The sequence below is a fragment of the Schistocerca cancellata genome, chromosome 2 (genome assembly GCF_023864275.1).
Source record: "Schistocerca cancellata isolate TAMUIC-IGC-003103 chromosome 2, iqSchCanc2.1, whole genome shotgun sequence".
Classification (NCBI taxonomy): domain Eukaryota; kingdom Metazoa; phylum Arthropoda; class Insecta; order Orthoptera; family Acrididae; genus Schistocerca; species Schistocerca cancellata.
The window spans coordinates 772,729,230-772,801,318 of NC_064627.1; positions in this window are offsets into that span (position 1 = coordinate 772,729,230).

The following is a 72,089-nucleotide window of genomic DNA, read 5'->3' on the forward strand; positions in this document are numbered from 1 at the left end:
TCCTCTTATCTCATTTTCGTGAGCTTTACGAGAGAAATACTATGGACACAGTAGAATTACACATTTTCTTTTAGATTTACCCAATAGGATTTCATGAGGGCAACGTCGCTTTTCTTTCAAAGAGCCACATTTCAGTAGCCTGGGCGTCTCTGTTGCAATTCCTTGTGGACTATACGCGGAGCGTTTCTGAATTTCCTCACATCTACTAGTGATACAACCTGACGTCAAGTCCAGACGCTGAGCAGTACTCCAGAACTGTGTTATCCAGCCCTTTGGATGTAAATGGAACTAGTTGCGATGATTGGATAGGATGTCTTTGTTACTGAAGAGCTATGATTAATCTTGTAGTAAATACGTATCTCGATAAGTTGCAGTTTTCTTACAAGTCTTTTTGTTTGTGCTTGGACGTATGCTACATAATTATGGATCTTGGGATGTGATGTGGTAAGCTGATAAGTAAAAGTTGTGTCCGCAGCTGGTGCTCTAGTGGCTAGCATTGCTGCCTCTGGATCACGGGGTCACGGGTTTGATTCCCGGCAGGGTTGGGGATTTTCTCTGCCCGGGGACTGGTGTTTGTGTTGTCCTCACCATTTCATCATCATTCGTGAAAGTAGCTAGACTGGACTGTGTAAAGATTGGGACTTTGCACGGGTGCTGATGACCGCGCAGTTGAGCGCGCCACAAGCCAAACATCATCATCATCATCATCATCATCATGTGAAAGTTGTCTAAGAATGGAAGAAATAAGGGGTAATGTTCTTTTGTAGGAAATGTAAGCAACATTTCCACTAGGAACATTTCATACGAAATTCAGCTTGTAATGCACGACCTACTTTGTCATAAGGACCTATCTGATAATCAATTAGCTGTAGCTTGTTTTAAGGAGGAAAACAGATCTGCTACCAACCTTTCGGTGGTCTACAGAGAAAAGATGACGTAGCAACACCGTATTTTTCATGCATTCTGCGAAATGAATGAGGTAACTTAAAAAAATCTGTTTTGATTTTGGAAGTATGTAGTACTTCATATCAAACCACAGAACTCGGTCTATCGGATAACTGAAAGTCCTGAAGCTCTTCCGAAATCGCGGTACAATCCCTGGAATCAATCTACGCTGCCTTATTCAATAGAACCAATGAAGTGGTCGGTTAGTTTTGCAAATAGTACGACATGCCTTATCGAAATGTAACAACTGTAGCAACGTACCACAGATTAGGTACTACATATCCCAAGGGTCCGAGCTCTGAATCCGGTCGGTCATAGAATTTTTCCCCGTAAGTTGTATATAAGAAAAATACGAGATTGCATCGCTATTTAGAGTCAATATTAACTTATAGGCCCCATGTAACTGTCTGGGTAAGTCAGTTTAGAGGTCGGAGGAAGGCAAGAGCATATAAAACACAGCAGGGTCGTACTGTGCCACTAAAGCCAAACTACGGGTTGAGGAACGCTTTAGTTCGAAGGTCAACGCCACAGCAGCCACAGACGAACTGGCGGCACGGAAACCGTTCTTTGATGTCAAGTAAAAGCCAAAGCCAAAAAACAAGACTATCGCGAAACAGGGGACGTACTATCGCGAAATAGAGTAGAGTGTGTCATCGATATGGTACTGGTGTTGCGATGGTAATCATTAAAACAAAGGCGTTTTTTGTTGCGGCGAGCTTTTTAAGAAATTTCAATCACCAACTTTCTCCTCCGAATGCGCAGATATTCTGTTGGCCCCCACCTGCATTGGGAGAAATGATCACCGTAATAAAACAAGAGAAATCAGAACTCGCACGGAAAGATTTAAGTGTCCGTTTTTCCTGCGTGCTGTTCGAGAGTACAACGGTAGAGAAAATGTGTGAAAGTGACTCGATGAACCGTCTCCCAGGCACTTAAGTGTGTATTGCAAAATAATCATGTAGATGCAGATGTGGACGTAGACGTAGACGAAACTGCGGTACAGATAAGCCAGAAAACAAACTCTGGAAATGTGGTGTTTATATCATGGTGTTCTCCAGTACCTACATACACTGTCGTGCCTCAAAAGGAGAAGGAATCAGTCGCGTTCTTTTTAAAGGAACCTTCGTGCCATTTCCATTAGAGTTTCAGGGAAACACAAAAAGCCTAAATCCGGATGGTGGGCAGAGATTTGAAACGCTTTCCGCCCGAATCCGAGTCCAGTCTTGTACCAAGTCGCCACTCGTCCAGTAAACGATCTCTAACTAAGCGGTCGTGAACAGGTCGAAGTACAATCCTTATTGCTATACTTCTTTCAAAGTAATGACAGAATAAAAGTTTAAAATGTGAGTTATCAGTCTCGTTGTGAAAATGGTTGCAAAAGCGCAAATGTGAAAATATCTCACGAAACTGAATTAGACAGCAGATTTGATTTTCCCGACGTTAAAAATATATGGCAAATGCAGTAATAGATTACGGCGCTCGTTATAGCGTCGGGAAACAAAAGCGTGCCGACCAGGGTGAACCGGTCTGAGGCGCAGCCACTTAGGACGGCGGACTGCCGCCGCTCAATTAACTCCGTCTCTAAGGCAGTTGCTTTAATTTGGTCGCCTTGGGCTTTTTTTCACTTCTTCCAACACTAGCCTCCGCGGCGCCTTTCATAATTCCCCTCCATCTTTCGAAAGATCGGTGCTGCGTGCAAGGCCGCAGTCAACTACCGAGTTCTGACAGATCCCGCCTCTACGGGGCAAGGCCTCCGCCCTGGATGGGAGCTTATATACGACAGTCAGTCGTTCCCAGTCCATGTTGCTCACCAGTTCTGCTGTTGAAGTGGGACAGCCTTGTATCCATGTGAGCACAGCTATGAGACTATGTCGAGAAACTTACCTTCGGTTTCGTTTCAGTGTTTACAATGGCTTCTCACGCGTCAGTGATTAACTGTCGCAGTAGTTAATGTAGTAAAGTAGATTGTACTTTCTCAGGTGCAACACTGTAGTCTTTCGTTGTCTCGAGGTGTGATTGCTCCCTCTTAAATCGGTCAGAGGTACGAATTCCACCTCGTGCATGGGTGTATATATTGAAAGTGCCGTTATTGTAGGTGACCTCTAAATGAATCAGAATCTTGTTCATACAGCACGATTTTAGAAAGCATCGCTTTTCTCACACGATATCCTGCGAACTATGGATGAAGCGTAGTCCATATTCCTAGATTTCGGTAAGCATTTAACACGGTACCACACTGCCCACTGTTAACGAAGGTACAAGCATACGGCATAGGTTCTTAAGTAATAGAACCCAGTAGGTTGTCTCCGAGGGCCAGCGTTCATCAGGAGTGCCCCAGGAAATTTTGATGAGACTGCTGTTATTGTCTATACAGGGTGGTCCATTGATAGTGACCGGGCCAAATATCTCACGAAATAAGCATCAAACGAAAAAACTACAAAGAACGAAACTCGTCTAGCTTGAAGGGGGAAACCAGATGGCGCTATGATTTGCCCGCTAGATGGCACTGCCATAGGTCAAACGGATATCAACTGCGTTTTTTTTTTAATAGGAACCCCCATTTTTTTATTAAATATTCGTGTAGTATATAAAGAATATGAATCTTTTAGTTGGAGCACTTCTTTCGCTTTGTGATAGATGGCGCTGTAATAGTCACAAACGTATAAGTACGTGGTATCACATAACATTCCGCCAGTGCTGACGGTATATGCTTCGTGGTACACTACCCGTGTTAAAATGGACCGTTTACCAATTGCGAAAAAGGACGATATCGTGTTGATGTATGGCTATTGTGATCAAAATGCCCAATGGGCAAGTGCTATGTATGCTGCTCGGTATCCTGGACGACATCATCCAAGCGCCCGGACCATTCGCCGGATAGTTACGTTATTTAAGGAAACAGGAAGCGTTCAGCCACATGTGAAACGTCAACCACGACCTCCAACAAATGATGATGCCCAAGTAGGTGTTTTAGCTGCTGTCGCCGCTAATCCGTACATCAGTAACAGAAAAATTGCGCAAAGAATCTGGAATCTCAAAACCGTCGGTGTTGAGAATGCTACATTAACATCAATTGCACCCGTACCATATTTCTGTGCACAAGGAATTGCATGGCGATGACTTTGACCGTTGTGTGGAGTTCTGCCACTGGGCACAAGAGAAATTACGGGACAATGACAGATTTTTTGCACGCGTTCTATTTAGCGACGAAGCGTCATTCGCCAACAGCGGTAACGTAAACCGGCATATTATGCAGTATTGGGCAACGGAAAATCCACGATGGCTGCGACAAGTGGAACATATGCGACCTTGGCGGGTTAATGTATGGTGCGGCATTATGGGAGGAAGGATAATTGGCCCCCATTTTATCGATGGCAATCTAAATGTGGCAATGTATGCTGATTTCCTACGTAATGTTCTACCGATGTTACTACAAGATGTTTCACCGCATGACAGAATGGCGATGACAGGTAGATTGGTCGTCGAAGCACCATACAATGGCCCGCACGTTCACCGGATCTGAAGTCCTCGGATTTCTTTCTTTGGGGAAAGTTGAAGGATATTTGCTATCGTGATCCACCGACAACGCCTGACAACATGCGTCAGCGCATTGTCAATGCATGTGCGAACATTACGGAAGGCGAACTACTCTCTGTTGAGAGGAATGTCGTTACACGTATTGCCAAATGCATTGAGGTTGACGGACATCATTTTGAGCATTTATTGCATTAATGTGGTGTTTACAGGTAATCATGCTGCAACAGCATTCGTTCTCAGAAATGATAAGTTCTCAAAGGTACATTTTCACATTGGAACAACCGAAATAAAATGTTCAAACGTACCTAGGTTCTGTATTTTAATTTAAAAAACCAACCTGTTACCAACTGTGCGTCTAAAACTGTGAGCCATATGTTTGTGACTATTAGAGCGCAATCTATCACAAAGCGAAAAAAGTGCTCCAACTAAAACATTCATATTTCTTTACGTACTACACGAATATGTAATAAAAAATGGGGGTTCCTATTTTAAAAAACGCAGTTGATATCTGTTTGACCTATGGTAGCGCCATCTAGCGGGCCAACCATAGCGCCGTCTGATTTCCCCCTTCAAGCTAGACGAGTTTCGTTCTTTGTAGTTTTTTCGTTTGACGCTTATTTCGTGAGATATTTGGCCCGGTCACTATCAATGGCCCACCCTGTATACATAAATTATCTGGCGTATAGGGTGAGCAGTGATCTGCGGCTGTTTCCTGATCATGCTGTGGCGTACATGAAGGAATTTGAATGACTGTAAGAGGATACCAGACAACTTAGATAAAATTTCTAGTTGGTGTCATGAATGGCAACGAACTCTAAATATAGAAAAATCTAAGTTAATGCAGAAGAGTAGGAAAAACAAACCCACAGTATTCGAGTACAGCATTAGTTGTCTACTGCTTGACACAGACATGTCGATTAAATATCTAGGCGTAACGTTGCAAAGCAGTATGAAATGGAATGAGCAGTAGAGAAGGCGAACAGTCGATTGCGGTTTATGGGGAGAATTTTAGGGGAGTGTGTGGTTCACCTGTGAAGGTGACCGCATACAGCACACTGGAGCGACCAATTGCTGAGTACTGTTGGAGTGTTTGGGATCCGCATCAGGTCGGAATAAAGGAAGACATCGAAGCAACTCAGAAGCGGGCTACTACACTTTTTCCGGTAGGTTAGAACAACAAGCAAATATTACGGAGATGCTTCGGGAACTCAAACAGGAATCATTGGAAGGAAGGCGAGGTTCTTTTCGAGGAGCATTGTTGAGAAAATGTACAGAACCAGCATTTGAGGCTGACTGCAGAACGATTGTACTGCCGCCAAAGTACATTTCGCATGAGGACGGTGAATATAAGATTAGAGGGATTAGTGCATATACGCACCATGACCTCGCTCTGTTTGCGAGTGGAAAAGGAAAGGAAAATTGAAATTGTGGTAAGTTCCTGTGGGACCAAACTGTTGAAGTCATCGGTCCCTAGCCTTACACACTGCTTAATCTAACTTAAACTAACTTACGCTAAGGACAAAAAACACACACACGCCCGAGGGAGAAATCGAACTTGCGACGGGGGGAGCTGCGCCGACCGTGGCAAGGTGCCTCAGATCGCGCGACTATCCCGCGCGGCTAACAAGAAAGGAAATGACAAGTTATGGTACAGGGCACCCTCTGCCGCGTGACATACGGTAGCCTGCGGAGTATGTGCACTGACAGAAAAAAAGATTGCAACACCAAGATGGAGTTGGGCGACATAACGAAGATAATGTGTATTCCAATTTTGCCAGTCGCATAAGAGTGACACTAGTAGCGTCTGTAACGGTTGTGAGCGTTAGTTATCTTTGAGAGTGAAACTAGTGAGTTGTTGTTAGTCAAGAATGGCTTTAAGACGATGAAGACACCATTATCAATAGCTCATTAAATTTGAACGAGGTCTTGTAATAGGGCTACGAGAAGCTGGATGTGCTTTCGTGGTATGCCAGAATGACTTCGCAGGAATTAGCCACTGTACATGATAGCTGGCAGCTGTGGACAAGAGAATGTGCGGTCGCAAGAAGAACGGGATCCTGACGGTCACGTGGCACTACCGAGAGGGAAGACCATGCTGTTCGGCGCTTGGCTCTGGCGCATCGTACTGCACCTGCAGCAGCAATTTGGGCAGCAGTTGGAACCACAAGGACACAACGAACTATTGAAAGGTCTCTGTTGGATTCCTTTCATGTTTAATTTCTTAAATCTATTGTCATTTACGGCATAAATTCCTCTTCTAAATTTACTGTGGCGTTTCTGACTATCTGGGAGGGGACTGAGTAGTGGAACGTGTTACTTTTACACATAAACAAGAACGATCTGTCACACTACCAACTTTAAAACACAGTTTATATGTAATTCATGTCACACAGTCTCATACGGAACCTATATCCGCTTTCTTTTATACACTGTGTATGATAAGATACTGTCATCCCCCTTCCCTTCTGTGTGAGAGGATGAATGAGCAAATGTATTTGTAGTTGCATGCTTGAGGGTAGCAGACAAGCCTGTCTGCTAGAGAACAGTAGGACCAACGTCGGAACAGGTAGCTACGCTTTCTAAAAGCAAAGAGGTTTCTATCCTTAGTATGGTCCTGTCCGTCCGTTGTCATGTTGGTATAGGAAGCTGCCCCTCTGGTCACTTCCGTTTGCATTTGGGAAGCACGCTCGGTAGGAGCGCAGGTCAGTCGGTCCGTGGCGAGCGTCTGAAGTGGTAAGATCTCCGGCTAAGCGCGTGTCTGCTAAGTCCGTAGGACAATGGATTTCTTAAGTTCAGCCTAACTGAAAATTTAATCACCTTTATTTCAGGTTTAACTCTAAAATATCTAATGTTATCTTAAATTGCAGCGCAGTGTAATTCTCGTGTGAAGTTCAGATTATTTTCCGGTAGTTGCTTTGTCACTACTTTGTGAGTAAAGTGGAACCACGTGTTGATCAGTAACTCTAACTAAGATCAATCTTAAATGCGAATGCTTGTGTGATTATAACGTCTCGTCTTGACAATATTTTTCAATGTAGCGACTTTTCTTTACGTTCAACCCACGTGGGGTGTACTTTGTGAGACCAGTACCACGTGCTTATATAACTGTTTGACCCGTCAGGTTAACAGTAAGACGTTAGTAACCAGTTCGAGGTTTTTCTTTTGTAAATTGCTTTTCGATCTAATTTATTTTAATTATCAAAATTATTGTGGAGTTACACTCTTTGTGTAAACCAAGTTGACCACGTGAAGCAAGTGGTGTAATCATCAAAGTAGCCCTCAGCTATTCTTTTCGCCAAGATTTCACAGAGTTAATATGAATTTAGTATACCAGTGTGTGGTAATTACATGACACACAGGATTGTGCTACGAACGTATCTTCTTTGGGTGAAAATTTGAATCTGTTGGTAGTGGTTAACTTTCTCTTGCATACGTTTCAACGTTCTTTGTGTGTTGTTTTATGAGTGCAGTGTTGTATGCAGTCTCCCGATCTTGCCTCCATATTTGATGTGTTCCGTAAGATTGCAAACTCACATTTTCACAGTCCTAAATAAGGCACCAGCTCAGTTATAACTCACGTTTAATATGCTGAAATTTCAATGATCAATGTTAAAATAAATTTCCAAATGTAAACTGATTTATTTCTTTTTATTTAAATTCACTTTTTATATATATATCACCGGTTGTCGTATGACTATTAAAAGATTATAATTAATGTTAGTCTGGTTGGTAATTTGGTAAGCTAGACTGGATACCTGGTGAAACAGTTGCGCAGTAATGCCAGGTTAACTTCCCCAGACAGCTCACAGCTTTTAACCCGCTTTTATTGTCCATCAGTACCGCTTTCATCATAGCACATTAAAGTAACAAACTTACACTATTACATATCGGTAACTTCATGGACAGCTCCGAGCCAGACGCCCTGTATCAATGCATTCCACTGACCCCAACCATCGCCGTTTGCGACTTCTGTGGTGTCAAGCGAGAGCTCATTGGAGGGTAGCGTGGAGGCCTGTTGTGTTTTCCGATGAAAGCCGTTTCCGTCACGGTGTCAGTGATAGCTATATGTTTTCAGGAGGAGACCGGGTGAACGCCTGCAACCAACTGCGGCCTAGACGTACTGGACTAACAAGTGCAGTCATGGTCTGGGGTGCGATTGCGTATGCCGGCAGCAGCACTCTCGTGGTTATCACACGCTCCATGGCTATACATTTGTTCGTCGGTCTGGTGACTGGTCAACTGTTGTGCTGCGATTCGTGAATAGCATTTTAGAGGGTGTTGACAGTAGGATAACGATCGCCCACGAATCACTGTTGTAACACTACATGCTCTTCAGACTGTCGACATGTTGCCTAGGCCAGCTCAGTCACCAGATCTGGTTTCAATTGAATACATATGAGACATTATCGGACAACTTCAGCATTGTCTACAAACGGCATTAACTGTCCCTGCACTGGCCAGCCATGTGCAACAAGCATAGAACTCCATCTCGCAAACTGACATCCGGCACCCGTACAACACAACGCATGCACGTTTGCATGCTAGCATTCAACATTCTGGCGATTAAACCTGTGATTAACGTTCCAGCATTTCACGATTACAATGGCTTACCTCGCGCTTACATTAACATGTGATTTTGCTATGTTAATCACTTAAGTGTGTTACTTAGACAAATTTAGCCCCGAAATTTCATTACTCTACATAATTTATTTTTTGGTGTTGCAATTTTTTCCTCGTCATTGTATATAGATACAGATGTAGATGTACAGTATATTGGATTCAAACTTCATTGCTACAGATCAGAATCGTATTAGCACTATACATTGTATTTCAGCTGCGGTTGAAGCGGCCAATGCTCGATGAGGCTGGAAGCAAAACTGAAAATAGATAATAAATATCCAACGGCGTGTAAAACTTAAGGACAACGTAAAGTGTCACTACCAACTAACATAGGTCAATGAAACTTGGATCATACTTAGAAAGACATCCTGCGGTGTAGTACAGAAGTAAACTGAAAGAAATACGCAGTGACAAGAACAGAAATGACATTTTTATTCAAAGATTATAATTACACTTGAGTCACTGCGCGTTTTGATAGTGCCCTGGACATTACAAAAGGCGGGATGTGTATCCTGTAGCGCGTGTGATCATCACGATCAGCAGTGTTTAATCTGCAACGTGCTTCGGTGCTGGCAACAAGGTTGGCAAGCAGTTATTGTGGTATGGCGTTCCATTCCTTCATCAGCGTGGTTGATAAGTTGTGCACCTCAACGCATCTCACACGTACTCACTCGATGGAATTTTTTTTTTTGGCGCGTGGGGGGGGGGGGGGGGAACTGGCAGGCAGGCTCATTCACGGAATATCCTCTCGTTCATATCGATAGTTCACCCGCGCAGTTCGATGCGGTCGTGTATTGTCAATTGTCAGAGTCGAATGCACCCCTGAAATACTCTGACGGGGAAAGAGACAGCATCACAATAAAGTTGATCGGTGAGTGTACCACGTCAAAAAATTTGGAGCTCAGTACGCCCACGCAACATGATGCATCCCCACACCATAAGACTTAGATCACCAAAACGATATTGTTCGAAAATCTTCCTGGGTGCATTACAGTGCCCTCCTCTCGCCATATGAGAATCACTACTCAATCTCAATCTGCTCGCATCTGAGAAGAACAAGCGACCCTGTGCTCTCGGCATCATCGCAGACGTTGCCGCCGATGTGCAGAGAAAAAATGGTTCAAATGGCTCTGAGCACTATGCGACTTAACATCTTAGGTCGTAAGTCCCCTAGAACTTAGAACTACTTAAACCTAACTAACCTAAGGACATCACACACACCTATGCCCGAGGTAGGATTCGAACCTGCGACCGTAGCAGTCCCGCGGTTCCGGACTGCAGCGCCAGAACCGCAAGGCCACCGCGGCCGGCGATGTGCAGAGAGCCCACCCTGTCGTTGTGCCACTGTGGGGCGTGACACTGCGTGCCTTGCATGACATGGGTCCATTCTTGCCTACTGCACAATATGGCGACCATATGCTACTGTAATTGATTGTGGTCGACCACGTCCTCTCCTTCGGGCAGCAGTGCCCGTAGGTCGGAACGCTCCCCGTGCACATGAAACAACGCTGTGAGCCTTACCAAACTCCTGAGCAACAGTCGTCACACTTCGTCCTTCTTCCATTTTCCCGACGGCTTTTCCCCGTGTGAAGTCATCCAGATGTGGTCTCGAGGCCGTGTTGTAATGAACAACATCACCACAGTGCACCGTAAATGGTCACTGACTGACACATAGTCTTTTTCCGTTCCTTCAAGTGCCTCGTATTCCAGGGTCAGCCCCGTTTGACTCTATTCAGTAATGATGCTGGCCTCACTCCATGCAACAGTCGTCACACTTCGTCCTTCTTCCATTTTCCCGACGGCTTTTCCCCGTGTGAAGTCATCCAAATGTGGTCTCGAGGCCGTGCTGTAATGAACAACATCACCACAGTGCACCGTAAATGGTCACTGACGGACACATAGTCTTTTTCCGTTCCTTCAAGTGCCTCTTCATTTATTATAAATTACTTTGACGGTGAGGACGAGGGTGATGGAAGGAATGGAGACGAATACAGGCTCATCCTTGAAAGGCCATCCGAGGGTAGTTTACAAACAGATACCTTATGAAGAATGTGAGTTGTTTCTCTCGGTCGAACTTATTTACTTAATTTACTCGTTCACCACTCTACTTGAGCTGTACTAATATTATAAAGAAACCCTGATAAAGCTGCGAGAAGAATGCCCACACTGTGTTTCCAAAAAAAAAAAAAACAAAATGGTTCAAATGGCTCTGAGCACTATGGGACTTAACATCTATGGTCATCAGTCCCCTAGAACTTAGAACTACTTAAACCTAACTAACCTAAGGACAGCACACAACACCCAGCCATCACGAGGCAGAGAAAATCCCTGACCCCGCCGGGAATCGAACCCGGGAACCCGGGCGTGGGAAGCGAGAACGCTACCGCACGACCACGAGATGCGGGCACACTGTGTTTTCTCCGGAAGATTTTAATGGTGTATAGACTTCAGCTTAGAACCAAGTTCGCTCTGTACAAGCATGAGAGAGTGACAAACAATTGTGTTTAAAAAGTAACTCCAATTCACTGAAAAGGTTAGAGAGACTCCACAAGTGAACTAAACATTCGAGTACAGAGACAATTCGTGCAAACTTCACCAAGCTATTTCTGACAGAAGGAACAAAACTGTCCATATGAAGTTATACATGGAATCAGAGGACGAATTTACATATTTTCGTTGCACCTCATCTCAGTGCGCAGTTAGTGTTTCCACCCTACGACAGGCACAGAGCGAGGTGGCGGAATGTAAAGACACTTACGTCGCATTCGGGATGAAGGGTGTTCAAATCCTTAACCTGACGTTTCGTCTGGAGCTGCGCCGCGCATCTTCAAATGTCTGGTGTTCCTCCATTAGAAATAAGATGTTGTTGGGCAACAACTTCTCAGCCCAGTAGGCTCCTTAAATGTTACTGTCGGCGGCATTAGAAGCCTGACACATACGCGAGAATTAATAAACACGTATTTTACGTCTCTTGCGACCGCATTGTAAGTTGTTCGTTAATTTATAGAAGTACTTAAATTCAAATTTCAGTACTATCAGGATGAATGACGAGCTTATGTCATTACAGAGAGAGAGAGAGATGATAACGATATTCTGAGTAAACTGAAAATAGTTAATAACGTCAAAGTGTTTGGTCTGTTGGTTGATGAGTTGGCATTTAATGCCATCTGATAAAATTGGCTGTTTGTCACTGTAATTTCTCGGCCGAAAAGAGTAGGCTACTATGCAAACAAACAGGCAGTACGTTAGACCCATGGCTGTGCTGGAACAACCTTTATCTAAGGAAGTATATGATCTATTCTGTACGATTAACAACGCAGCGGAATATGAGTTTTTTTTCTCGGCACTACGATAAACTAAAGCAGATTTCACCTCAGTGTTACGAATACTTTTAAGGCCCGAAATGTCTGGCTGGAACGAGAATCGTATCCTTTACTGCTCTGCTTAAGATAGCCACTGAAGCGGAACCGGTAGTAAACTATAATCACTGTCAAGTTCTCCGGTATAGTATTAGCGCTTGCGACACATCAGTGTGAACATTAGAAACCGGCGCATTCACGCTCCATTTACACTGAGGAGTTTGGCGTAGAGCGTTCTCGTTTATGTATACCGGACTGTATTTAAATACTTCATCCACAAAAACTTTCCTAAGTATTTGTATCGACAACATTAAAAGTAAAAGCCCTTGTTACCAGGAACCAATAATTAGTCTTCTTCTTACTCCAGGAAAACATTTTGTCCGTTTTTCTTAGTTTCTCGTTTACAGTTAAACGACGCACTTAAGCAGGTATTTGGCGTAGTATTAGTGGGATAACAAAGAGAAATCAGTTACTGGACATCTGAATTTCGAATAAAACTTTAGGAAAAATATGTTTTTCAGGTCTTCTACTAGGGAACTGAATGAAATATATATGGGGGAGAAAATATCAAATCATTATCTGACAGAAAATAGCTTGAAGTATACGTATGTCTAAAAATGTCCCAAGTGTGTTATTTCTGCTTTAATTCTGGCTGGCACTCTGCCTCACGTAAATTCCATCCATTGTCAATCCAAATATCTTCTCTTAATCATCCAGTTGCTTTAAGTCTAACATGTTGCAGTTAGGTTCGAGTGGTTCACCTGCTAAAAAAAAGTAAGTTATCTAAATGTAACGGTAAAAGAATGCAGTTTATTCTTAAATGTTGGTTTCGTAACTGGAAACAGCAAATAAAATATATGGAAGAGTAACGAATTATGAAATACATACGAGATGTCGCTGGCAACTAGAAAAGAAGCTTCAAATTTATTAGACATAAAAAACGAAATGAGAACGGTAAAGTCAATTAAACTGTAAGTGACTTAAAAAACACCAGGACTTTATGAAACACTTTTAAAGCAAAACTAAATTGGTACTAGACCCAAAATATTTGCTTCAAGAAGGAAAATGCATAACTGGCACTCAAGGACCAAGGAAGATGCTACGAACTTTGCAAATATTTTTAAAACTTCGAAATTGTCCAGAGCCACAGTAAGATTTCTACCAGAAATTCTCCAAGAAATAAATCCAAATTCACTAGCGCTATGAAGAGGAAATTGCTTAACAACTTAAAAGGTTGAAAAATAACAAAGCATACGGTGTAGATGGAATTGTTAAAGAACTCCTGATATCATTTGATGTAAAAATTTTAAAAGAAATTCTGCTGATCATACAAAACATATCGTAAACTGAAAAAATTCCAGATGGAAAAGTGATTGCTACATACACTATTTAAAAATGGAGATGAAAGGACGTTACAGAGGTACTGTTCCTCTTCCTGTCCTATACAAAGTTATATCTCAATGTCTCCTGAAGAGGTTACAGCAACAGCTTGAATGCAAAACTGGCGAACATCGAACAGGTTTCAGAGCAAATAGTCGTGTCCACAGCAAATTTTAATTCTGAAACTAATTCTCAAGCATCAAAAAATGTATAACAAGAAAGTAACTTGTCGGTTTTAAAAATTCTTACGATTCAGTGCACCGTAAGTCTCGCTTCCAGACACTGAAACAACAAGGTCTCGATCTCAAAACCACTGTAATTATTTAAGAAACACAAAATTCACAAAATCTAAGATAAAATTCATTTCGGAACACGTTTAAATTAAAGCAGAAGTGTTAAAGTGATGAACTCTCTTCATTATTGTTCAAATATGCCTCAGAGAAAGTAATCCGAGAGTGACGAAAGCAAAAAAAAACTTAAAATTGACGAACCAACCGAATTAGGAAGAACCAAAATTGTAGTAGATCGCTTATCTGGTGTTTCTATGTCAGGACTTTCAAACAGCAAAAAAACAAATCGAAATGCTTAAACAGCAGAAAGAGCGGGACTCCAAATACCATTTGAAAGAGAAATACATGTCTGTTAATGACATGAAAACTGTTAATAACTGAAAACTAAATACGGGAGAATGGAGAGAGTTTCTCGGTTCAAATATTATGCGAAACCATTCAAGAAACTGGCTTGGAAAAGACTAGTTATGAAATTTGTTGTCACGAAACGGAAAGAGCGTTCAGGCTTACGAAAGACATACACAATAAAAAAATGCGAAACACTTATTTTATACAAAAAGAGTACTTTGACTAAATTCAAAACATTGAACGGAAATTAATCAGAAAAAGTTCAAATTACACAGGAGAGGGAATGTACAAACCAGGAACAAACAAAGAAATTGAAAGGTGTGTCAATATTGTAAGATTAAAATTCTACGACCATATTGAAAGAACTGAACTATTTAGATTAACTAGACATGTTGTGGAATTCCACGAAACTTGCAGTAAACAAAAAACTTAAACAATAAAATGGGTTGCTGAAGTACAAGAAGATCTGTAATTAGCAAGAATAACACAACTTCACACATCAGACGAAAAAAAAAAGTTTGGGGATTTACTTCGCGACTGGACAGTTGATCTGGCAGAAGAACCGAAAAGACCTGAACAACTTCCTCTGACGAGCGGGAAAGTCCCCATCCAAATAACACGGGCACGATGGAAAGCTAAAACAAAACTCTGAAACTGTCCAACAAGTGGTTCAGTAGGGCCCAAACGTAAATAATTATAATATATTTTATTAATAAATGGTACTCAATATAAACATGAGTCACTTTTGTTATTCCAGCGTGATCAGTTATAGTCAGAAGCGAAACATTCCGCCTAAGGTCCGTTAGTGTACAAAGTCAGGTTTACTACTGAGGGATGGCGTAGCGGCAGGCGTCGGGGTCTACAATTTCAGTTGTCTGTAGCGTTGTTGTACGATGTTTCTGGACATGGCTACCGATCTTCAGTTTGTTGCTCACGATACTCTCTACAATCCCTCGAAGTTTTGAGGTATCACTTTGTAACACCCTGTAGAAATAAATAAGTTATGTTTTATAGTACTACTCCAACTCCTTTTGACCATCGTATTTTCCTCTTTAATGGGAAATTCGAAATTTGTGGCAAGTTTCTATTGGACCAAACTGCTGAGGTCATCGGTCCCTAGGCTTAGACACTACTTAATCTAACTTACGCAAACTAAGGCAAAGGCTACTCCATGCGGCTCTTTTTAATAAATTATAAAAATAATCTACAATCATGCTAAAGTGTTTCGATTCATTATTGAATGCCAGTACATCAGTAGACAGGACAATTATTGAAGGTATTTCATAACCGTTTGTGCGACTACAAGAAAGTGCGTATTTTTGGCACCACTATGATCTCATAAGCGAAAAAGATATGACAAGTTTTACCGTTGAACATTGCATTCACTTTACAGAGTGAGAAAACCACTTGTTAGTCGTCCTACTAATGCTTACTCCACTAGGCCGCCTTATATAGGACGACAATCTTTTGTCTGCCAACCTGCTGCAAGTGAGGAACGACGGTAGTGTTTAAGCTTCCACTTAGACTGCTAGCCATTGCTGACACAGGCGTGCAAGATGTACTTATACCACACTGTCCGAAGCAAGAAGACATTTGAAATGCAAGCTAGCGGAAATGATTATTTCTGTCATTTACGCCACTCGTTCACGAAAGTGGGGTCTGATTCTCTTGGGACTGTTTTACTTGTACATATAAAGACATGCCATTCAAGAGAAAGTCGGGGTTGCACAATTCTGAAAGAAGTAAGAACATAATCCGATTTTTGAAGTTTATGTAATCTTAGTGTTATAACACTGCTGGGAATAAGAAGAGAAATACAAGGAAATTTGTCGTCGTTGTTGTTAGCTATCAGCACTCCACTAATTTCAGTTTAATGTCGATATCTGTGAGTTTCGAGCCCAGAAGAGTCTAAGTCTGGAAAACATTTTCGTGAATAGTTGCCTTTAGTTGACTTGTTATTACGACTCAGATAACATTTACCTTGCCTGTCTGAAGCATGTCATACTATCTCTGTATTGATTTACAGTATATTACATTCCGTCTAGTTTATTGCACTCTAAATAATTGTGTGTACGCAGCATTATCGATATAAAATTAATGCAGGAGTAGGTCTAATAATAAACAAGAACCTCTATTCCCTTCAGAAAGGACCTGGAAGAATGTTTGCTTAATGTGTCCATGAGGAATATCTCACAACGAAATGTTACAATATGTGGTTTTTATTTGAATCAAACAAGATAGTTCATTAATATGCAAACTCTGATTCCTAAAACTTATGACGTATCCATAAAAGTACCGATAGAAAGTCTTTTGGCGTATATTCTATTATCCTTGAAACTTATTCCTACTTTACTTCCTTTAGTTTTAAGCGCGTCCTATGTAAATTTCTAGTTCCATCGAAAAATATCAGCTAGGAATAAGTCGAATGTGATGATTTTAAGGTATGAGTTACCATGTAAAGCTGTAAAATGGGTGTAAGTCTGAATTTTTAAATGTTTGGCATTAAAATGGGTGCTCGACACAATCCGCAAGTTGTTCTCCAACTCCTCTGTCGAGCAGAGACACCAGACCTTACAACCGTCCCCTATCCCTTCTTCCTATTCCTCCGTCATTCAGCATGTGTGAGGCGTGATGCATGATGGGACGGAGTCTAGTAAGATCTACATTACCGGAAACACCCCTTTGCAAAGTGCGATGACTATTGGAAAAATTGTGGAACTTTCTCGCCCATGATGACATCCGACACATCTTATGCACGGTTTTGAAACTGTAGAATAGCTACAGGAGGCTGTAAAAGGTGCTGAAATTGTTGTCTAATGGAAAGATTATCTGTGCATAGGTATAGGGTGTTATTGTTATGATAATTTACAGCGTAAAACTTATGTAATACAACGAAAAAATGTTTCCAACATTAATTTATTGTTTTCCTGCCTCGTTTCACACTATTGAAGCATCAGTTTAATAAGTCATGGTCGTAAAATAGTAATGCTGATATATGTATAGGCATGTCGCCTTGAAAATAAAGCAGACCGTGAAATTTTATTGTTTCAAATAATATTATTCTGTAATTTTATTTAGTACGGTATCTGTTTTTAGTGAGGAACATTTTCGAGCGAATTCATTAATTACTAAAATAATACTACTTACTAACTAAATTAATGGACACACTAACTATGCCTTCATTACTGCATTTTACTTACAAAATAAATACTGCTAGGTTTAGGACCTCAGGCACTAGATCAGTGTTTTTGGAACCCGGAAGACCTTGACCAAACTAAGCAGCTGTCAAACTTCTGCATGTCCTTATCAGTTCTCACCAATTTGCAATACGTTCTGACATTGTGTTACCATCAAAACTGTACGTCCTCCGTTCCTGAAGTAGCTTACCTGACTAAGTAAACACCTTTGTAACTCCTGTTCCGCCCCACCGACCATCACCTCATCACATGCTGCTCAGTAGACGTTTACGCCGCGATCTTATCTGGTTTTTACTTATATAACTAATTATATATGGTAATTAAGTCACTCACCTTTCTTTTCCAGCACTCTGTTGGATATCGTCTTGGCTGCGAGGGTTATTCGGATAGTATGATCGAATTTCTTATAAAACGAAAAGCAACATAGATTTTCCAAAAAGTTGTTTTTATTTAATTCCTTAGATGTTTCTCTGTTTTTCTACATAGCTTCCGTGTTTGTTTTAATATTTGTCGTAACTTCCCAAAAGCTTTTCTATCCCTAAGTCATAGACGTCCGCCGCCTGTGAGGATATAACCAGTCTTTAACTGCTTCTTTCACCTCGTCATCTGCTGCGAAGCGCTTGCCGCCAAGAAGCTCCTTTAGGTAGCGGAACAAGTGGAAAACACTCTGCGCCAAGTCTAAACTGTACAGGCTGGACAATTTGTTCCCATCCAAAAGATCTGATCCGATTTTGTCTGTGAATGGCAGAATGGGGTCTGGCATTGCCATGCAGCAACAAAACTACAGACGTCAGAAGGTCTCATCGCTTGTTCTGTATTGCACATCGAAGTTTAGTCGTGGTAGCACAGTAAGCGGCTACGTTTATTGTTGCCCTTGCTACATTAACTCGATTAACAAGATTCCATGTCTGGCCCAAAACACGGTTGCCATAACCTTGCGTGTCGAGATCGTCTGCTTTCTCTTGCCTTTGACTGGTGGCGTCGCGTGACCCCATTCTATTGACTGACGATTAGACTGTGGGTTCATGTGGGAAACCCACGTCTCGTCTCCTATGACAATGTTCTCTGACAGTTAACCAACTTCCTTGTGATACGGGCCCGAAAATCAAGAGCACAAGCCATTTTGTGTTTCTCAATAACCACTTGGGAACTTAACGTACTCACAATTTGTGAAACTGCAAGTTTTCGGAGACAATTTTGTGCAAAGTTGTTCTACCCACATTCGGAAATTCCAGTGTTAAAGTTGAAATTGTGAATCGTCGGTCTTCGCGAATCTTTTCGTCCACGGCTTTGACAAAATCTTGTGACGTCACTGATGGTTGACCCTATCGCGGTTCGTCATGGACATCTTCCCGTCCGCCCTTGAAATCTGTCACCCACTTAAGCACTTTGCTGTCAGTCATCGCAGTGGGGCCATACAACTAACTTCATGTGTCACTGAATTTCCGCTGCTGCGAAGTTCCTTGCTGTCAGAAATCGAATCACTGACGGTATTTCATGGTTGGCGAGCTGATCAAATGTCTTAACCGTTTTGAGCGGACACTGTAAACGACTAACTGCGACAATGTCAACGTAAATGGCATCATTTAACGCGCACGGCATGAAGGGGGGCGGTGCGTATGCGCGTTTCAGCGTTCCCGTGACATTCAATTAGTCATGGAGATTCGGACCTTCCGAATAACCCTCGTATTTTGCTTAAACTGTACCACAGTGATTAGACCTGTACAACGCCGTATCCAATATACAGTGCTTTTCTGTCCAAATAAAGATCCTGGTGGATCACGTAGGAAATTGTTTTCTTAAAGGATCCTTTCTGTGTCATAGTCTTGGAGAGTCAAGTGAAGGTCTCATTGACATCCTAGCAGACAAGGCCGGGTATCAGAATTTATATTAACGCCAATTATCCAAAGAAAGGCAAGGCGGAAGAATTGGTAGAAGCAGAGCTGGGGGAAGATCAGTTTGAGTTCGACAGAAATGCAGGATAGCTCGAAGTAGTCTAATAATACGCTAATGCGTCTACGATGCATCTTAGAAGATAGGGTGCAGAAAGGCAAAGCTACAGCCATAGCATTTGCAAATTTTAGTGGAAGTTTTGATAATGCTGGGTGTAAGTCTCCCTTTGGAATTATGAAGTTATCAGGAACAAAGCAGAGAAAGCGATAGATTGTCTACAACATGTAGGAGAACGCGACTGTAGTTCGAATAATCGAATAACTTGATAAGGAGGTAGTAATTGAGAAGGGGGTGAGACGGAGTTATATTCTGTCCTTCATATGATCCAATCTGTACGTTGAGCAAGCAATAAATGAAACCTAGGAGAAGACTGGAAAGGTAAGTAAAGCTCAAAGAAAAGGAATGTAAACTTTAAGTTTTGCCGATGACACTGTGGATTTAGATGTGATTCTCTCCGAGATGGAAAATTATTTGGAAAGTCAGTTCAACGAATACATGGGTAGTGTCTTGAAAAGAGATTAGAAGATGAGAGTCTAATTAAGAGTCTAATTAAGAGTCTAATTAAGTAAGCTGATGATGAGGAAATTAGATCAGCAAGCGAGAATCTGAAATTAGTTGCTATTTGGGCTGCAGAATAACAGATGGTGGCAGAAGAAAAGAGGGTATATAACATAGACTTACAACAGTAAGAAAATCTTTCTTGAAAACGAGAAATGTTTTAACATCAAATCGATTTAAGTGTTAGGAAGTCTTCTCAGGAAGTATTTGTTTGGAATGTAGGCTTACATGCAAGTGAAAAGTGGGCGATAAACATTACAAAATTACAGGATGAAAGAGAACAGACAAATTTGAAACTTTGCCGTGATATACGAGGGCTGTTCAGAAAGTAAGCTCCGATTGATCGCGAAATGCAAACGACTATGATAATCCGATAAAGCTTTGCACAGATGTGTTGGGCAGTGTCTCTAGTATGACCCTAGATAGCATCACGTCACTCCTCTCATTTCTGAGCTCACAGTGATCGCGTAAAGTTGTCTAGAGTCTCCCGCCAAGTACGAGGAGCTGGTGAGAAATTTCGCCTGAAGCTATACAGCCAACATTACATAACTGTCGTGCAGTTTCTTCTACAAGGAAATATTCTCAGCCGCATTCTGAAGGGGCAATGAAGATGCTCCTGCATCGTTTTCAATTGGAAATGTTTGACTACCCACAATACAGTCCGTAATTGACTCCCCCTGCGTTTCATTTCTGCTCACATGAACCGCTGGCTATGAATACAACATTTTGGCACAGAAAACGAGCTGTAGGCCAGCGTAGAGAATTGGCGGAAAGCACTGGCGGCTGTCTTTTATGATGAGGGTATTGGAAAGTTGGTACAACGCTACGACAAATGTCTTAGTCAGAACGGCAACTACGTAGAGAAGTAGCTGGATGGTGTAGCTAACTGTTAAAAATAAAACATATCTAATTTTCACTGTGGTTCCCATTTCGCGATCAATCGGAGCTTACTTTCTGAACAGCCCTCGTAGAAGAACACTGAAGATTAGATAGGAGGACCGAGTAACGAGTGAAGAGGTACTGGATCGAGTAAGTTAAAGAAGAGTTCTATGGAGCAATGCCATAATAATAATACGGATGTAACTCATCATGAGGCATCAAAATAGTTTGCTAACGGAGGAAAGTATAGTGAGATAGGCGATTAGACTACTTCGGGTGGACAGTAAAAACAAACACCGTCTTCAAGAGGCCTTGAAGGCCCAACGGTACTCACCGGCCGCCGTGTCATCCTCAGCCCTTAGGCGTCACCGGATGCAGATACAGAAGGGTATGCGGTCAGCACACCACTCTCCTGGCCGTTGTCAGTTTTCGTGACCGGTGCTGCTACTTCTCAGTCAAGTAGCTCCTCAGTTGGCCTCACAAGGGCTGAGTGCACCCCTCTTGCCAGCAGCACTCGGCAGAGCCGGACGTAGACCCATCCACATGCTAGCTAAGCCCGACAGCGCTTAACTTCGGTGATGTGAAGGGAACCGGTGCCACTACTGCGCTAGGGCCGTTGGCGCGGTAGACAGTAGGCAGGTTTAAGTGGAAGTAGGCGCAGCAGTTTTGCAGACATAAAAAGACTTTGACAATACTAAACATTTATCTACATTGAACTAAAACCTGAAACAAGCTTCGCAAATCTTCAGTCAGGCCTCGATATGATTTCGAGGTGATGCAAGAATTGGCAATTTGCTTTAAATGTTCAGAAATGTAAAATTGTGCACTTCAGAAAACAAAAAAGGGGTATCCTATGACTGTAATATTAGTGAGTCACAGTTGACATTGGTAAACTTATACAAATACCTTGGTATAACACTTAGTAGGAACATGAAGTGGAACGATAACATAGGTTCAGTCATGGGCAAAGCAGGAAGCAGCCTTCGGTTCATTGGCAGACTAGGGACGTGCAGCGTTCAAAGGCTCCTACTTACAAATCACACGTGTCACCCATTCTAGAATGTTGCTCAAGTGTGTAGAACCCATGCGAAATAGGATGAACAGGGGATATTGAAAATATGCAGGCTGTTCGAAAATTTACGTTGCAAACTTCTAGGACCTGCATAGGGGAGTGAGTATATAATATTTTGAATAGGAACCCATGTCCCGAAACGTACCGTTTCCGTTCTATGACGATTTCAGTCAAGATGTTTTACTCTTCCATTTCTGCTTAAGGAACTGAATTAAGTGTTACGCAGTACAGTTATTACGTAACAATTCGAAAGTAAACGCAACGAAACATCCATTTATCACTTAAGCACATTTGTGAGTATTAACATTTAAAAATTGCGTGTTTACATTATTTCAAAACAAGAAAGAATCTAGCATACTTCAGGTACAGAAGAGTACTGAAGCACTAAAACAGTGGCTCGCTGTGGCGATCCCCACCGTTCTTGTAGCATTGTACCTACGAAGCGTGCTCTGGTACACACTCTCCATCCATCTGGTGTCTCTTAAATTTATAGTGCAGCGGCCAGAACTCGTGCCTGCCGGTTCCTGTTCAAAATATTATGTACTTACTCCTCTCTGGAAGTCCTAGAAGTTTGAAACCGGAATTTCCGGACACTCTACACTGTAGAGAGAAGGGCAGCGGGAATGGTTACAGGTTCGTTTGACCTGCGGGAAAGTGTCACAGAGATGATGAAAGAACTGAACTGGCAGACTCTTGAAGAAAGACGTAAGCTACTCCTGGAAAGCCTACTTACAATATTTCAAGAACCGGCTTTAAATGATGACTCTAGGGATATATCCCTTTCACCATAGCCCGCTCCATCGTGCGGGTTTGATTTTAGATTTGCCGCGCTTTAAATGAATCACTTTTCCGCGTCACTTCAGACTGCAACGACAGTGCGGACTCCCTGCTAGTTACAAGATCTGTACTGCTAGTTTGCGACCACCAGAGGGCAACAGATGACTTCAAACTTCGACAAGAAGACAGAGCCACGCGTCCGCTAGGTAAATACAATATATTTTTCTTCATTTCATTTATTTAAGGCAATTCTGCATTATTTTTGACTGAGAACATTTCTCTTAACGTATGTAAGGTTTCTAAACAAGTCCAGGAAGTGCCAGTTGGATTATATAAATGTTTATATTTGGAGTAGCACGATCGTGCGTCTCATGTGTTAATGACGCCAAACTTTCACGCTAACGTCACCCTCAATGAAGACAGTACAGTAAATATTCGCGCTAAGAGCTATGAACAAATGGTACTGCTTTGGTTTTTATGTATAAATAAAATATCCTTTTGTCGTTTAGGGTTAACAAAAAAATGGCTCTGAGCACTATGGGACTTAACATCTGTGGCCGTCAGTCCCCTAGAACTTAGAACCACTTAAACCTAACTAACCTAAGGACATCACACACATCCATGCCCGAGGCAGGATTGGAATTTGCGACCGTAGCGGTCACGCGGTTCCAGACTGAAGCGCCTAGAACCGCACGGCCACTCCGGCCGGCTTAGGGTTAACAGATGAAGAAATAATACAACTTAGTTTGGAGGATTCATATTTAAGTGACCTCTTCAGTGACGACAATGAAGACGATTTTGAACCAAGTCATGTTTGATTAAGTGTGACTAATATTTGTGCACATCTAAGGAAAAACTGCTTTCGTTTATTCCATATTAAAAATTATGTGTGTGTGTGTGTGTGTGTGTGCGTGTGTGTGTGTATTTGCGTGAGAGTAGGTTATTTTGCAACATACATATGTTTATATCGCTTCTGTCACACTGTGAAACTTCTTAATAAAATATTTGCTTAAACTGCTGAGTGAAATTGAATGCAAGTGTCACTTTGGTAATCTTTATCCTTACAACACTGACCTACTGAATTTGTCCTGGCAAACAGATCTCAAACTTTTCGTATTCATTAATTACTCTCAATATACAACAGAAAAGCGATCTGACTGCTACCAAATTACCTGAAAAGAATGGCCCTGACTAAAAAGAAATGTTAACAATAACCTATACATTTCATTAAGCACTTACCTCACAAAAATGTTCATTACTCGAACTACTGCAATACAGCGAGTGTCAATACTGCCAGCTCAATAAAAGATCCTAACTACCCAAGTCACTAACTACTAATAGGCATTGGTTAGCAAAGGAAATATTTTGTTGCTAACCAAATAATGTATTTTTTTCCTTAATAATGTAACATCCAGTTCAAACACGAATTGTCATCCAGTGCAAGGATATATAATCATGAATAATTTTCAATCTCCAAGTCGGATACTTCCAGATCGTTAGCCTACGTTAACACTTCAGAGCTCTACCCTCCATCAATGCTAACTTCTCACATTTAACATCCGTCACTGCTGGCTGTTCACATGCAACTGCGCAACAGTACTTCCATCTCTACTGGCGACCAACTTTCAACGGCACGACAGTACTGTCGATTAACTTCCAACAACGAGTCCGACGAGCCACAGAGTCTCTTACAAAGAAAGCGCAGTCACAGATACAATGGAAAACGTTACACAGCGCTGCCAACACAGAAGCAGCCAACTAGCAACTGGTTTCTTGAAAGACCTTGAAAGAAAAATGAATAGAAGCGCTTCTCAAACAGGTCAATACGTATTATTTGGACTGGGACAAAACCTAACTAACGGTATCGTGGTAGCGGCTAAAGGTTTAAAAAATTTCCTCTCGGGGTGGCAAGGGATAACACAACCCCCTACGTATGGCTACGAGAGACATCACGAGGACAAGATTAGATTAATCACGGCAGGTACAGAAGCCTTTAAACTATCTTCTTACCGCGCTCCATCCATGAATGGAACAGGAAAAAGCCCAAATAACTGATACAGTGAAATGTACCCTCTGCTCCGCAAGTCACAATGGTTGGCAGAGTATACTTGTAGATGAAGATGTGGGAAGACAAGCCTGTCGACCTGCATCAAACCAGTTTTCGGACTGGTGACTAGAATAACAACATATGATTCAGTGGGACATTAACAACGTAATTGGGCATTTTTGTGTGAGATTTATTTCCTATTCGTATTAGTAAGCTGTCGAGGGCGAGGGGAGCAGAGGTTTTAGTGTTATTTACACACGTGCGAAGGCTGCCGACCCACTTGCGAAGCGTGACTGGTGTCTAGCTACAAGAATCTTGTCGCCGTACTGTCAGGCTTAAGTTGTGGACCACGTGTAGCAACAGCATCGACATCTTTTTTTTGTGCTCTTCTTGTGGGCACTTAAGCTGTCCGTGTCTCTTCGACAGGGGGCGCAGCCCACAGATCAACGCGGCAGAGTGGTTTGGCCATATGGCAGGCAGGCAGCCACGGCGGAGGCAGGGAAGGCGTAGGCGCCGAGCCCGAGCGGGCTGCCGCGCGAACCGCTGACCTTTGCTCTCTCACCTAGTCTAGTCGCGTTCGCGTGACAGGCCGCAGCCGCCGGCACCAGCCTTTTCTCTCGTCCTCAGAGGAGTCAAGACGTGCCGGCTAATCCTGTCCTATTCAAGTGCGACCCACTTTTGAGGAAACTCGTCTTATGTTTCATTCATAATATGGGCGTGACTGTATCACACAGCTGCATCTACGAGGGTTCAAAAAATGGTTCAAATGGCTCTGAGCACTATGGGTCTTAACATCTGAGGTCATCTGTCCCCTAGAACCTAGAACTACTTAAATCTAACGAACCTAATGTTATCACACACATCCGTGCCCGAGGCAGAATTCGAACCTGCGACCGTAGCGATCGCGCGGCTCCAGACTGAAGCGCCTAGAACCGCTCGGCCAGACCGGTCGGCATCTACGAGGGACAGACCAAGTCTGGCGCTGCCTATCTCCGCTTTGCCAATGGGCTACGCTGTTTTATCTGGCTGCTCTAGTGGTATGATAGGATACAGCGATTTAAATGTGTACTAGAAATGCAGACTCTTGCTGCAAGCAAAACAATAAATTCATTACGCATCGTTAGTTTATCGAGATGATAATTAAAAATTAGTGGCCACTCGTCGTGCAACTACATCTATACTCGACCAGCTTACGGTATATAGTGACGGCAAGACAGTACTAAGCGAAGGAGTGAACCCTGGAATTCCGAACCAATATGCACGGAGATTCAATTGCCCCAGACAACGTACCTCACTACAAAATGTGACTACATTAAATTTCCTCTAAAAAGATTCTTTAATTTTTTCTGATGGAGTAATAATTTGAGCGTAGTGGCGAGAGTACTTGAAAATGCCGCACGTGGTTTGTGAAGGCAGATATATCGTTGCAGGTTGCATAAAACGACATCGGTAGGGGCAGCTGCATCATCTTTTATAGAGAGTCTATGTAAGGAAAGGAAAACAAATTTGATGACTGTATTACAGTAGGTGAAGATGAGATGAGAGACGTGATACTGTGAAAAGAACTTGACAAAGCACTGAAAGACCTAAGTGGAAATAACACCCCTGGAGTACACCTCATTCAGTCAGAATTATTCAGATCCTTGGCAGAGCCTCCTATGACAAATTATATTCTACCTTGGTATGCAAGATGTATGAGACCGATGAAATACCTCCTGACTTCAAGAATAATGTAGTAATTCCAAATCCAAAGAAGAAAGGTACTGACAGGTGTGAATACTATCGAACGATCAGTTTAATAAGTCGTCCCTGTAGAACACTGACACGAACAATGGAAAAATTGGTTGAAGCCGACCTTGGGGAAGATCAGTTTGGATTCCGGAGAAATGTAGGAACACACGAGGCAATACTGACCCTAAGACTTATCTTAGAAGCTCGGTTAAGGAAAGGCAAGCCTACATTTATAGCATATGTAGACTTAGAGAAAGCTATTGATGGTGTTGACTGGAATACTCTCTTTGAAACTCTGAAGGCAGACGGGTAAAGTACAGGGAGCGAAAGGCGATTTTTAACTTGTACAGAAACCAGAGGGCAGTTATAAGAGTCGAAGGAAATGAAAGGGAAGCAGAAGTTACAATGGGACTGAGACAGGACTGCAGCCTATCCCCGATGTCATTCAATTTGTACGCTGAGAATCTGTGAAGCAAACTAAGGAGAAATTTGGAAAGGAAATTGAAGTTCAGGGAGAAAAATAAAAACTTCGAGGTTTGTTCATGACACCGTCATTCTGCCAGAGAGTACATGCGAGGTAGAAGAGTGTTTGAACATAGTGTCTTGAAAGGATTTTATAAGATGAACATCATTAAACTAAAACAAATGTAATTGATACTAGAAGGTATCAGATAGATTATATAATGGTAAGACAGAGATTTAGGAACCAGGTTTTAAATTGTAAGACATTTCCAGGGGCAGATGTGGACTCTGACCACAATCTATTGGATATGAACTGTAGATTAAAACTGAAGAAACTGCAAAAAGGTGGGAATTTGAGGAGATGGGACCTGGATAACTGACTAAACCAGAGGTTGCACAGAGTTTCAGGGAGAGCATAAGGGAAAAATTGACACGAATGGGGGAAAGAAATACAGTAGAAGAAGAATGGGTAGCTCTGAGGGATGAAGTAGTGAAGGCAGCAGAGGGTCAAGTAGGTAAAAATACGAGGGCTAGTAGAAATCCTCAGGTTACAGAGGAAATATTGAATTTAACTGATGAAAGGAAAAAATATAAAAATACAGTAAATGAAGCAGACAAAAAGGAATACAAACGTCTCAAAAATGAGATCGACAGGAAGTGCAAAATGGCTAAGCAGGGATGGCTAGAGGAGAAATGTAAGGATGTAGAGGCGTATCTCACTAGGGGTAAGATAGATACTGCCTACAGGAAAATTAAAGAGACTTTTGGAGAAAGGAGAACCACTTGTATGAATATCAAGAGCTCAGATGGAAACCCAGTTCTAAGCAAAGAAGGGAAAGCAGAAAGGTGGAAAGAGTATATAGAGGGTCTATACAAGGGCGATGTACTTGAGGACAATATTATGGAAATCGAACAGGATGTAGATGAAGATGAAATGGGATATAGGATGCTGCGTGAAGAGTTTGACACAGCACTGAGTCGAAACAAGGCCCCTGGAGTAGTAAATATTCCATTAGAATTAATGACGGCCCTGACAAAACTCTACCATCTGGTAAGATGTATGAGACAGGCGAAATACTCTGAGACTTCAAGAAAAATATAATTATTCCAATCCCAAAGAAAGCAGGTGTAGAAAGATGTGAAACTTACCGAACTACCAGTTTAATAAGTCACAGCTGCAAAATACTAACTCGAATTCTTAACAGACGAATGGAAAAACTGGTAGAAGCCGACCTCGGGGAAGATCAGTTTGGATTCCGTAGAAATATTGGAACACGTGAGGCAATACTGACTTTATCTAAGAAGAAAGATTAAAGAAAGGCAAACCTACGTTTTTAGCATTTGTAGACTTAGAGAAAGCTTTTGACAATGTTGACTGGAATACTCTCTTTCAAATTGTAAAGGTGGTAGGGGTAAAATACAGTGAGCGAAAGGCTATTTGTCCGCGACTCGTGGTCGTGCGGTAGCGTTCTCGCTTCCCCCGCCCGGGTTCCCGGGTTCGATTCCCGGCGGGGTCAGGAATTTTCTCTGCCTCGTGATGCCTGGGTGTAGTGTCATGTCTTTAGGCTAGTTAGGTTTAAGTAGTTCTAAGTTCTAGGGGACTGATGACCTTAGATGTTAAGTCCCATAGTGCTCAGAGCCATTTGAACCATTTGAAAGGCTATTTACAGTTTGTACAGAAACCAGATGACAGTTATAAGAGTCGAGGGGCATGAAAGGGAAGCAGCGGTTGGGAATGGAGTGAGACATGTTTGTAGCCTCTCCCCGATGTTATTGAATCTGTATATTGAGCAAGCAGTAGAGGAAACAAGAGAAAAATTCTGAGTAGGTATTAAAATCCATGGAGAAGAAATAAAAACTTTGAGGTTCGCCGATGACATTGCAATTCTATCAGAGATAGCAAAGGACTTGGAAGAGCAGTTGAACGGAATGGACAGTGTCTTGAAAGGAGGATATAAGATGAACATCAACAAAAGCAAAACGAGGGTAATGGAATCTAGTCGAATTTAGTCAGGTGATGCTGAGGGAATTAGATTAGGAAATGAGACACTTAAAGTAGTAAAGGAGTTTTGCTATTTGGGGAGCAAAATAACTGATGATGGTCGAAGTAGAGAGGATATAAAATGTAGACTGGCAATGGCAAGGAAAGCGTTTCTGAAGAAGAGAAATTTGTTAACATCAAGTATAGATTTAAGTGTCAGGAAGTCATTTCTGAAAGTATTTGTATGGAGTGTAGCCATGTATGGAAGCGAAACATGGACGGTAAATAGTTTGGACAAGAAGAGAATAGAAGCTTTCGAAATGTGGTGCTACAGAAGAATGCTGAAGATTAGATGGGTAGATCACATAACTAATGAGGAGGTATTGAATAGAATTGGGGAGAAGAGGAGTTTGTGGCACAACTTGACAAGACGAAGGGACCGGTTGGTAGGACATGTTCTGAGGCATTAAGGAATCACGAATTAAGCATTGAAAGGCAGCGTGGAGGGTAAAAATCGTAGAGGGAGACCAAGAGATGAATACACTAAGCAGATTCAGAAGGATGTATGTTGCAGTATGTACTGGGAGATGAAGAAGCTTGCAAAGGATAGAGTAGCATGGAGAGCTGCATCAAACCAGTCTCTGGACTGAAGACCACAGCAACAACAAATGTGAACTAGTCCAATTAAATCATGAGATGCTGAGGGTACTAGATCAGGAAATGAGACACTGGAAGTAAAGGATGAATTTGCTGTTTAGGCGGCAAACTAGTTGATGATGGCCAAGGTAGGATAATAAATTCATGTCATGCTAAAGACATTAAATTTTGAATAATCAGTTTTTTCTGCTTCCTTAGATGGCATGTGAAAAGTACTTCCATATGAAAAAAGGGCTATATCCAATGGTAGCTGATGTAAGTGCTACGAAGGCCAGAAAATGGGATGGCAGATAACTCCTATGACTTATTCATACTAAATAGGGTAGGGCAGAATGTGTTACGTCAGTTGGCTATACTGAGATTCACTTCCGCTTGCTGTTGGGTATATGTAGCCTGTCTCTTGCGTGCCTTCTTTGACGGTACAAGGATTGTGAAAACAATAATTCTGCAAAGGGAAGTAACAAAAAATAGTAATTCTCAAAGAAAGTGTGAGATTTGGAACCAATTGCTCTTGATTATGTAATGAACATCATAGCAACAGCTCGCAGTAAGGAATCATTTAAAGTTGTTTAGATGAAAGGCAGTTATTTTATGGACTTCCAGCAAGCAGCTGATACGTTCCTAAGTCAGCTAAGATTAAGATAAGATCTGGTTCATTTATTAATATCACCAGACTTGGGGTAATTCAGATAAAAAGACGTTTCGTGAAATACAGGGATGGGAAATGATAAGAGTGTCGAAAGAAGGATGGCGAAGTGAAGATTTCAGAACGATCACATTCAGTGTGGTCACAGGAGCAAAAGGGTTTTATTCAGAGTAGAAAAGAGACCTGAGGTGCACGAACAGTTTTACAATGTTTTACACTGAACAGTGAAATTATCACTAGAAATAGGAATATTATAAAACTTTTTAGTGAACTGAGCCCATTCAGCATTTCACTGGAAATTTATTTATAAACATTATTTGTTATTTTTGGATCATGCCAAGTGATAACTTGCTCCCCTAGGTCAATGATAAAATGTTAATATGGAGCTAGTGCATATTTATGTTAATGTTATTTGAATAAACTTTATTCTGGATAACCTAGACAGAGCATTATAGCCCTTCAAATGAAGAGCGACAATTCCAGGAAAAGAATGTCTGAAAAAGAGGAATTTGGTAACATCGGGTACAAATCTAAGCGTTAGGAAGCCTTTCCTGAAGGTATTTGTCTGGAGTGTAGCCTAAGACGGAAGTGAAATGTGGACGATAAGCAGTACAGACAAGAAGAGAAGTTTTTGAAATGTGGTGCTACAGAAGACTGCTGAAGATTAGATATTAGATGGGTAGATGGAATTATAAACGAGATGTTGAGTCGGAATGGGGTAAAAAGAAAATTATGGCAAAACTTGACTAAAAGAAGGAATTAGTTGATAGGACACATCCCGTGTTATCAAGGGATCTTCTGTTTGGTAAAGGAGGGTAGTGCGGGGGAGGGGAAAGGACACTGTACCGTGGCAGTTTGACAGTTTTAGGTGAGGAGTGTTTCTAACTGTGTTTGTGTAAGATACCGATAGAGGTCGGGCCTGAACTACCACTGCCAACCGCAGCAAACAATTGTGCACTTCAATTTGTTTTTTTTCCCCTTGTTATTTTGAAATGAATGAAGAGACTAATCATGGTGCATAAAGGGATACGAAAATGACTCTTTTCACAACAAAGGAATCAGCAATACCTACGACCGTTATTTCAGTCCTGGTCACGGCTGACTGCCACGATATACTGACCGCATAATAGACAGGCCTTGTCTCCACATTTCATATCTATTTTAAGTTTCGTTATAACCTTCAGTACCGTCGTGCCTCTCATTCTCTCGTGCTTGGTGTCACAGCGACAATTTGTCACAGAGGTCTAACATGTGCAGCCCCATATGTGAAGTGTGTGCCTGGAGATGCATTAGGTGCAACGCGTCTTAGAGTGTTTTTTCTCTATCCTTTGTATCCCTTTTCCAAGAAAGAAATAATACGGATTTTAAAAGGTATGGCCTATACCTAAACAGGTCTGGGAAGGGAAGATTGGTACAGATGTTTCATGAAAGTATATGGGGTGGATCTCGGGCCACACATGGTCAAATACCTGTTGTCATAGGCAGAAAAAGTAGGTATTTTTTAGGATAAATCAAGACAACAGGTTCCCCTGCCTAAAGAGTATCTCCAGCAGCTTAAAAAATACTCAAACAATCACTCACAAGACAGATTTTAATACTTCAAATATCACATATACCAGATGTCACACGCCGGCCGCGGTGGTCTCGCGGTTCTAGGCGCGCAGTCCGGAACCGCGCGACTGCTACGGTCGCAGGTTCGAATCCTGCCTCGGGCATGGATGTGTGTGATGTCCTTAGGTTAGTTAGGTTTAAGTAGTTCTAAGTTCTAGGGGACTGATGACCACAGCTGTTAAGTCCCATAGTGCTCAGAGCCATTTGAACCATTTTGAACCAGATGTCACAAAGGAAAACAAACCACTGGAAAGAGTAACACTGGGCATTTTGCAGACTTAACAATCCTCCATCAAAACATGCAATTAATAAAAAATTAAATACAACTATTAGAAGTTGAACTCCAATCTTTGAACTGCACAGTAATTTGTATTACAGAGCACTGGTGTAGAGACACAGAAATCCAACATATAGTATTATCATCGTATGAAAAGGCAAACTCTTACTGCAGAATTGCTCCAAGGGGTGGAGGATCATGCATTTATATGAGAAAAGGAACACAGTTCAAATCAAGACATGACCTCAGTACAGTAAGTGAAGACAAACACATTGAAATATCAGCTATTGAATTAACAGGTCTTGATATTACCAAGAAATTAATTATTTTGTGTGTGTATAGATCTCCCAATGGCAGTGTGGACACTTTTTTCATTAAATTAACAGAAGTTCTAGATGAAGTCTCAAGTACAAAGGTCAAATAATTTTGTGTAGGGACATTAACATCACCACTAATGTAATAAACGAATCCAGCAGCACCTTCATAAACATCGTTCAAAGTTTTGGCATGTCCCTATTGGTCAATAGTTCAACAAGGATTACTACAACGACTGCATCAGTAATTGACCATGTGGCAACAAATATGGACAGGGAAAAATGTAATGTAGCTGTAAAAGATCTCGGACTACCAGACCATGTCTGTCAAATAATAACAGTAAAATCAGGCATCGAATAATTCCCTAAACTACAAGCCTACAAACGACATCTACCAGAATAATCAAAATAAAAGATTTTTCAAAAGAGCTAGAAAAACAAAGCTGTGATGAAGTGTATAAGGAAACCAATGTGAAAATGAAATTATCTAAATTCTCCATATCGTTTAAATTGAACTTTGGAAAGGCATTTCCGAAAGTATGCATGTTTGTATCAACATCTCACAAAAACAGATGGATAACAGCAGATATTAAGAAGTCCTTCCACACACATAAACAGATCAGTTCCATGAAAACGATTGAAAATGATCCAGAATTCTTAAATTTCTATCATAAATACAAAAAGATCTTTAGGAAGGTGCTGACTGCTGCAAAAAAGTTATTTAATGACAAAATAATATATAATGTAGAGAATAAAAGCAAAGCAGTCTAGGATGTTATAAAAAAGGAAATGGGGAGAGGCAAAAAATTCCGAATAACGTAATGCTAAGGGAGGGGTATAAGATAATAAATGATCCACAACACCTAGCAACCTATGCAAACGAGCATTTTTCAAGTATTGCAGCGAAGTTACAGCAAAAATTCCCCAAAACAAATATAACACCTGTAAATAATGTTGCACTAAATACAATGATGTTACTTCCAACCACAGAGAAGGAAGTCAATAAAACTTTCCAAAAACTAAAAGATAAAATGTCAGTAGGCTTAGATGAAGTACCAACAATGCATAGGGATTATACAACGCCCCTTAACAAATATAATAAATGAATCCTTCACATCAGGGACATTTCCAGAGCAGTTAAAACAGGCAAGAGTCTTACATTTCCTTAAGAAAGATAATGCAGAAATCATAGAAAAGTACTAGCCCATTTCCCTGCTGTCAGCATACTCAAAAATAATAGAAGCAATTATGAAAGACAGATTAATCAACTACCTGAATAAATACAAAATTTTAAGCGAATCACGGTTTGGTTTCCAAAGTGGCAAAAATACAGAGCCAGCCATAGTAGAATTCACAAAAGTTGTACTTGATGCTCTTGATAAAGATGAGTGCGTCACAAGCATATTTTTGGATCTTTCTAAGGTGTTTGATACAGTTGAACAAAAGATTGTATTAAATAAATTAGAGGGATTAGGAATAAGAGGGGTAGCTAATGACTGGTTTCGATCATATCTAACAGATAGGGTACAAGGAGTAGAGATAACACATACTTCAAATAGATGTAAACATTTAGTAAAACACTTATCAGAATCAAAATACATTAATATAGGAGTTCTGCAAGGTAGCATATTAGGGCCAATACTGTTTCTAATATAGATCAATGATTTTCCCAGTAGTGCTACTCATGGTGAAAAATTTCTCTTCGCTGATGATAGCAATATTATAGTCACTGAGAAAACAAGAGAACTCCTTGCCAAGAAAGCAAATGAAACTCTTAAGGAAGTTTATGATTGGGCAATAAGCAATAAATTGACATTGAACATAAAGAAAACTAATGCCATGACTTTCAGTTTGAAGAGGAAAAATGACAATGTTAAATTTAATGTAGATGGCACCTCTACAGTCTGTGTAGCAAATGCAAAATTTCTAGAAATGAGTATTGATTCTCAGTTGACGTGGTGTGAACACACAAAGGTACTTGTAAACAGAATGTTGTCATCATGTTATGCCGTTATAATCCTATCATCAGTGTGTAGCATGCAGTGTCTTTTAGCTACATATTATTCATATGTACACTCAATTCTTAGATATGGCATTCTTTTTTGGGGAACAAACGCACAAAATATGAACACAATTTTCAAACTCCAGAAAAGCGCCTTAAGAATAATAACCAAAAATACTAGTCGAGCTCATTGTAAAGATCTGTACAAAACACTAGGGATTTTAACTGCTCCATGTGGATACATGAAACAGTCTTTTGTGCACAGCAAAAATAACATTGGTAATTACAGCACAAACAGCTCTGTCCATGACCATGCAATAAGAGATAGACTCAACTTACATTAACCAAGAAAAAAGAAACATAAAACTCAAAACAGCATTTTCTACCAAGGAATAAAACTGTACAATAAATTACCAAAAGAGATTAAAGAAATTGCAAAAATACACTTATTTAAAAAGGCAGCTAGAAAGTACCTGTTATGCAATACATTTTATGCATTGAAGGATTAATTAGATAAAACAGAGTAGGGGTATGATGAAAAAATGTTATACAATTAAATAATAATAATGATGATTATAAAACATCCAACATTCCACATAACACTTTCAACTTATGTTTTTCTTCCTTCTTCTTTCGTTTCTAGAAATACTTACCCCATAGCTATGCATAACACAATACTAACACTTTCTCTTTCTTTTTCTGAGCTCAACATCTCACTCATTATGGAGGGATGCTGACTCAGTTTTTCAGGATAGTAAATGGGAAGTTGCGGTACAGAAAATGGCCCAGAGATCAACAATGTATGTGCGTGTGTGTGTGTGTAGTAAGTGAAGTGTTATGAAACAATGTGTGTATAGTGTGTGCAGTGACTGATAGTGAGATGTGAGTGAACAGTGTGGCATTACATTATTTAATAAGCTATTTGTAAGAGAAGTATTGTATAGCAGGAGTAAATCTAATGATTGTTTCTAACTAGAATTCTGTAAATATATGTATATACGAATTAGCTAATGTTAAATTGATCTAAACTTGTAAATACTTTTTAATGTCCTATATTGTTGTAAAAAGAGGTCAACAGATGAATAAAGCTACTACTACTACTGTACTTAGTGTAGCAATCTTCATGTGCATCTCTCTCACTCCTCACTACGTCACTATACTTTGCTGAGCGCTGGGTAAATACTTGGATTGGCGGATCTGTACATTGAGTGTCCTTACGGCACGAAGCTTTACTTATAACCGATTAGGAAACTTTTGATCTAAATGTGTTGACAGGCAGATGTACGTATCATCAGAAGTTGATGTTTCCACACGACATACTATTTATTCTTGGAATATTGCTGTTTTTACTGGCGGCAATTTGTTTGTGGAACGCGATATTTCGGATGATTTAGGCCGTAAAATCCCTGTAACATTGGCAGGTTCTTCTAAGTTTCTTGCAGACGTGTAATGTCATATCTTGACTTTGTAGCCTCTTCGTAAAGTTCGCACATAATATTCTTGGTTATCACTTCACTTGTTGACACATTTTGTTATGGGTGACTAGTAAGGGCAATGTTACCTAAAGTTAAATACCATGTTAGTGTGCGCTATAACTATTTGTTTGTTGGAAAATTAAACGCAACTTTTGGAAAGTAAAATGAAAAGGTGTTAACTTGCGAAGTGCAGATAGAAAAATATTAAATGTAGAAGAAAGTGGTGACAGAAGGGAGGAATACGCAGAGGCCTCTGCGATGGAGACAAACTCGTCCGTTGTGTGATGGAAGAGGAGGAGGAAGTAGTTGCTGACTAACAGGTGGTCAAAGTTTAACCGAGCACTCAATGATCAAAGCTCAAAAAGGCACAATGTATCGGAGACGTACAATGTGATCAAAAGTATTCAGACATCCCCAGAAACACGCGTTTTTCATATTAGGTGCATTGAGCTGTCACCTACTGCCAGGTTCTCCATATCAGCGACCTCAGTAGTCATTAGACATCGTGAGAGAGCAGTAAGGGGCGCTCCGCGGAGCTCATGGACTTCGAACGTCGTCAGGTGATTGGGGGTCACTTGTGTCACACATCTGTACGCGAGATTTCCACACTCCCAAACATCCCTAGGTCCACTGTTTCCGATGTGATAGTGAAGCGGAAACGTGAAGGGACACGTACAGCACAAAAGCATACAGGTCGACCTCGTCTGTTGACTGACAGAGACCGCCGACAGTTGAAGAGGGTCGTAGTGTGTAATAAGCAGACATCTATCCAGATCATCACTCAGGAATTTCAAACTGCACCAGGATCCACTGCAAGTACTATGACAGTTAGGCGGGAGGTGAGAAAACTTAGATTTCGTGGTCGAGCGGTTGCTCACAAGCCACACATCACGCTGGTAAATGCCAAACGACGCCTCGCTTGGCGTAGGAGCGTCAACATTGGATGATTGAACAGTGGGAAAACGTTGTGTGGAATGACGAATCACGGTACACAAAGTGGCGATCCGATGGCAGGATGCGGCTATGGCGAATGCCCGGTGAACGTCATCTGCCAGAGTGTGTAGTGCCAACAGTAAAATTCGGAGGCGGTGGTGTTATGGCGTGGTCGAATTTTTCATGGAGGAGGCTTGCACCCATTGTTGATTTGCGTGGCATTATCACAGCACGGGCCTACGTTGATGTTTTAAGCACCTTCTTGCTTCCCACTGTTGAAGAGCAATTAGGGGATGGCGATTGCATCTTTCAACACGATCGAGCATCTGTTCTTAATGCTCGGCCTGTGGCGGAGTGGTTACACAACGATAACATCATGTAATGGACTGGCCTGCAAAGAGTCCTGATCTGAATCATATAGAACACTTTTGGGACGTTTTGGAACGCCGATTTCGGAAAGTATCCTCATCGAGTGTATACTCTATCACTCGTTTCTCACTGGCGATGTTTTGCGTTACTATGCATTTTCCTTCAGTGTTTATGCCTAACTGTACTTCACTAAATAGTGAATGAAATATTTCATTGTTCCTAGAAAATATCGTTCTACTCGCCATTACTGCACATACAAGATGTATCGTAAGCAATAGGTTGAGTACCACAGGTGAAAGCGTGTGATAATAGAGACAATAACTCCACTGTGAATTTACCTGTTGTGCTGATTGAAAAATTGCTGTTTAGTATCAAATTCACAATGGAATTTGGGGGGGGGGTAATTCCATACATTATTTAGACCTAACCATTCATAACAGTGATAGGTTTATACTTTCAAGATTTACGGGAAACCTACCACCACTGAAATTGTAATACCTTCCAGTTCTCCATAACTAGTGACTGACAAATATACTGCGTTTCATTCAATGATACATAACTTAATATTCACCCAATGAGTGATGACAACTTCTAAACTGAATTAAATACAGTCAGAGACACAAAATTAAGCAATGGCTACACTCTTGCCTTGGTGACTTTCATAAAGCATAAAAAATAAAAACAACAGATCTGGTCTTTGCTCTGTGTTCGACAAACCACTTCGACACCATAACAAATGGTGGACGGTTCCATATCTAGGAAAACACTCACTAAATGTAATCAGAAAGCTTAAATTAAAAACCTTAAATACACCACTTTATGCGCTCGACACAGCTGGACATCTTTTTCCCAATGGTAAAGACAGCACTTTAGCTTTAGAAAGAAGTGGAATACACACAATCACTTGTAATTGTGGCAAATTCTATACAGCCTTGTTTTTCAGAGTAATGTCTATCCACCTGAAGGAACACCATAGAAGTTTCAGAGAAAGGGAGACTCTACCTTTGCACAGCACCTGCTTAAAAAAGGCCACAGTTGCAAAGTGCAACATGAAGTCTTAATTAATATCTGAAAAGAAACTACTTTGAAAGAATGAAAATTATATGTATGTCGACTTGCCCAAGCTTAGTACTGAATGATGAGACACTGTTCCCCTACTCGCCACTTCTAACTACAGATGCTGCTGTTATTCCCATCCATACCACTTTGTTACATTGTTAATTACCCCCCCCCCCTTGCGCTGACGTGTTCTACTTTTACTTTATTTCGTTTATTGTAGTTTCTCTTGCCATATTTACTTGTGTTATGCATAATTACATTTGTGTCACTTACATGTTTAGCCTCACTTGTTGTATCGTAACTATTTGTAAAATCTAATCTTTTAAGGACAAGATGATCTTCTTCAGTAACCTTCTTGGAGGATTTCACCAAATTTTAAGGTATATTATTCAACTTATTTTACCCTCTCAGAACAACTGTTGTAATTTGTCATATACTTCATCATTTAATGTGGTACATACTTCAATCTAGATTAAATGTTTTTGCATCGCATTTTTACTGAAATAATTTCCCTAATTTTAGTCCTAAATCAAACATTAACCATTATCATATTTGCAAACCAACCGACATATCTGTAGTTGTAATAATTCAGAATCTCTGATCCCACAAAAATATTAAAGTCACACAGACTTATCTTTGTAGCTAACAATGGCGTAACAACCAAAACCCGCTTTTTAAAATAATAAATATTGTAGAATATTACTCCAGTGTGCTTTTTCATTCACAATGTGTATTTTTTTTTATCAGATAGCTTCCTTGTCTGTTTGGTACAAATTTTGCAACTGATTAACTTCCTAATGAGCCAGTGACTTGAAACTTTCAACATAGGTCATAACTGGATGACAATGAAATATTAATCACTTTCACATCTGGAGTCTGGCGGAGAGTACATTATTTTTCTGTCTGTCTGTCTGTTCAGTACCAATTTTGCAATTGATTTCAAAGTAAATCGTCGATGAGCTGGAGACTTGAAGCTTTCAACATAGCCTATAATTGGATGATTATGCAGTACTAACTCCCTTTCGTGTGCGGTGTGTGACGGGAGGTACTTGATTTTTCTGTCTATTCCTATTGTTCAGTAAAAATTTTGCAGTAGATTTCAAACTAATGTCCCGAAGAGATTCAAACTTGAAACTTCCAGTATAGCTCAGAACTGGTTGAATCTGCAATATTAAATTGCTTTCTCCTCTGGTGTGTGGCGGAGGGTACATTGTGTACCACTGCTACTTCCCCAAATGGTTCAAATGGCTCTGAGCACTATGGGACTTAGCTTCTAAGGTAATCAGTCCCCTAGAACTTAGAACTACTTAAACCTAACTAACCTAAGGACATCACATACATCCATGCCCGAGCTAGGATTCGAACCTGCGACCGTAGCGGTCGCGCGGTTCCAGACTGTAGCACCTTTAACCGCTTGGCCACCCAGGCCGGAGCTACTTCCCCCTTTTCCTGTTCCAGTCGTGAATGTTTCACGGTAAAAATGATTGCTGTAAACTTCCTTGTGAGTTCGATCCTCTCAAGTCTTCACCTTCACGGTCTTTTCCCGAGATATACATAGGGAAAATCAATGCATTGGTTGACTCAAGTGAAGACAAACTGAAATAAACCTGAAATTTACTACATATCTCTGATGTAATCTCATTAAAATATTTGAAATTGAATGAAAAACTACACAAAAAAGTGAAACTTTCTGGTAGATTAAAACTGTGTGCCGGACCGAGACTCGAACTCGGAAGGTAGGAGACGAGATACTGGCAGAAGTAGAGCTATGACAGTACTTGTAAAATTTAAAACGACAAAAGTGGGGTACATACAGTAGATAATGAAGGAGTGCAGAGAGTAGCTGTCATCGAGGAAAACCGCAGAACAGCCTGTATCATTTGTAGTATAATTAAATTTTTGGTGACTTAGGTGCACCACTCGTGCATCAGTTATCTGTTGCATGTGCACCATGTTTTTCGTTTTAGATTTTATAAGTCTTGTATAGCTATTAAAAATTGACAAGCACAATTTTTCAGAGCTGTCTGTATACAGTCTAGATCTGTTTGGGTCTAGAAGAAAGTATTTTACACTTTTTAGTCTGTTTTAAAAACGTGTTATATTAAAAAGCATTCTTATTTAAATAATTATTTCGATGAAGTCCGCATCTATTAGTAACTGCGCTCAAATTTAGTGCATACGTTAACTTAACAAAAAATACTACTTCAGCACATTACATGTTGAAATTTATTGAACACACGCGCCTGTTAAAGGAGATGTACCACGTGTCGTCCTTGTATTTGGATACAGCACTTCACTTGTTTCTGCAGTGATTTACAAGTTCTTTCAGTCACCCTTGGGTCATCTCGTAAATCTTTACAAGACAATACAACTCACTACTCCAGCTATTGCACAATATCAATGGCAGTGTTGTACACTTTACTATTGAGATAACCCCAGACAGAAAAATCCAAAGGATTGTAATCAAGTGGTCTGCAGGGTCAAGGTACCAGCCCATCTCGACCTATCTATCGTGGACCATATTCGCAAATAAAGTACTGTCTCACATTGGCAGCGAAACGTGGCAGTGGTCCATTATGGAAGTACCACATTCCCTAGCTGTGGACCATGAGTGAAATTTGAGTCCATTTAGATGGGAAATTAATTGAAAAGTTTATATTTCAAATAAATTCTTACTAACTAGGACAGTATTTTATAATGAAGTCAGTATTTGGTTTTAATCACACATTTGTTTCCAGATACATGTCTACTTGAATCGTGTTTGCTGCTTTTACTTTCGTCCACAAGTTTTCTTTATTAATTATGAGAGAGTGTGTTTTCTGACAGCATGCAACTCCATTGTATGGTTTAATGTTGATAATATCTTCTTGGGTAAAATATTCTGGAGACAAGATTGTTGCCCATTCTGATTTTCGGGCAGTGACTTCTAAGGTTGATGTAATCGTCAGAAAAAAAAGTTGGCATTCTACAGGTTGGAGGAGGGAATCGAAAATTTGTTAATCAGGTATTACGACAGTGTAGAAGGGGTCTTAAGTTCAACTAAGCAGAAAATGAGTGAAATTCGCATGTTTATCTGTTTTATATATAAAGGAGAGTATATGTGTGTATGTCCAGGATCTCCTCCCAAACCCCTAGATCACTTTCAGCCAAAATAGGCACAGAGGTAGCAGGCCTTATGAGTATCAGCACTGTGGGGTTTATAACAGTCTAGCTCCAATAGGATCAATATGGGAATAAAGGTATTTTTCCAACACTTGGTGTATAGACTGCCTTGCACTACAGGCATTTAGTTTGGGAACATTATCAGCCTGCCAAATCAACATACTTTGTAGGGAAGCTTACATGTGAGGGGCAAGAAATGATTTCCTGTGCTCTGACATGTAGGTTGCCCTCAATAGCAGGTGTGTAGTGTTGGAGCAGTGTTGGCCTTCTTTAGCGACCTGCTTTGCAGGTGACCTGTGTCTCAGGGGCAAGTTAGTAATGTTCAAATACAAGGTATGTAGTGAACCCTGCATGACAGGCATGTTATGGGAGTAACATCAGCCTTCTTTATTGATTTGTATTGCAGAAGTTACAAGTGTTGATGAGTATGGCTGGGGACAGCTTGACATGGATAGACGAGAGAAAGGATGGAGTCAGGAAGGACAAAATAGACCGAGAGAGGGAAGGAGGAAGAGATGCATGAGACAGGTTGATGGTGCAGAGGTGTAGTGGACAGGTGGAAAAGGAAGAGGGGAATGTGAAGGCCGAAAGAGAGAGATGAGGAGAATACAGCCAAAGGGAAGGATGAGGAAGACACGGTCGGAGAGAGGAGGGTGGAGCAAATGGACAAAGAGAGGGGGACGAGGAGATGAAGAGACAGAGAAAGTGGGGAGAAGGAGACAGACAGATAGAGGTTGGAAGATGAAGTGGACAGGCAGAGGAAAGAAGAGGCGGACACAGAGAGGGGGAGGCGTGTTCAATATATGTGTCGAACGCATGTGCAGACAAAGGCCGTGAGGAAAAGGCTTACGTACATAAGTCGACTTCGAATTTTCCTATCTGTGATAATGCGTGTGCCAGATTCTTGTGCCCTTAACATTCGAATTTCGTATCATTATCGTGTAATATTTCATTGATTGTGTCGACACTTATATCTTATAGTGTGTATTTTCGAACATTTATGAGTGCCGTGAAAAACTTTTACCCTGCTGTCCATTGTCAACTTTGGTTCCCTAAGTTCGTTTTTCAATTACGTAACAAAATAGATATATTTTTGAGAATTTTCTTAAATTATCAGTGTTATACATTTTCTTAGCATATCGGCGTTTTTAATTTGGGATTAGTATACACAGACTCATACAGTCCGAATTTCAGTATGTATGGACGTGAATAGCCGTACATTTTTGAGAATTGTCGCAAGTGTCAAGTGTTGTTCATAACCTACTTCGTAGTAAATCAGTGTTTGCGATTTATTTACTGCACCACATATTGTAACTAACATCTTTGTTGCACTTAGTTCTCCTTTTCAACAGGAGTGTATGTTATCAACATTTTTGCGGAAAGTATACGCTATTTTTATGGTTATTAGCGACCATAACCTCAAAACGTTCCAGGAAATTAGTAACTTTTATTCTGGGTTTCTCTGTCGCCTTAATATAAATCTCCTTTTAAGTACTAGTTGTTTCAGTTCTTAAGGTGAATTACTAATACTGTTAGCTTGACAGATCCAGAAATTAAAAGAGAATCAGCATTCTTGTTTTAAAATTGTTTTCCTACTGTTTTGTGAAACGTTGCATCAGACAAAATACAGCCCCACTGTGAATTCTATTCCAGAGTACGGGTTGAGTTCGTAGGCGCTTGCAACCAATTGGAAATGACTCTGGCTACTGTCAAACGATTAGAAGCTGGTGCAAATGGGTGTGTTGGGGAGCCCCCAGGAGTCGCGTACCAGAAACACCAAAGGTATCTCAACTATTATTCTCTATTGTGGATCTTGTCTGCTCTACGCGAAGTAAGAGATCTATAACTACTCGTCCACTTGACTGTGAGTGGCATGAGAGGCGCACTGTACATCGGAGACCAGGGAGGTCTCAGGGACTTTTTCCACAAGGAACGACTTGGAAATGAAGTGTTGTGTGTTATCTGTTCCGTGGTCGGACTTGGATTGTTTACGAGTGCTATCAAATTGGTACATGGGTTATACCGTTGTTATAGAAGTGTTGTTCAACCTCGTTCCGCAGTTCAAAGCGGCACTAGCGGCACTATTTGCATCTTACAGTATAGGACACTGTATATGTCAAGCAAGTCATCGACGTTACTCTGTATATACTTAAACACAGATGCTTAGGCAAACACTAGATTTCATATTTTTTGGACATGTTGTTCCCGAACTAAATAAAAAATAATTGTCATCCGCCGGCTCTGAGCAAGGTTCTCAGGAAGTTTCCTTTGCCTGTAAGGCAAACGCTGTAATTGGATATCATATCCGGAAAATTCTCAATTGGGACTTTTTGTGACACACTATCAGCTCGTGTGGCATTTGGCTGAAGAGTCTCTGAATGGATCGGGGGACAGCCCGCTCCATTTAAAGGATGGAAAGTAAAAAATAAGAGAATGTGTATTTTCAAGAATTTACCCGAATTCGCCGATATACGAGAGGACTTCAGAAAATAAGTAACACATTGCTATGGCAGGCCAAGTAGCTGTTATTGAATGCTGCACTGCATGATTTCGAAGTGACTCACATATATGACACTACGTTTCAACATAGTCACAAAGTATCTGCAAACAACGTTCGAAATGTTGTATCAATCGTTCAATTAATCGACGATAGAGATCCGCTCATTGGTCACACAGCCATTCGAAAACCACTGTGTGAACACCCTCATCGTCGGAAAAATGCGATTGCTGCGAACGAGTTCCTCAACTGCTCGGACATTATCATCTGTGGTCGATGTTGGTGGCCTTCCTTTCCTATCATCCCTACCCACATCTTTTGCGGCCTTGGTCAGATTGTTGGCACCGTTTTGCTACAACTGGACGCGACATTGCATTTTGTCCATATACCCCTAGAACTGGCAATGTAACTGTGTGCAATTTAGACGTTCTGCCCTCAAGAATCCTACTGTTTCGTGTACCTGAGCTCAAGAGTTAGCTTCCTGCTGCCACGTGATGCACTTATTATCCGCACCATAGCAAAACCGTCTCTGCAGGAAACAGAGAATAAGTACTATTTTCTGGTAATGCGCTATTCTTGTTGCGAATTGATTTGGCGTGGGATAACATTCGAATCAGACGCACGGGGTAGCCCCGTGGTCTTAGGCGCCTTATCACGGTTCGCATTGTTCCCCCCGTCGGAGGTTTGAGTCCTCCCTCCGGCATGGATGTGTGTGTTGTCTTTAGCGCAAGTTAGTTCAAGTTAGATTAAGTAGTGTGTAAGCAAAATGGTTCAAATGGCTCTGAGCACTATGGGACTTAACATCTGCGGTCATCAGTCCCCTAGAACTTAGAACTACTTAAAGCTAACTAACCTAAGGACATCACACACATCCATTTCTGAGGCAAGATTCGAACCTGCGACCGTGGCGGTCACGCGGTTCCAGACTGAAGCGCCTAGAGCCGCACGACCACACCGGCCGGCAGCGTGTAAGCCTAGGGACCGATGACCTCAGCAGTTTGTTCCCATAGGAACTTATTACCACCATTCGAATCTCACTTTTTAAAGCCCTCGTACATTTCCTTAACTAATGAGCTGTGTGGTAAGTAGTTAATTTATCATGCTCGTCGCACACTGAAAGAAGCGTTTGAGTCCTTGCCGCGAATTTGCGTGAGTCTTTGCTCGATGGTAGAGGACGTGGGAGGGAACGTTTGAAGATCGGACAGAAGAATTTTGTGGGTAAGAGGTTCTTCGCTTAATAGATTTCCTAATTTTGTTTACCAGTGTTTGGACAAATTACTCCAAACGGATACCACGCTTCCGTCTTCAACAGGATGACAGCCAACTGACACAGCCCTCTGTCTCATTTTTAACCGCCACCCTGCCGAATTGTACTCATCATAATTCAACCGTAGAATACGACAAAATAACAAATGGAAAGAGAACAAGCAGTGAATAGTGTAGGAATTGGAGAGGTCAAAGTCGTTCTCGTGGATCAAAAAGTGTAATAGATCACGTGGGAAATCAAACACAACGTCAGTGGGTTACAGATAACTTAGAAAAAATCTCTGAAACGAAATTTTATACTAAAATGGTAATGTTATTTTGTACGATGTCGGCTCATGCTTGGTATGGAGGCTTTTGCATACTTCGTTAATAGTATGTATCTGGGACTATTGTGCTGGTGGCGTATATCGATGTACAGAGTAATCCAGCAACATTAACTTCCGCCGCGTGTGTGATTATGGGCATCAGACGACGATAAAAGGGCAATTAAGCTTTTTTTCCTTCTCGTATCATAATTTTAAATCGGACCCGGTCTTTCGTCACCACGCCGGCTGACCGATCAGGCCTGCCTCCTAAAAGTGTCGTCTGATGCAACAGGGCGTCGTTTTGCACTTCACCGGCTGTTTCTAAGCCAGTTTCAGGAGCAGACCGCGCGGGCGAAACGGGGGCAGCGGGCGCGTTGCCATAGCGACCGGACCGGCCGCTGGGCGTTGCTCCGGTGCAGTTGCAACAGACCAGACCGGACCAGACCCGCCGCGCGCCGCCTATCGCCCGGGCTATCTCGCCCGACAGTGAAAGTAACCCCACACACACACACTCACAAACACAATGTAGCGGCCGATACGTGACGTGTAAACGACCGCCGAGAGCCGTCCGCACGCAGCGCAGGTTGCAGCAGAAATCCCTTTGTTGTGTCTCTCCGCACGGAGCCGGATGTAGCCTTCCCACTAGGTGGATCTCCAGCGGAGACTTCCCCTCTCTTCCCCGCCCCCTCCTCCCTCCCTCAGCTACCGCCAGCGCACGTTCATTCCACGGTCACTTCCCCGCTCCGCCCCGCCACGCCAAAGCAACTACCTTGAGCTTGCGTAACAGGAAACGTCCTTAACATTGGTCGCGCTCTCGGAAACTGGTTTCCCGCGCGGCTCTCGTGAAAGTGGAGAGAAGGTTAAGGATTCATTCCCCCCTCGGCGCAACCGGACCGCGCGCGGCCGTTTGTTTACGTTGCAGCTACTTTGACCTGCATGTGTGGACTGCAAACTTTCGTTAGGTCTTGCAAAACACCACTCCACCCAACAGTCGATCAGCGCAGTAGCTAGTGTCTGGTGGCTAGTCGGCGTGTCCAGTGCTCTGTCAACATTGAGGTCATCGAGGAAACTTGGTGCGCTGCTAAAAAAGCCGGTCACTGGACCGTTCAGTACTCGCCGACATCGACACTGCAAACTCTGCGTTCGTGGCTAATATCAGCCTTTTTCTGCTGTTTCTGTATGTAATCCTCACTCGATCCCCAAACATACCGCTAAGGGGGAACGTCATCAGGACAGTCGTCAATCAGTCCAGCGAATCAGAAAGTTAGGGATTATGTTTTAATCTCTCCAACGTTTTTGTCATGGCATCTCAGACGCACGCTGCTGCAATGTGTTTCATTATGTGAAAGATTACAACCGTCCTCAGGTTACACTTTGTGGATGTTGATTATTCCTACAACATGTCCTCTTTCGTAGCTCAATGGTCAGCATGTCTGACTGCTTTATGGAGGACACGCTTTCGGTCCCCAGTACTGTTTGGTAGGAGGACTGAAACGGTGTGCACTCAGCCTGATGCCAGGTAAGGAACTAATTGAGTAAGGAGTGACGGCTCCAAGGTCTGCAAAGCCAACAGTGGACAGCAGAGTGGTGTGCTGACCCCATGCCCCTTCCTCCCGCATCCAATGACGCCATCTGCAAAGGATGGACGATGGTCGATGGGATCTCGATTGGCCCATCAGGCTCAAAAGGCGGAGGTTTGCTTGTATCATTCGCAAAACTTCGCATGGTCGATTCTGGAATGCACATTCTATAATCAGATGTATTAGGTAAACCGATCACTTCTACGAGTACATCGATTCACTGAAGATGTCCGTGCATGGATAGCCGGTAGTTACCGAAATGAACAATTCACCAGGTAGGTAAAAGTCAAGGAGTTATGAGAATTTTTTATTTTATTCTGTTTTGCAACAAACACAAAACCTAAACTGACCACAGAGAGTACCAATCATTGGTTATTCAATAATACTAGTTGTTTCGCATTTTGTCGTTGGTCTCTTACCATCTCATTATTACTCCTAAAGTGCTACTGATGTCTTACGTACGACCTACTCTCTCCCCAGTACATTTTTTGTCCACATAGTGAGTTATGTATGTACCAAGTTTGGTTGAAATTGCTGCAAATGCTCCAGAGTTCTTCCCTACACCCCCGCCCTAGAGATGCTAGACTGTATTGATCCCACACAATTTATTTTTCAGATAGGATGTTATATAAACCAAGCATAGTTGGAATTGTTCCGAACATGAGCCATTTAACTAATGAAACACACATCCTTCTTGTGCTGTTCTTTCTCCTGGCCTAAATTTCAACATAATATCATTGCGATTGACAACATTCACCTTCGCGATATTGCACATGAGTACGGTGGATATGATAAGATAGGTTACTTTCGATTATTTATATATGTATGCACATAACACTCTTCCCGTCCCTGGGTAAAATGTCATTGACACTATGCGAGGTGCCGGGGCTAGCAGTGTATTTAACACTCAATTCTTCTAGAATCTACATATGTACATGATGCTCTAAGCCCCCCTATTCTAACTCCAACTTTTGCTGTTGCACAAGGATAAAAAAAAATACGCGAACTGACTCTAATCAAACCTGCCAGTGGAGTAGAAGAGAGTTTGGCACCTGCAATAATTTAATTTGATAAATAAGTTAAATAAACGAAGGTTTCATTAACATAATGAGGAATGATGGGGTTGCTCTATTGATTAACAGAATGAAAGTTCTGTCCAAAATAGCAATATGATTTATTAAGACTAAACACAAAATAATAAACAAAAACACATGAAACATTTACAATACATCAAATTGGCTCAAATTGGATACTCAAACAAACGCTGTGAATGTGAAGTTGTCCCTCAACTAGATTGTGAGGATTGTGACGAAGTGGTATGTGCAGCCAATTCCTTGCAACTCAAATCTTAGAGAAAACACATAGCCAACCCAACATTAATTGCTGCTACCCAAGACAGAACAAAGTTAGAAAAAAGACGAACAGGCGCGCTCTGCTGAGCTCTGATTATCACCTAGGAAAATCCCTATCTGCCGGTGCTGCGCACATACATTACCAAACTGTCTTCTTGACTACCAGGACACGATCTGGCATACCGGAGCCGTTGGCTGGTTGCTTCGACGTCCTCGACCGAAAGGCGAGAGCCGACTACCCGCAAGAGCACCCATACAAAACCGAACACAGAACATTCCCGCCCCCACGACAGTGGCCGTGGTTAAACGTTCCAATCAGCAACTCGAAAACCGGCGGAAAATTCCACTCCATTGCCGGAACACTACCATTCCACTAATGGAGATTCTTGGCGCCAATTTCTGCGCCGATCTTGCTACGTCACGGAGCTATGCCCTGAGCAAGCCAATCACAGTTACTATTTTGCAGAAAGCGCGGGAATTTTCCCGCCACAGTTGCCTGGGTACACAAGTCATTCCCACGCCTCGCTGGTAGCCCGCCAGAAAGTGTTTTCGCTAAGTTTCTGCGAAGTAACGGAACCTCTAGCCCAGCTGCTACTTCAGGCCCTGCGGGCGTGCCTCTTGACAAAAAATGTCGGCGTCTGGAATGCATTCACTCGACTCCCTCACACCTGTCGACTTACCCTTTCAAAGTCAACAGAGCCCGCCTGTCACTGGACCACCCGGGTGACGAGAGACGCTGCGTGGGAAGTCCGCGTGTGAAGGAATAGCAACTTTCCACCGCATGCAATTAGAGAGGAGAATCGTAAGATAGAAATATGAGAGGGGGCTCATGCCACCTCTCATAGCCCCTACGCCATTTTAGATTGTAATTGGTGAGCGGTTGGCTCACTTAGGAGCAAGGTAGTGAGTCAATCGCCCAAGAACAATCTCGCAAACTGGCTGCACAAGCCGCACTCTATAAAGAAAATCACTGCAACTGAAAAATGCAGCTCATAGAGGGAGGATTATTTATGATGTAGCCAACTTCACCTTCTTAATATGGAACACTAATACTCACATCACACATCCATACCCAGGAAGCCCCTTCCAAACACCGATTCACACAGACATGTACTCTCTAAATATGGCCCGGGCATGTGAGCCAAATATGGAGCAATTTATTCTTTACAATCAGAGTTGGAGTGCTCCGCAATTAAATGCCCAAGATGTTACAACAATTTTAATCATTAAACTAACCTGAACTCACTCACACATGATACTATTTAAGTTAACAATCTCTTTGTGAGCTTTCAGAATCTAATTACAACGTCCGATTCATTCTGTCTCCCTGCAGCAAGAATAACCTTTACAAAATGTTCCCTGAACTGATGGTCCATTCACAATGACAGTGGTGGTATCTGCTTCAGTTTATGGGGACTTCAGGCACACTGTTTGCATACACACAACAATAAATACAAGATACAAAAAAAACATGGTGTGGAGAACAATACAGTAAAATGTAATAAGAATTACAGTGTAAAACAAACACATACAAGGTATCACATACATTACAAAAACAACATTAGAGAAAGAAATTTAAGAAAAAAAACAAGGTTCATGGGACATTAAGTTGTGCGTGCACATTGCACACTGTTCACGACTGTGCTGAGAATGAGGCACTAAATCACATTGTTAGAAATGTTTGAAGCACTTCACAAATTCATTAGTTTCTCTGAGGGGGTTGGTATGTTGAGTCATATGCACTGATGCACGTGGTTCCATGTCTTAAGCATCGGAGGGGGGCTTTTGGGATGGGGCCACAGTACTGACATCACATAGGGCTAAACGTCGGGTGTTGTTGCTACGTTGTTGCAACAGCAATAGGGAGTGCTGGAGCGTCTGCAGTACGCTGTTGAGATTGTAGTCAGACCCATGCATATGATCACGGCAGTACGGTAGGAAGACACAGTGATAGGCTCTCCTCACGTCGATTAATTGTCTCTGAGGTCTACTTGTTGGGATACATCACTAGTCTAGGTCTCTTCTCTCGCTGGACAGTACTTTACGTTTCCCAATATTGCAGTTCGACAAGGGATGATGGTACGTGGAGTGACTCCACAAGTGTGTGAGGTCATCCATACAGGATCGAACTAGGAGTGACGATTGCTAAAACTGCTCCCTAATAGAGAGGAGAAGTTAGAAATGAGACCATACATTTGTTAGTGTGGCACGATACTGCTTTGTGTATGCAGATCGGCCAATGCTAGTGAGTTGTAAAAATCCAAACAGGTGAGTATATAGCGTCCCTTTCTGTCCTGAGGCACATGAGACGCAGGTTCTGACACCATATGTGATCTTCTTCGTGTACTCACGACAACGTGGTCTGCCGCAGGGAATCCCTCCAAACGGCTGCCACGTCCGGAGATCTAGCAGGCTGTCGCGTGTGGGTCGCGTGTCAGTGTCAACGGCCATCCCCACTTTCGCTTGTGGCCCGGCGAGGATCCCGCCTAATCCCTCAGGTATACGGCCCGGTGACTGACAGCTTGTAGGACCGGATACTCTCGCGCCCTTCACGTCAGGTGGACTCGCTGACGCTCCCTTTCTTGCAGTTAGCCGATGACCTCTTGATCTTGCACCGCTTGGCCTCTGCATTGCCACGATTCCCGTCATCTGCACAGTTCTGACAAAAATCTTATGCCTAACTTTTTCCCATGACCTTCTATGTTATAATAAATTTACATAACGATACATTGATGGTCTGTCATTCCAGACACTCTAATTTTAATGTTGTAGTTATTTATCTGTAGCTATCATTATGACAAAATCCTAGTGTATCTAATCTAGGCATGGAAATAATTTATTTTGATATTTGTGTAGAGACCGATCTCAGTATTGTACATGGTGTGTGATAACTGATGCTATGTAATGGATGAACAACTAAATGTACGGGCCCGCACCAATATTACTATTACTTATATAGATCGACAGTAGACATGCTCAAGAATTAACTACCATATGCCAACCATCTACATTCTATGTCTTCTGAATAAATTATGTTATTATGCAGGCTGAAGTTTTACTGAGCTATAAAGAACATGCAACTATTCTACGTTCACTCGCAGGTCGTCCCTCCATCTCGGGTCTGTGATTTGATGACCTGAAAAATAACATCCCAACAGGCGCGCGCCAAACACTTGTGGTAGAAAACCCCCACAATATTAATCCAGTTATTGTTAAATCCTACAGTTTAACTTATCCTAGTATATCGTACCTTTTTTTTTTACGTTATACAATACTCTTACATAATTCCTGTTACGCTGAGATGTCTCGCTGCTCGCCACTATTGATGACGACAGAGATGTGCGTGCCGTACGACATGGCCTCCGAGTTCTCACTACGCCTCACTGAAACTCCAGAGACTGGGTTAGCCATGGCTATACAAGACAATAAATTTATAGTTGCAACTTCCTTCTCTATGTGATGCGGTTTTCGTGATCAAAGCACACCTTTCCAGAAGCACTGTAATATGACCAAGCCAGGACTAGTTCCTGTTGAGGATTCAGTCGCCCAACACACGCCAGCTACACAGTATGTCACGAATATCCAAGTATAAGTCCTTGGTTATTCATCTGTGACAGTCACGAGCAGCACGCTAAATCCTCAACCAGCACATTGGCATGGTAGGCCTTATGGCCGCATTTCTATCGTCTAGGGCACCATTGGAGTCAAACGCTCACAGGTTCACCCCGACTTGCAAGACAACGATGCTGGCGCAGCTCTGCAGAAACTATACTGCCCATATTCATCCTCGAAATCACGCAATATACCACAATCTGGCAGTGCACTGACGCGTGTCTGCAAGCATTGGTATGAACGTCTCAAGAACTGGTTGTGGCCGCTATGGAGCGTATCACGACTTCTCAGAACGCTTCTAAGAGCACGTTCTTGTATGCGCCCGTTTGTGCGACATCTCGTCACTCATCTTTACCCCTTAACATGGACACCAGATAGGAAAGGACACAAACATTGCTCATGGAAAGGTAGTGCCTCTTATCGCAACGACAGAGGAGATCCCGAACATAGACAAAAAGTTAACAGCAGTAAATTCTTATGCGAGAAAACGCAGCGTGTTAATATTTTAACAATCTTAATCTATTAATGCAACGACTATTGTTCCCCGAAGAAAGGTTCATATCTTTGCCTATTCTACTATGTACACCACTTCCACTACTACTATAGCAAGGTTCATGTATTTGCCCATTCTACTACGTACACCACTTACACTACTACTATTCCACGAACTCCTTTATATGAGAGATGTGGTGGAGTCCTATGGACTTCTTTCCTTTCAGCGTCTCCAATTCATAAGCATTGTGGTGAGCTGCTCTCCTTATACGGTACGGGCCGTTGTAAACAGAATAGAATTTTTGGCATTTCATTTTTTGTTTGTTCGAAAGTCGGAAAGACTTAACGAGCACCTTTTGTCCAATTTGGAAGTGTCGTAGACGAGCTCCCCTATCGGCACGTCTCTTCCTGACCTCTGCTGCAGCACGTATCCTCTTGAGAGCCAAATCCACTGTGGCTTGGTGCTGCGTTCGCGCCCTTGGTGGGAAGTTTACGACCTCGGTTATCAAGTCCTTAGGAATCCGGTTTTTCAGTTCTGTAATGGGTGCCAATTTTGTTATCCCATGGGGTGCCTCATTGATCACCTCCAGGAAGTCTTTAAGGAAAACGTCCCATGCCGTGTGCTGTTTGTTACAGTACAAAAAAATGGCTCTGAGCACTATGGGACTCAACATCTTAGGTCATTAGTCCCCTAGAACTTAGAACTACTTAAACCTAACTAACCTAAGGACATCACACACACCCATGCCCGAGGCAGGATTCGAACCTGCGACCGTAGCAGTCCCGCGGTGTTACAGTACAACCGGCACAAGTTTCCGAGTTCTTTAATAACCCGTTCTGCAGCATTCGAGCTCGGATGGTGTGAAGATATAAAAATGGGATCAATTTTACATCGACGCAACGTCTCCTTCCAAGTTTTTGACTTAAACTGTGGCCCGTTATCAGAAATAATTTTACTCACATGACCAACCTGCGGTAGGAAATCCCGGATTAGGGCTCGTGATACAGTTCGTCCTGTCGCCCTCTTCAGGGGCGTAAAGGTAACGTATTTGGACGTTAGTTCAACAAACACTAATACGTAAGTATATCCTCTTCTTGTTCTTGGCAAAGGTCCCATCAAATCTGTTGCGGCTAATTGTCTTAATTTGGTCGGTACGATTGGGTATAATGGTGCCTGCATGCTCACAGTGGTGTGCTTAGCATTTTGGCAGTCTTTACACACCGACAGTACCCTCCGTATTCGACGCTGCATGTTTCGAAAGTAACACATGGTCCTTAGCTTGAGATTGCACTTGCGTGGTCCGAAGTGTCCATAGCTGAGGTGAGTATGCCATATAACCTTGTTTATTAGGTGTTCAGGGATGCATACCCCCCATTCAGTGTCATTGGCATAATTTCGGTGGAAAATTATGCCTTTCCGCAAGAGGTAGAACTGCCTGATGGTGGCGTGTCTTCTGTCTATCCATTTCTGTTTCAATAACACTAGGGCAGGGTCCTTGTCTTGCTCCTTCTTGATGTCCTGCATACTACAGGTAATAAAATTTTCAAAGGCTACTTTCTGCATATAGAAAAGGCAGTAGTGATTTTCCTCCAGATCTTCTTCCATGTTGTGCTCAAATCCGATCGGTGACCGTGATAAGGCGTCTGCAATAATGTTCTGACTGCCGGGGATATATTCTATCGAAAAGTTGTACTGCTACAGATATGATGCCCACCTAATGAGCCGCCTGTGATTAAGCTTTGCAGTCATCAAGAACTCGAGTGCCTTGTGGTCTGTGTAGACCCTCGTCTTGCGAACAAACAGAAGGTTTCTGAACTTTTCAAACGCCCATACAATAGCCAGCGCCTCTAACTCGGTTACTGAGTAATTCCTCTCACTCTTGGCTAGTACTCTGCTACCAAACGCAATTGTCTTCCACACCCTGTTTCCTTCATGTACATAGTCTTGGAACACCATGACACCCAGACCTTCTGCTAAATTAGGGTGTGATAGGATGGGTGCTTGTAATAATGCGAATTTTAATGCTTTCCATTCGGATTCGGCCGCCTCATCCCATTCCCAAGGAATCTTCTTTCCTGTAAGTTGATGCAACCTAGGACTGCTCTGAGTTTTGACATGTATAAAGCGGTTGTAAAAATTTATGATCCCCAAGAACCCCCTTAACTGCTTCTTTGTCGTAGGAATGGGAAACTTTTCAATCGCTTCGATCTTTTCGGGATTTGGCGCAATGCCCTCACCCGTGATGATATGTCCTAGAAATTTGACAGAGGACGTCCCAAAATTCGATTTTTCGATATTGATAGTCACTCCGTATTCCTTGAATGTCGCAAGGAGTTCACCGAGGACCGCATCGTGCTCTCCTCAAGATTTCTCCGCGATCAGCAAATCGTCCACATAGCTGGTGACATGACGTTTCAAATTATCGCTTAGTATGCCGTCCAGCCCCCGAATGAATGCGGCAGACGAAATGTTCAAACCAAATGGGAGACGACGAAACCGGTAACATCTTCCAAATGCTAAAAAGGCTGTGTACTGTCTGCAATTTGGATGGAGCTCGATCTGCCAGAAACTCGATTTTAGATCAACTGATGAGAAGATTGATATTCCATGGAAGTTTTGTAAGAGTTCCTCTAATCGTTCCGGTCTGTCTGTTTCGGGTTCTATTATGGTATTAATTTGTCGCGAGTCCAAGACTAAACGAATACTACCATCTGCCTTCTCGACTACTCTTAACGGGTTATTATAGGCTGAAGCCGTAGGTTCTATTATTCCTTCACTCAGCATTCGCGTAATTTCAGCTGCTACTTTCTGTCGATATGCCAAGGGGATTGGATAGGGTGGCACACGAAACTGGTTGTGCGGACGTACACGAAATTCATATTGGAAATTCTTTATTGATCCTGTCTTGGGAAGGAAGACCTCCGCATGTTCTACTAGTAATTTATGAAGTTCTTTGCGGTGGTCGCACCTTATATTCTTTATTGCTTCCACTTTTTCTCCTATTTTCTCCTTTATTTCTCCCATTATTCCGACTTCATTCTCATCCGTGTCCTCTCCCCTACCCGCAACGTCGACCTGTTCTTCCTTTCTGTCTTTCAGACACGCATAGTTTATCCGTACACAGTTAGACGGTAGTTGAGCTGGGATCAGCTGGTCGTCGAACTTAATGTGGACGGGATTCCCTTTCCTCAAAACCACTTCACCTCGTCCTAGATCAACTATCGCTTCATGTTCATTTAGGAAGTCCGTTCCTATTATCATGTCGATCGCCAGATTTGGCACGATCCAGAAGTTAGACTCTATTTTGTGTCCTTGGCAGGAGAATTCCAGTCTTGTTTGTTGGGTGACCCCCGTACATTTACCCGCTAATGCCCCTTTTATTTTGGTTTTCTTAACCGATAGAACAGGCCAGTCCATCTCCTGAGAGCACCTCTTGTATGCTGCCTCAGATATTGCTGTTATGTAGCTTCCACTATCTATTATCGCATTCATACTCTTTTCAGCTATTGCTACTGTGATGAGAGGCTGCCGATCTTGTCGAGGAGTTGCTTTATGTTCCTCGAGCAGGATTTCTGATAAATCTTCGTAATGTATCATCCGTAGTTGGCCAGGTCCGAGATTACGTGCGAAATTCCGGCGGCCTATGTTCGCACTAGTCTGGCGTCAATCCCTTGTTAAGCTCCCCCTCCTCTGACGTGCATTAGAATTTGCGGGTCTAGTTTCAATCTCCTGGTTCCACTGTTGTCCTTGGTTTCGCTCTCTCCAATTACGGTCGCTTTGCCGTTCGTTATTCCTCCTATCCCAGATTCCTTGTCTAGATTGACCCTGCTCCCTGACGTTCTGGTTTCCTTGTCTTTGGTTTCCATAACCTTGAATAGCGTAACCTTGACTTCCGTAACCCTGGTTTCCTAACTGACCAGTGCGATTATGCGATCTGTTGTCGTCTTCCCTTCCTGGCCCGTGGTATTTGTTACTTTGCCCCTTCTTCCTGTCCTTTGCGTCTTGTTTATCAAAGACTACTTCGAGTTCGCGCAATAGAATCTTGAATGCTTCTATGTCAGATCCACACTTGCTGACAAGTGTCTGTTGGTACCTAACTGGCAATTTGGAAAAGCAAAATTTAATGATTTCTTCGTTGCTATATGGACTATCTAAAAATTGATTCTTCTTGAGTAAATCATCAAGAAATTTGGTTGCGCTCCTCTGCCCGGACACTTCCAGTTCAGGACAAAATATTATTTCCTCTTTAATTCTGTCTTGCGTTTCCTTTGACCTGTAGGTCCGCAGGAATGCACCAACAAATTCCTGGTAAGTCCGACACGTCGCTGCCACACCTCGCATCTTTTCCGCGGCTTGGCCTTCGATGTGTCCACACATGAACTCTAATTTTGCCTGGGTTGGCCATGATGCCGGTAATGAATTTGTAAACTGCATCACCCAGCTCTTCGGATGCATCGACCCTCCATTTTCTTTGAACTTCTGGAATTTTAGTATCGACAGGAAGTGATTGTGATCAAAATCCTGTCTGATCCTCGCACTGGTGTTGTCACTCGTTTCCGATACTTGCACGTCTGCTGAGTGTCCTGTTCTATCTTGGTGATAACTGTGATGTGCTACCTCTGTATCACAGTGGAAGTGGCACTCAGAATTCACAAGTGGGCTACAATTATTGGAGCTATTACTCGCTGTTTCTGCGTGTGCATTGTTAGTTCCGCACTCGGTCATTGGGCTAGAGCACGGCGGGCTTTTCCTCGGAGACACAATTCTGTGTACTCCATCATTGGTATCCGAACGCTCAGTGCTCGTGTGCCCGTTTTGCTCTAGTTTTGCTATCCGACTCTCTACTTCTTCCATTCGTTTCGTGTTGTTCGCAACCGCGATATTACCCTGAGTTTTTAAGAACGCTAGGGATTTTGAGTGGGATTGTGTTGTACGTCGCAAGCGCCCTGCGAGTTTAGAAGTTGCTTCCGCGACTTTCATTGCCCCAGTTGCTGCCGTTTTGGCTAGGCCTGCTACTTTTTGTGCTACCAGTGACATTTGTTTTGCTTCTCCACATTCTTTCTTTATTGTTAGTAATTCCCCACGAATTTTCCCTATATGCGAAATTATTGCCTGAGTGTCCTTCTTACGCTGTTCGTCAGCTTCTTCCTTCTCCTTCTTACGTTGTTTCTCCTCTTCTTCCTTCTCCTTCTTGCGTTGTTCGTCAGCTTCTTCTTTCATTGATCGTAGGAAGCTCAGTATTGGGTTTACGTCATCTTTTTGATCCTCTTCAAACGTGGGAGATGTAACTCTGGACACCTGGGCGCTAGAGCTCTGACGTGACCGAGCTAGCCCCTGTCTGCTCTCGTTCGTTTGATTATAAACTTCTGCTACCGTCTCGACCTGTGTGCCTGTCTCTGTTTCATCCTCTACTTGACTATCATAATCACGGCCGCAACGCTGCTTTGAGATCGCGTCCAAATCACCTTCCTCATCAAAGACCCTGGCGTCCTGTCCTGCTAAAAATGTGCCTATCTCATCTCCGAACCTATTCCCGTCAGTAAACTGCCCCTTATCCATTATGCTATCCTCTTTTGTTTTAGCTTCGCTCGATAATAGTCGTGCCTTACTTCTCGTTATCATTCATGAAAAACAAATTTATCTAAAATGCACAATAGAATTAATCTACTCCATATATTTTTACACATAGACATAAAATTTCAACAATGCCTCTCCAACGCTGTAATTATACGCACGATTTGTTGTGGTACAGAAACCGCACACAAACCCGACAAAGTGTGATGTGATACAGACACACCATCAAAGGAACACAAAAACAATGAACAAAAGAATATATACACAGAAAACAAAAACTGTAATCATGCGCCGCTACTTAAAACTAAATGCGGAACTACCAAAAAAAAACTTGGGTATTAATCAATAAAAAAAATTAAGCAAAAAAATTTCTGAGTGTCCCTACTACTAATAATACTTGCTTATCAGAAGATTCCAGGAAAGATCCGAGGCTAAGGGTCGCCATTTTATACGAGGTGCCGGGGCTAGCAGTGTATTTAACACTCAATTCTTCTAGAATCTACATATGTACATGATGCTCTAAGCCCCCCCTATTCTAACTCCAACTTTTGCTGTTGCACAAGGATAAAAAAAATACGCGAACTGATTCTAATCAACCCTACCAGTGGAGTAGAAGAGAGTTTGGCACCTGCAAGAATTTAATTTGATAAATAAGTTAAATAAACGAAGGTTTCATTAACTTAGTGAGGAATGATGGGGTTGCTCTACCAATTAACAGAATGAAAGTTCTGTCCAAAATAACAATATGATTTATTAAGACTAAACACAAAATAATAAACAAAAACACATGAAACATTTACAATACATCAAATTGGCTCAAATTGGATATCAAACAAACGCTGTGAATGTGAAGTTGTCCCTAAACTAGATTGTGAGGATTGTGACGAAGTGGTATGTGCAGCCAATTCCTTGCAACTCAAATCTTAGAGAAAACACATAGCCAACCCAACATTAATTGCTGCTACCCAAGACAGAACAAAGTTAGAAAAAAGACGAACAGGCGCGCTCTGCTGAGCTCTGATTATCACCTAGGAAAATCCCTATCTGCCGGTGTTGCGCACATACATTACCAAACTGTCTTCTTGACTGCCAGGACACGATCTGGCGTACCGGAGCCGTTGGCTGGTTGCTTCGACGTCCTCGACCGAAAGGCGAGAGCTGACTACCCACAAGAGCACCCGTACAAAACCGAACACAGAACATTCCTGCCCCCACGACAGTGGCCGTGGTTAAACGTTCCAATCAGCAACTCGAAAACCGGCGGAAAATTCCACTCCATTGCCGGAACACTACCATTCCACCAATGGAGATTCTTGGCGCCAATTTCTGCGCCGATTTTGCTACGTCACGGAGCTATGCTCTGAGCAAGCCAATCACAGTTACTATTTTGCAGAAAGCGCGGGAATTTTCCCACCACAGCTGCCAGGGTACACAAGTCATTCCCACGCCTCGCTGGTAGCCCACCAGAAAGTGTTTTCGCTAAGTTTCTGCGAAGTAACGGAACCTCTAGCCCAGCCGCTACTTCAGGCCCTGCAGGCGTGCCTCTTGACAATGTCGGCGTCTGGAAAGCATTCACTCGACTCCCTCACACCTGTCGACGTACCCTTTCAAAGTCAACAGAGCCCGCCTGTCACTGGACCACCCGGGTGACGAGAGACGCTGCGTGGGAAGTCCGCGTGTGAAGGAATAGCAACTTTTCACCGCATGCAATTAGAGAGGAGAATCGTAAGATAGAAATATGAGAGGGGGCTCATGCCACCTCTCAACTATCATTAGTCAGCGTATGGAACCCAAAAACTTTGGATTATATTTTATTATTAGTCGTCCTGAATTATTTTTCCGTCAATTCCATCCCATCCATTTCTAAGTTCTAAGGGTACCTAATCGCCAGCCGGTGTGGCAGAGCGGTTCTAGGCGCTTCTACATCTACATCTACATCTATACTCCGCGAGCCACCTTACGGTGTGTGGCGGAGGGTACTTATTGTACCACTATCTGATCCCCCCTTCCCTGTTCCATTCACGAATTGTGCGTGGGAAGAACGACTGCTTGTAAGTCTCCGTATTTGCTCTAATTTCTCGGATCTTTTCGTTGTGATCATTACGCGAGATATATGTGGGCGGTAGTAATATGTTGCCCATCTCTTCCCGGAATGTGCTTTCTCGTAATTTCGATAATAAACCTCTCCGTATTGCGTAACGCCTTTCTTGAAGTGTCCGCCACTGGAGCTTGTTCAGCATCTCCGTAACGCTCTCGCGCTGACTAAATGTTCCCATGACGAATCGCGCTGCTTTTCGCTGGATCATGTCTATCTCTTCTATTAATCCAACCTGGTAAGGGTCCCATACTGATGAGCAATACTCAAGAATCGGACGAACAAGCGTTTTGTAAGCTACTTCTTTCGTCGATGAGTCACATTTTCTTAGAATTCTTCCTATGAATCTCAACCTGGCGCCTGCTTTTCCCACTATTTGTTTTATGTGATCATTCCACTTCAGATCGCTCCGGATAGTAACTCCTAAGTATTTTACGGTCGTTACCGCTTCCAATGATTTACCACCTATGGCATAATCGTACTGGAATGGATTTCTGCCCCTATGTATACGCATTATATTACATTTATCTACGTTTAGGGAAAGCTGCCAGCTGTCGCACCATGCATTAATCCTCTGCAGGTCTTCCTGGAGTACGTACGAGTCTTCTGATGTTGCTACTTTCTTGTAGACAACCGTGTCATCTGCAAATAGCCTCACGGAGCTACCGATGTTGTCAACTAAGTCATTTATGTATATTGTAAACAATAAAGGTCCTATCACGCTTCCTTGCGGTACTCCCGAAACTACCTCTACATCTGCAGATTTTGAACCGTTAAGAATGACATGTTGTGTTCTTTCTTCTAGGAAATCCTGAATCCAATCACAAACCTGGTCCGATATTCCGTAAGCTCGTATTTTTTTCACTAAACGTAAGTGCGGAACCGTATCAAATGCCTTCCTGAAGTCCAGGAATACGGCATCAATCTGCTCGCCAGTGTCTACGGCACTGTGAATTTCTTGGGCAAATAGGGCGAGCTGAGTTTCACATGATCTCTGTTTGCGGAATCCATGTTGGTTATGATGAAGGAGATTTGTATTATCTAAGAACGTCATAATACGAGAACACAAAACATGTTCCATTATTCTACAACAGATTGACGTAAGCGAAATAGGCCTATAATTATTCGCATCTGATTTATGACCCTTCTTGAAAATGGGAACGACCTGCGCTTTCTTCCAGTCGCTAGGTACTTTACGTTCTTCCAGCGATCTACGATAAATTGCTGATAGAAAGGGGGCAAGTTCTTTAGCATAATCACTGTAGAATCTTAAGGGTATCTCGTCTGGTCCGGATGCTTTTCCGCTACTAAGTGATAGCAGTTGTTTTTCAATTCCGATATCGTTTATTTCAATATTTTCCATTTTGGCGTCCGTGCGACGGCTGAAGTCAGGGACCGTGTTACGATTTTCCGCAGTGAAACAGTTTCGGAACACTGAATTCAGTATTTCTGCCTTTCTTCGGTCGTCCTCTGTTTCGGTGCCATCGTGGTCAACGAGTGACTGAATAGGGGATTTAGATCCGCTTACCGATTTTACATATGACCAAAACTTTTTAGGGTTCTTGTTTAGATTGTTTGCCAATGTTTTATGTTCGAATTCGTTGAATGCTTCTCTCATTGCTCTCTTTACGCTCTTTTTCGCTTCGTTCAGCTTTTCCTTATCAGCTATGATTCGACTACTCTTAAACCTATGATGAAGCTTTCTTTGTTTCCGTAGTACCTTTCGTACATGATTGTTATACCACGGTGGATCTTTCCCCTCGCTTTGGACCTTAGTCGGTACGAACTTATCTAAGGCGTACTGGACGATGTTTCTGAATTTTTTCCATTTTTGTTCCACATCCTCTTCCTCAGAAATGAACGTTTGATGGTGGTCACTCAGATATTCTGCGATTTGTGCCCTATCACTCTTGTTAAGCAAATATATTTTCCTTCCTTTCTTGGCATTTCTTATTACACTTGTAGTCATTGATGCAACCACTGACTTATGGTCACTGATACCATCTTCTACATTCACGGAGTCGAAAAGTTCCGGTCTATTTGTTGCTATGAGGTCTAAAACGTTAGCTTCACGAGTTGGTTCTCTAACTATCTGCTCGAAGTAATTCTCGGACAAGGCAGTCAGGATAGTGTCACAAGAGTCTCTGTCCCTGGCTCCAGTTCTGATTGTGTGACTATCCCATTCTATACCTGGTAGATTGAAGTCTCCCCCTATTACAACAGTATGATCACGAAACTTCTTCACGACGTTCTGCAGGTTCTCTCTGAGGCGCTCAACTACTACGGTTGCTGATGCAGGTGGTCTATAGAAGCATCCGACTATCATATCTGACCCACCTTCGATACTTAGCTTAACCCAGATTATTTCACATTCGCATTCGCTAATAACTTCACTGGATATTATTGAATTCTTTACTGCTATAAATACTCCTCCACCATTGGCGTTTATCCTATCCTTGCGGTATATATTCCATTCTGTGTCTAGGATTTCGTTACTGTTCACTTCCGGTTTTAACCAACTTTCCGTTCCTAATACTATATGCGCACTATTTCCTTCAATAAGAGATACTAATTCAGGAACCTTGCCCTGTATACTCCTGCAGTTTACCAATATTACGTTAACTTTTCCTGTTTTTGGTCTCTGGGGACGGACGTTCTTTATCAACGATGATAATGTCCTCTCTGGTAAGCCGTCAGGTATTTTATCGTTTCGCCCAAGGGGGGGTCCCTCTAACCTAAAAAACCCCCGTGTGCACGCCACACGTACTCTGCTACCCTAGTAGCTGCTTCCGGTGTGTAGTGCACGCCTGACCTGTCTAGGGGGGGCCCTACAGTTCTCCACCCAATAACGGAGGTCGATGAATTTGCAACCATTATAGTCGCAGAGTCGTCTGAGCCTCTGGTTTAGACCCTCCACACGGCTCCAAACCAGAGGACCGCGATAGACTCTGGGCACTAGGCTGCAGATATTAAGCTCAGCTTGCACTCCGCGTGCGATGCTGGTTGTCTTCACCAAATCAGCCAGCCGCCGGAAGGAACCAAGGATGGCCTCAGAACCCAAGCGGCAGGCGTCATTCGTTCCGACATGTGCTACTATCTGCAGCCGGTCACACCCAGTGCGTTCAATAGCTGCCGGAAGGGCCTCCTCCACATTACGGACGAGACCCCCCGGCAAGCACACCGAGTGCGCACTAGCATTCTTCCCCGACCTACCCGCTATTTTCCTGAGGGGCTCCATAACCCGCCTAACGTTGGAGCTCCCTATAACTAATAGGCCCGCCCTCTGTGACTGTCGGGACCTTGCCGGAGAATCGGCCACTGGCCCAACAGGCGAGGCATCCTGTGGTGGCTCGGAAACGATGTCATCACCACTAGGAAGCACCCCGTACCTGGTGGAAAGGGGTAAGGCAGCTGCCACGCGGCCAGATCCCACCTTCGCCTTTCGGCCAGGCACGCGCGAGCCCACCACTGTCCGCCATTCACCCTGGCGTGATGGCTGACCGGTAAGATGCTCACTGCCGGAAGACGCAGCGACATCAGGGGTTCCATGTGACTCCAAGGCCACCGAAGTAGGCATAGGTCTCACCACAGTTGCCCCAACGCCACTACGAGCCGACGCCTGCGCCTCGAGCTCGATGAGCCTAACAGACAAAGCCTCCACCTGCCCCCGAAGAGTGGCCAATTCTCCTTGCGTCCGCTCACAACAACCACAGTCCCTACACATGACTATGTTTACCCTACTCTATACGATGACAAATTCCCAAGATAATCTTCTGATGAGCTACTCTGATAATCAAGAAACACTCACTGAAATACGAGACGCGAAAACTACGCTAGGTTTTCCCAGAAAAACTATTTAAAAGCTAAGCGCAGCAAATAAGTACAAAAACGCTTTATACAAACAGTACTCGCTGCTGCTGGTGCTCTCGCTCTGGCTGTCACAAGACAACTGCTGATTCAAGTGACTAGTGGCTAACGGCCGCGAAACAAACAAAAGACGGTTTTAGGGCGCTTTCTGTTCTAAACGATCAAGAAAACACTAAGAAATCTAACACGAAAACTACGTAAAGTTTTATCAAGAACTGTTAGTTACTATGCAGAGCAGATAAACACAAATAGAATCCCTTCCTTAGTGGAAGGTCGTAAACAAAATGCAAAATAAACGCTTTATACAAACAGTACTCGCTGCTGCTGGTGCTCTCGCTCTGGCTGTCACAAGACAACTGCTGATTCAAGTGACTAGTGGCTAACGGCCGCGAAACAAACTTCAGTCTGGAACCGCATGACTGCTACGGTCGCAGGTTCGAATCCTGCCTCGGGGATGGATGTGTGTGATGTCCTTAGGTTGGTAAGGTTGAAGTAGTTCTAAGTTCTAGGGGACTGATTATCTCAGATGTTAAGTCCCTTAGTGCTCAGAGCCGGCCGTGGTGGCCGTGCGGTTCTAGGCGCTTCAGTCCGGAACCGTGGGACTGCTACGGTCGCAGATTCGAATCCTGCCTCGGGCATGGATGTGTGTGATATCCTTAGGTTAGTTAGGTTTAAGTAGTTCTAAGTTCTAGGGGACTGATGACCTAAGATGTTAAGTCCCATAGTGCTCAGAGCCATTTGGTCCATTTAGTGCTCAGAGCCAGTTGAACCAGTTGGTTCCTAATCACCGTTACCTCTCGCCCTCCCTTCTACGTATTTTCTTTCCAGATAGTAGCTTCAGCATGTGCCAGATATGGCTGAAATTGCCACAAGTATTCCGTAGTTCTCATCTTCTCCCACAGTACTCGTTTTTAGTCAGTAAGGCCAGTATTACACTATGAAATTTCTTTGTGAAAGATTTTATCAAAGATGTGATCAAATATTCCGTCAAATATATTTGACAAAAATCTTCGACATAGCGTTAGAAGGGGTATTACACTGTCATCATATTTTTCGTCAAAGTTCAAGATGGCAGACAACAACTTGTTATTAACCGCAGCAGTTGCATGTACCACAATTGCATTGTATGCACATGCGGAAGAGATGTGGGGGAAAAAAAGAAATCATACATACGAGGTTGACAGTCCTAAATTCCTAGGATTACAACTTGATAGTAAATTCAGTGGGGAGGAGCACACTACAGAACTGCAGATGTAAGTAGGCTGTTTATATTTTCTTATTGGCAACGTTACGTAGCGCTCTGTATGAAAATCACTGGCTGTGCTGTGTGCAGCCTGTGGCCAGTTTGCATTGTTGTCTGCCATTGTAGTGTTGGGCAGCGGCAGCTGGATGTTAACAGCGCGTAGCGTTGCGCAGTTGGAGGTGAGCCGCCAGCAGTGGTGGATGTGGGGAGAGAAATGGCGGAGTTTTGAAATTTGTAAGAATGGATGTCATGAACTGCTGTATATATTATGACTTTTGATGACTATTAAGGTAAATACATTATTTGTTCTCTATCAAAATCTTTCATTTGCTAGCTCTGCCTATCAGTAGTTAGTGCCTTCCGTAGTTTGAATCTTTTATTTAGCTGGCAGTAGTGGCGCTCGCTGTATTGCAGTAGTTCGAGTAATGAAGATTTTTGTGAGGTAAGTGATTTGTGAAAGGTATAGGTTAATATTAGTCAGGGCCATTCTTTTGTAGGGATTTTTGAAAGTCAGATTGCGTTGCGCTAAAAATATTGTGTGTCAGTTTAAGCACAGTCATGTATAATTGTTCTAAGGGGACGTTTCACAGAACCGCCGGCCGTGGTGGCCGTGCGGTTCTAGGCGCTTCAGTCCGGAACCGCGTGACTGCTACGGTCGCAGGTTCGAATCCTGCCTCGGGCATGGATGTGTGTGATGTGCTTAGGTTAGTTAGGTTTAAGTAGTTCTAAGTTCTAGGGGACTGATGACCTAAGGTGTTAAGTCCCATAGTGCTCAGAGCCATTTGAACCATTTTGAACTGTAGAAACGCCTTAACAAACCTGTATATGCAATTCGAGTGTTAGCAGACATAAGCGACATAAAAATGATAAAGCTTGCATACTTTGGCTACTTTCATTCCATAATGTCATATGGTATAATATTTTGGGGTAACTCTTCAAGTCAAACCAAAGTTTTCTGAATCCAAAAGCGTGTAATACGTATTATTTGAGGAGTAAATTCACGGACGTCCTGTAGAAACCTCTTCAAAGAGCTGGGTATACTAACTACTGCCTCTCAGTATATTTACTCCTTAATGAAATTTGCCCTAAATAATGTTTCCAACAAACAACTCAGTTCATACATACAATACCAGGAACAAAAATGATCTGTGCAAGGACTTAAAAGCACTTACTTTAATTCAAAAAGGGGTCCACTACTCAGGAACACTCATCTTCAATAATTTTCCAGCAAGCATAAAAAATTTAGTTACAAATAAAGATTAGTTTAAAAGGAGCCTGAAAGACTTACTTGTGGCCAACTCCTTCTACTCCATTGACGAAATTTTTAATAGAAACAAATAATGTATTGTATATATTCAGACTATTAGTATTGTTATTTCAGCCTTTTTTTTAAAAAAAAATTGACATGTTCCACATCCACGAGGATCTCATCAGCACGGATCTATGGAACGAAAAACTAATATAATCTGGGTGAAGCCGTGGGTTTTACGACGACACGATAAAAGCATTCAACAAAACTTGTAACGTCAGCTTATAGTGGAGGACGTCAAGTCGTACATCAATTACTTAAAAATGGATGAGCATACATTTCTGTATGTGCTCAGTGAAGTGTATCCTCATATCACAAAACACAATATTCACTTAAGAACTGCTACATCTTCAGAAGACAGGCTCACTGTAACACTCAAGATTCCTTGCTACAGGAGAGGGTAATGTTAGGTTAGGTTAGGTCAGGTCAGGTCTCCAATCTTCTTAATCTATTTTTGTATTCAGGGGGCCTCACGTTGTATAGCGCCTCATCAGCTTCATACATCTCTATTAATTTTGTAGTTGTCGGCACACATCAATTGTATTTACCGGAAATGTTTATAAATACACTACAGATGACAGAACGCTGCAGCGATGCTATCGCTCTACGTGGTAACATGTCACATTGCAGTGAACAGAAGACATGCGACTTCTTTGATCAAATCTACAGCGAGGCCCTAGATTTGATCAAATATTGGACGACATTTGACAAAGTTCCCTATTACACCATCAAATATCTTTGACAAAGATATTTGACAAACAAATTTGATAGTGTAATACCGGCCTAAGACATGTGTGCAGCATGTCTGGTTGGAAATGCTACAGTAATTCTAGAACCATTGCGGAATATATACACACAAACACATCCATTTAATATTCTATCATATATTTCCTGGCAGCATCGGTAGGTTCTTCCTATGGCGATTATGGAATCAGTGCCAGTTTCCGCTGTTCAGAGGAAGGAGGTTTTGTCAAGACTGGAGATGATGAGTTGCTATTTTCGTAACATTTCTGAATTAGATGTGCTTGAGGCTACAGTAGTGATTCAGGTGAGAGGCTTTTCCCAGGATGGCCATTGTATTCCAGCATGTGATGGAGATTAACTTTGAAAAGGGGTGACAGAAAGCGGCTCTTTGCTGAAGAGGACTCTTAGTGGAAACTGGAGATGGCCAACGGAAATTTGGTATTTTGAGGGTTTAGTTTATGGGTGGTCCTCATTCCTCAGTGGTCAATATACACTCCTGGAAATGGAAAAAAGAACACATTGACACCGGTGTGTCAGACCCACCATACTTGCTCCGGACACTGCGAGAGGGCTGTACAAGCAATGATCACACGCACGGCACAGCGGACTCACCAGGAACCGCGGTGTTGGCCGTCGAATGGCGCTAGCTGCGCAGCATTTGTGCACCGCCGCCGTCAGTGTCAGCCAGTTTGCCGTGGCATACGGAGCTCCATCGCAGTCTTTAACACTGGTAGCATGCCGCGACAGCGTGGACGTGAACCGTATGTGCAGTTGACGGACTTTGAGCGAGGGCGTATAGTGGGCATGCGGGAGGCCGGGTGGACGTACCGCCGAATTGCTCAACACGTGGGGCGTGAGGTCTCCACAGTACATCGATGTTGTCGCCAGTGGTCGGCGGAAGGTGCACGTGCCCGTCGACCTGGGACCGGACCGCAGCGACGCACGGATGCACGCCAAGACCGTAGGTTCCTACGCAGTGCCGTAGGGGACCGCACCGCCACTTCCCAGCAAATTAGGGACACTGTTGCTCCTGGGGTATCGGCGAGGACCATTCGCAACCGTCTCCATGAAGCTGGGCTACGGTCCCGCACACCGTTAGGCCGTCTTCTGCTCACGCCCCAACATCGTGCAGCCCGCCTCCAGTGGTGTCGCGACAGGCGTGAATGGAGGGACGAATGGAGACGTGTCATCTTCAGCGATGAGAGTCGCTTCTGCCTTGGTGCCAATGATGGTCGTATGCGTGTTTGGCGCCGTGCAGGTGAGCGCCACAATCACGACTGCATACGACCGAGGCACACAGGGCCAACACCCGGCATCATGGTGTGGGGAGCGATCTCCCACACTGGCCGTACACCACTGGTGATCGTCGAGGGGACACTGAATAGTGCACGGTACATCCAAACCGTCATCGAACCCATCGTTCTACCATTCCTAGACCGGCAAGGGAACTTGCTGTTCCAACAGGACAATGCACGTCCGCATGTATCCCGTGCCACCCAACGTGCTCTAGAAGGTGTAAGTCAACTACCCTGGCCAGCAAGATCTCCGGATCTGTCCCCCATTGAGCATGTTTGGGACTGGATGAAGCGTCGTCTCACGCGGCCTGTACGTCCAGCACGAACGCTGGTCCAACTGAGGCGCCAGGTGTAAATGGCATGGCAAGCCGTTCCACAGGACTACATCCAGCATCTGTACGATCGTCTCCATGGGAGAATAGCAGCCTGCATTGCTGCGAAAGGTGGATATACACTGTACTAGTGCCGACATTGTGCATGCTCTGTTGCCTGTGTCTATGTGCCTGTGGTTCTGTCAGTGTGATCATGTGATGTATCTGACCCCAGGAATGTGTCAATAAAGTTTCCCCTTCCTGGGACAATGAATTCACGGTGTTCTTATTTCAATTTCCAGGAGTGTAGTTGTCTGCGAGCAGTTACTACGGGAGCCTCGAAAGAGCTTGCAAGTGCATTTCCCCGCATTCTGATTGAGTCATTTCCGGTTTTCTATAGCCGGCCGCTGTGACCGAGCGGTTCTAGGCGCTTCAGTACGGAACCGCTCGCCTGCTACTGTTGCAGGTTCAACTCCTGCCTCGGGCATGGATGTGTGTAATGTCCTTAAGTTAGTTAGATTTAAGTAGTTCTAAGTCTGTGGGATTGATGACCTCAAATGTTAAGTCCCATAGTGCTTAGAGCCATTTGAACCATTCGATTTTCCTTGCGAATGACGGTGGTGCTTAGGGAACTTGGCACGATTTAACTGAAGCAATTAAATTCCATTTGTTTCTGTGGAAACTTGAGTGTTGTTTTTTCGTGTGACTAAACTTGTTGACTTTAAACCGTTATCCTGTTTTGGTTGTAATGGAGGTAATCGGGTAAAGTTGCTAGGAACCAGCTAGAGATGTCATATGATTTATCATCGATGTACATTGGACTGCCCAATAGTCGTATCTACATCTACATGTAGATCTATATTCTGCAAACGACTGAGGGGTGAGTGGTGGAGGATACATCCTATTGGACCAGTTATTAGTGTTCTTTTCCCATTCCATTCACGTATAGAGCGCCGGACGAATGATTTAAATGTCTCCGTGTGTGCTGTAATTAATCTAATCTTGTCTTCACGATCCCCATAGAAGCGATACGTAGGAGGTTGTCATCATTTAAATCCGGTCCTTGAAACTTTGTAAGTAGTCTTTCTTTGGATAGTTTACGTCTTTCTTCGAGAGTCTGCCAGTTCACTTTCTTCAGCATGTCGAGGGTCAAACTAGCCTGTGATCATTCGTGCTGCCCTTCTATGTATACGTTCAATATCCGCTGTTAGTCCTATTTCGCACTGGTACCACAGACATGAGCAATATTGCTCGATGGGTCGCACAAATGATTTGTAAGCAATCACCTTTGCACATCGACTAAATTTCCCCATTGTTGTAACAGTAAACCGAAATCTGTAACCTGCTCTACCCACAACTGAGCCTGATCATCTCATTCCATGTTCGCAGTTCGTGGTCTAGTGGCTAGCTTTGCTGAATCTGGATCACGGGGTTCCGGGTTCGATTCCCGGCCGGGTTGAGGATTTTCTCTGCCCGGCGGCTGGGTGTCTGTGTTGTGCTCATCATATCATGATCATCATTAGTGATAGTGGCTAGATCGGATTTTGAACAAATTGGACTGTGTAAAAATTGGAACTTTGTACGGGAGCTGATGACCGCGCAGTCGTGCGCCCCAAAAACCAAACATCATCATCACCATCGTTCCATTCCATATCCCTAGAAAGTGTGATACCCAGCAGCATGAGTTAGTTGATTCCAACTGTGACTCAGTGACAATTTCCGTTACTGAATTGGATAATGTTCCATTCCTGAACATTTAAAGGAAACTGCCAATCTTTACACCACCTTGAAATCAAGGTCTGACAAAACATTTTTGCAGCTTCTTTCAGACAATACTTATTTATAGACAAATGCATCTGTCTGAGGATATTACTAATATTATTTGCAAGGTCGTTAACATAAACATGAACAGCAAGGGGCCCCAACACACTTCCCTGGAGCACACCCGATTTTACTCCTATATTTTTCGATGATTCTACAGTCAAAATAGCTTGCTGCTTACTCCCTACCAAAACTCCTCAATCCAGTCAAAAATATCGCTTTATATTCCATATGAATGTACTTTAATAATAGGCGTAGATGTGATACTGAATGAAATGCTTTTCGGAAGTCGAGGAATACTGCATCTATCTGACTACCTTGATCCAAGGCTTTCAATATTCACGTGAGTAAAGTACGTGTTGGTTTACACATGCCCAGTATTTTCCGAATCCATGTTGGTTGGCATGGAGAAAGACGTTCTGTTCGAGATACCTCATTACGTTTGATCTCAGAACATATTCTAAGATACTACAAGAAACCAATGTAAAGGATATTGAGCGATAGTTTTGTGGATCACTTTACCACCATTGTAAACGACTGTGACCTACGTTTCCTCCCAACTACTGCGCAAGGTTTCTTGTTCGAGGGATCTACGACGCACTACAGTTAAAAGAGGGCCTGACTCAGCCAATAATTCAGTACAGAATATGATAGGAATTCCTTCCTGGCGTTTTGTTCACTTTTAACGGTTTTAGATGTTTCTCAACACCACTGAAAGTAATATCTATTTCACTGATCTTTTCAGTGGTACGAGAATTGAACTGGGGCAAAACTGTTTTCCTTTGTAAAGGAACATTTGAAAACGGAATTAAGCTGTCTACTTTTCCTTTGCTTCTCTCAATGTCAGGTCTTGTCTTGTCGATGAGTGACTGGGCACTAACTTTGATGCCACTAACAGCCTCTACATACGACCACAATTTCTTTGGATTTTGTGAGAAGTCTTTCGCCAATATCTGCTATGGTAGTCACTGAAGGTTTCGCTCATTGCTCTCTTGACAGCCAAATAAGTTTCATTCGTGATTTCTTTATCTATAGTCCTACGCTTTGTTTTACCCCTATTATACTGTAGTCTCCGTTTGTTTAG